Source organism: Prunus avium, chromosome 3 (assembly GCF_965620075.1).
Source record: "Prunus avium chromosome 3, drPruAviu1.hap1.1, whole genome shotgun sequence".
Taxonomy (NCBI): domain Eukaryota; kingdom Viridiplantae; phylum Streptophyta; class Magnoliopsida; order Rosales; family Rosaceae; genus Prunus; species Prunus avium.
Window position 1 is genome coordinate 14802020 of NC_142286.1, and position 72089 is coordinate 14874108.

Consider the following 72089-nt stretch of genomic DNA (forward strand, 5'->3'; position numbering starts at 1 on the left):
TGAATTGTCCAATTTCTCACCCCTATTGATTTCGGATCGAACCCAAAACTTGGGCAACATGATAATATTGTGGGAGGAGTCATTTGGTGAGTTTTGAGTGAAATCCGATCGCTAGAAGTATGGAATACACCAACCACTCCAATTAGGAACGAACTGTCGTTGAACTTGAATTGTCCAATTTCTCACCCCTATTGATATCGGATCGAGCCCAAAACTTGGGCAACATCATAATATGGTGGGAGGAGTCATTTGGCGAGTTTTGAGTGAAATCCAATCGCTAGAAGTATGGAATAAAACAACCACTCCAATTAGGAACGAACTGCGGTTCAACTTGAATTGTCCAATTTGGAACACTTATTGATTTCGGATCGAGCCCAAGACTTGGGCAACATCATAATATGGTAGGAGGAGTCACTTGGTGAGTTTTTAGTGAAATCCAATTGCTAGAAGTATGCAATACACCAACCACTCCAATTAGGAACGAACTGCCGTTGAACTTGAATTGTCCAATTTCTCACCCCCATTGATTTCAGATCGAGCCCAAAACTTGGGCAACATCATAACATGGTGGGAGGAGTCATTTGGTGAGTTTTGAGTGAAATCCAATCGCTAGAAGTGTGGAATACACCAACCACTGCAATTAGGAACGAAGTGCCGTTGAACTTGAATTGTCCAATTTGGAACACCTATTGATTTCGGATGGAGCCCAAAACTCGGGCAACATCATAATATGGTGGGAGGAGTCATTTGGTGAGTTTTGAGTGAAATCCAATCGCTAGAAGTATGGAATACACCAACCACTCCAATTAGGAACGAACTGTCGTTGAACTTGAATTGTCCAATTTCTCACCCCTATTGATATCGGATCGAGCCCAAAACTTGGGCAACATCATAATATGGTGGGAGGAGTCATTTGGCGAGTTTTGAGTGAAATCCAATCGCTAGAAGTATGGAATACACCAACCACTCCAATTAGGAACGAACTGTCGTTGAACTTGAATTGTCCAATTTCTCACCCCTATTGATATCGGATCGAGCCCAAAACTTGGGCAACATCATAATATGGTGGGAGGAGTCATTTGGCGAGTTTTGAGTGAAATCCAATCGCTAGAAGTATGGAATAAAACAACCACTCCAATTAGGAACGAACTGCGGTTCAACTTGAATTGTCCAATTTGGAACACTTATTGATTTCGGATCGAGGCCAAGACTTGGGCAACATCATAATATGGTAGGAGGAGTCATTTGGTGAGTTTTTAGTGAAATCCAATTGCTAGAAGTATGCAATACACCAACCACTCCAATTAGGAACGAACTGCCGTTGAACTTGAATTGTCCAATTTCTCACCCCCATTGATTTCAGATCGAGCCCAAAACTTGGGCAACATCATAATACGGTGGGAGGAGTCATTTGGTGAGTTCGAGTGAAATCCAATCGCTAGAAGTATGGAATACACCAACCACTCCAATTAGGAACGAACTGCCGTTGAACTTGAACTGTCCAATTTCTCACCCCTATTGATATCGGATCGAGCCCAAAACTTGGGCAACATCATAATATGGTGGGAGGAGTCATTTGGCGAGTTTTGAGTGAAATCCAATCGCTAGAAGTATGGAATACACCAACCACTCCAATTAGGAACGAACTGTCGTTGAACTTGAATTGTCCAATTTCTCACCCCTATTGATATCGGATCGAGCCCAAAACTTGGGCAACATCATAATATGGTGGGAGGAGTCATTTGGCGAGTTTTGAGTGAAATCCAATCGCTAGAAGTATGGAATAAAACAACCACTCCAATTAGGAACGAACTGCGGTTCAACTTGAATTGTCCAATTTGGAACACTTATTGATTTCGGATCGAGGCCAAGACTTGGGCAACATCATAATATGGTAGGAGGAGTCATTTGGTGAGTTTTTAGTGAAATCCAATTGCTAGAAGTATGCAATACACCAACCACTCCAATTAGGAACGAACTGCCGTTGAACTTGAATTGTCCAATTTCTCACACCCATTGATTTCAGATCGAGCCCAAAACTTGGGCAACATCATAACATAGTGGGAGGTGTCATTTGGTGAGTTTTGAGTGAAATCCAATCGCTAGAAGTGTGGAATACACCAACCACTGCAATTAGGAACGAAGTGCCGTTGAACTTGAATTGTCCAATTTGGAACACCTATTGATTTCGGATGGAGCCCAAAACTCGGGCAACATCATAATATGGTGGGAGGAGTCATTTGGTGAGTTTTGAGTGAAATCCAATCGCTAGAAGTATGGAATACACCAACCACTCCAATTAGGAACGAACTGTCGTTGAACTTGAATTGTCCAATTTCTCACCCCTATTGATATCGGATCGAGCCAAAAACTTGGGCAACATCATAATATGGTGGGAGGAGTCATTTGGCGAGTTTTGAGTCAAATCCAATCGCTAGAAGTATGGAATACACCAACCACTCCAATTAGGAACGAACTGTCGTTGAACTTGAATTGTCCAATTTCTCACCCCTATTGATATCGGATCGAGCCAAAAACTTGGGCAACATCATAATATGGTGGGAGGAGTCATTTGGCGAGTTTTGAGTGAAATCCAATCGCTAGAAGTATGGAACACACCAACCACTCCAATTAGGAACGAACTGCCGTTGAACTTGAATTGTCCAATTTCTCACACCTATTCATTTCGGATCGAACCCCAAACTTGTGTATCATCATAATATGGTGGGAGGAGTCATTTGGTGTGTTTTGAGTGAAATCCAATCGCTAGAAGTATGGAATACAACAACTACTCCTATTAGGAACGAACTGTCGTTGAAATTGAATTGACCAATTTATCACACCTATTGATTTCGGATCGTGCCCAAAACTTGGGCAACATCATAATATGGTGGGAGGAGTCATATGTTGAGTTTTGAGTGAAATCAAATCGCTAGAGGTATGGAATACACCAACCACTCCAATTAGGAATGAACTGCCGTTGAACTTGAATTGTCCAATTTCTCACACCTATTGATTTCGGATCGAGCCCAAAACTTGGGCAACATCATAATACGGTGGGTGGAGTCATTTGGTGAGTTTTGAGTGAAATCCAATCGCTAGAAGTATGGAATACACCAACCACTCCAATTAGTAATGAACTGCCGTTGAACTTGAATTGTCCAATTTCTCACCCCTATTGATTTCGGATCGAACCCAAAACTTGGGCAACATGATAATATTGTGGGAGGAGTCATTTGGTGAGTTTTGAGTGAAATCCGATCGCTAGAAGTATGGAATACACCAACCACTCCAATTAGGAACGAACTGTCGTTGAACTTGAATTGTCCAATTTCTCACCCCTATTGATATCGGATCGAGCCCAAAACTTGGGCAACATCATAATATGGTGGGAGGAGTCATTTGGCGAGTTTTGAGTGAAATCCAATCGCTAGAAGTATGGAATACACCAACCACTCCAATTAGGAACGAACTGCGGTTCAACTTGAATTGTCCAATTTGGAACACTTATTGATTTCGGATCGAGCCCAAGACTTGGGCAACATCATAATATGGTAGGAGGAGTCATTTGGTGAGTTTTTAGTGAAATCCAATTGCTAGAAGTATGCAATACACCAACCACTCCAATTAGGAACGAACTGCCGTTGAACTTGAATTGTCCAATTTCTCACACCCATTGATTTTAGATCGAGCCCAAAACTTGGGCAACATCATAACATGGTGGGAGGAGTCATTTGGTGAGTTTTGAGTGAAATCCAATCGCTAGAAGTGTGGAATACACCAACCACTGCAATTAGGAACGAAGTGCCGTTGAACTTGAATTGTCCAATTTGGAACACCTATTGATTTCGGATGGAGCCCAAAACTCGGGCAACATCATAATATGGTGGGAGGAGTCATTTGGTGAGTTTTGAGTGAAATCCAATCGCTAGAAGTATGGAATACACCAACCACTCCAATTAGGAACGAACTGTCGTTGAACTTGAATTGTCCAATTTCTCACCCCTATTGATATCGGATCGAGCCCAAAACTTGGGCAACATCATAATATGGTGGGAGGAGTCATTTGGCGAGTTTTGAGTGAAATCCAATCGCTAGAAGTATGGAATACACCAACCACTCCAATTAGGAACGAACTGTCGTTGAACTTGAATTGTCCAATTTCTCACCCCTATTGATATCGGATCGAGCCCAAAACTTGGGCAACATCATAATATGGTGGGAGGAGTCATTTGGCGAGTTTTGAGTGAAATCCAATCGCTAGAAGTATGGAATACACCAACCACTCCAATTAGGAACGAACTGCGGTTCAACTTGAATTGTCCAATTTGGAACACTTATTGATTTCGGATCGAGCCCAAGACTTGGGCAACATCATAATATGGTAGGCGGAGTCATTTGGTGAGTTTTTAGTGAAATCCAATTGCTAGAAGTATGCAATACACCAACCACTCCAATTAGGAACGAACTGCCGTTGAACTTGAATTGTCCAATTTCTCACACCCATTGATTTTAGATCGAGCCCAAAACTTGGGCAACATCATAACATGGTGGGAGGAGTCATTTGGTGAGTTTTGAGTGAAATCCAATCGCTAGAAGTGTGGAATACACCAACCACTGCAATTAGGAACGAAGTGCCGTTGAACTTGAATTGTCCAATTTGGAACACCTATTGATTTCGGATGGAGCCCAAAACTCGGGCAACATCATAATATGGTGGGAGGAGTCATTTGGTGAGTTTTGAGTGAAATCCAATCGCTAGAAGTATGGAATACACCAACCACTCCAATTAGGAACGAACTGTCGTTGAACTTGAATTGTCCAATTTCTCACCCCTATTGATATCGGATCGAGCCCAAAACTTGGGCAACATCATAATATGGTGGGAGGAGTCATTTGGCGAGTTTTGAGTGAAATCCAATCGCTAGAAGTATGGAATACACCAACCACTCCAATTAGGAACGAACTGTCGTTGAACTTGAATTGTCCAATTTCTCACCCCTATTGATATCGGATCGAGCCCAAAACTTGGGCAACATCATAATATGGTGGGAGGAGTCATTTGGCGAGTTTTGAGTGAAATCCAATCGCTAGAAGTATGGAATAAAACAACCACTCCAATTAGGAACGAACTGCGGTTCAACTTGAATTGTCCAATTTGGAACACTTATTGATTTCGGATCGAGCCCAAGACATGGGCAACATCATAATATGGTAGGAGGAGTCATTTGGTGAGTTTTTAGTGAAATCCAATCGCTAGAAGTATGCAATACACCAACCACTCCAATTAGGAACGAACTGCCGTTGAACTTGAATTGTCCAATTTCTCACACCCATTGATTTCAGATCGAGCCCAAAACTTGGGCAACATCATAACATAGTGGGAGGAGTCATTTGGTGAGTTTTGAGTGAAATCCAATCGCTAGAAGTGTGGAATACACCAACCACTGCAATTAGGAACGAAGTGCCGTTGAACTTGAATTGTCCAATTTGGAACACCTATTGATTTCGGATGGAGCCCAAAACTCGGGCAACATCATAATATGGTGGGAGGAGTCATTTGGTGAGTTTTGAGTGAAATCCAATCGCTAGAAGTATGGAATACACCAACCACTCCAATTAGGAACGAACTGTCGTTGAACTTGAATTGTCCAATTTCTCACCCCTATTGATATCGGATCGAGCCCAAAACTTGGGCAACATCATAATATGGTGGGAGGAGTCATTTGGCGAGTTTTGAGTGAAATCCAATCGCTAGAAGTATGGAATACACCAACCACTCCAATTAGGAACGAACTGCGGTTCAACTTGAATTGTCCAATTTGGAACACTTATTGATTTCGGATCGAGCCCAAGACTTGGGCAACATCATAATATGGTAGGAGGAGTCATTTGGTGAGTTTTTAGTGAAATCCAATTGCTAGAAGTATGCAATACACCAACCACTCCAATTAGGAACGAACTGCCGTTGAACTTGAATTGTCCAATTTCTCACACCCATTGATTTCAGATCGAGCCCAAAACTTCGGCAACATCATAACATGGTGGGAGGAGTCATTTGGTGAGTTTTGAGTGAAATCCAATCGCTAGAAGTGTAGAATACACCAACCACTGCAATTAGGAACGAAGTGCCGTTGAACTTGAATTGTCCAATTTGGAACACCTATTGATTTCGGATGGAGCCCAAAACTCGGGCAACATCATAATATGGTGGGAGGAGTCATTTGGTGAGTTTTGAGTGAAATCCAATCGCTAGAAGTATGGAATACACAAACCACTCCAATTAGGAACGAACTGCCGTTGAACTTGAATTGTCCAATTTCTCACACCTATTGATTTCGAATCGAGCCCAAAACTTGGGCAACATGATAATATGGTGGGAGGAGTCATTTGGTGAGTTTTGAGTGAAATCCAGTCGCTAGAAGTATGGAATACACCAACCACTCCAATAGGGAACGAACTGCCGTTGAATTTGAATTGTCCAATTTCTCACACCTATTGATTTCGGATGGATCCCAAAACTCGGGCAACATCATAATATGGTGGGAGGAGTCATTTGGTGAGTTTTGAGTGAAATCCAATCGGTAGAAGTATGGAATACACCAACCACTCCAACTAGGAACGAACTGCCGTTCAACTTGAATTGTCCAATTTCTCAAGCCTATTGATTTCCGATCGAGCCCAAAACTTGGGCAACATGATAATGTGGTGGGAGGAGTCATTTGGTGAGTTTTGAGTGAAATCCAATCGCTAGAAGTATGGAATACACCAACCACTCCAATTAGGAACGAACTACCGTTGAACTTGAATTGTATAATTTGGAACACCTATTGATTTCGGATCGAGCCCAAAACTTGGGCAACATCAGAATATGGTGGGAGGAGTCATTTGGTGAGTTTTGAGTAAAACCAATCGCTAGAAGTATGGAATACACCAAGCACTCCAATTAGGAACGAACTGTCGTTGAACTTAAATTGTCCAATTTCTGACACCTATTCATTTCGGATCGAACCCCAAACTTGTGTAACATCATAATACGGTGGGAGGAGTCATTTGGTGTGTTTTGAGTGAAATCCAATCGATAGAAGTATGGAATACACCAACCACTCGAATTCGGAACGAACTACCGTTGAACTTGAATTGTCCCATTTCTCACACCTATTGATTTCGGTTCGAGCCCCAAACTTGGGCAACATGATAATATGGTGGGAGGAGTTATTTGGTGAGTTTTGAGTGAAATCCAATCGCTAGAAGTATGGAATACACCAACCACTCCAATTAGGAATGAACTGCCGTCGAACTTGAATTGTCCAATTTCTCACACCTATTCATTTCGGATCGAACCCCAAACTTGTGTAACATCATAATATGGTGGGAGGAGTCATTTGGTGTGTTTTGAGTGAAATCCAATCGCTAGAAGTATGGAATACAACAACTACTCCTATTAGGAACGAACTGTCGTTGAAATTGAATTGACCAATTTATCACACCTATTGATTTCGGATCGTGCCCAAAACTTGGGCAACATCATAATATGGTGGGAGGAGTCATATGGTGAGTTTTGAGTGAAATCAAATCGCTAGAGGTATGGAATACACCAACCACTCCAATTAGAAATGAACTGCCGTTGAACTTGAATTGTCCAATTTCTCACACCTATTGATTTCGGATCGAGCCCAAAACTTGGGCAACATCATAATATGGTGGGAGGAGTCATTTGGTGAGTTTTGAGTGAAATCCAATCGCTAGAAGTATGGAATACACCAACCACTCCCATTAGGAACGAACTGCCGTTCAACTTGAATTGTCCAATTTCTCACACCTATTGATTTCGGATAGATCGCAAAACTTGGGCAACATCAGAATATGGTGGGAGGAGTCATTTGGTGAGTTTTGAGTGAAACCAATTGCTAGAAGTATGGAATACACCAACCACTCTTATTAGGAACGAACTGCCGTTGAACTTGAATTGTCCAATTTCTCACACCTTTTGATTTCGGATTGAACCCCAAACTTGTGCAACACCATAATATGGTGGGAGGAGTCATTTGGTGAGTTTTGAGTGAAATCCAATCGCTACAAGTATGGAATACAACAACCACTCCAATTAGGAACGAACTGCCGTTGAACTTGAATTGTCCAATTTCTCACACCTATTGATTTCGGATCGAACCCCAAACTTGTGCAACATCATAATATGGTGGGAGGAGTCATTTGGTGAGTTTTGAGAGAAATCCAATCGCTAGAAGTATGGAATACACCAACCACTCCAATCAGGAACGAACTGCCGTTGAACTTGAATTGTCCAATTTGGAACACCTATTGATTTCGGATCGAACCCCAAACTTGTGCAACATCATAATATGGTGGGAGGAGTTATTTGGGGAGTTTTGAGTGAAATCCAATCGCTAGAAGTATGGAATACACCAACCACTCCAATTAGGAACGGATTGCCGTTGAACTTGAATTGTCCAATTTCTCACCCCTATTGATTTCGGATCGAACCCAAAACTTGGGCAACATGATAATATTGTGGGAGGAGTCATTTGGTGAGTTTTGAGTGAAATCCGATCGCTAGAAGTATGGAATACATCAACCACTCCAATTAGGAACGAACTGCCGTTGAACTTGAATTGTCCAATTTCTCACCCCTATTGATATCGGATCGAGCCCCAAACTTGGGCAACATCATAATATGGTGGGAGGAGTCATTTGGCGAGTTTTGAGTGAAATCCAATCTCTAGAAGTATGGAACACACCAACCACTCCAATTAGGAACGGATTGCCGTTGAACTTGAATTGTCCAATTTCTCACACCTATTGATTTCCGATTGAGCCCAAAACTTGGGCAACAAGATAATATGGTGGGAGGAGTCATTTGGTGAGTTTTGAGTGAAATCGAATCGCTAGAAGTATGGAATACACCAACCACTCCAATTAGGAACGAACTGTCGTTGAAATTGAATTGTATAATTTGGAACACCTATTGATTTCGGATCGTGCCCAAAACTTGGGCAACATCATAATATGGTGGGAGGAATCATTTGGTGAGTTTTGAGTGAAATCAAATCGCTAGAGGTATGGAATACACCAACCACTCCAATTAGGAACGAACTGCCGTTGAACTTGAATTGTCCAATTTCTCACACCAATTGATTTCGGATCGAGCCCAAAACTTGGGCGACATCATAGTATGGTGGGAGGAGTCATTTGGTGAGTTTTGAGTGAAATCCAATCGCTAGAAGTATGGAATACACCAACCACTCCCATTAGGAACGAACTGCCGTTGAACTTGAATTGTCCAATTTGGAACACCTATTGATTTCGGATCGATCCCAAAACTTGGGCAACATCAGAATATGGTGGGAGGAGTCATTTGGTGAGTTTTGAGTGAAACCAATCGCTAGAAGTATGGAATACACCAACCACTCTAATTAGGAACGAACTGCCGTTGAACTTGAATTGTCCAATTTCTCACACCTATTGATTTCGGATCGAACCCCAAACTTGTGCAACATCATAATATGGTGGGAGGAGTCATTTGGTGAGTTTTGAGTGAAATCAAATCGCTAGAGGTATGGAATACACCAACCACTCCAATTAGGAATGAACTGCCGTTGAACTTGAATTGTCCAATTTCTCACACCTATTGATTTCGGATCGAGCCCAAAACTTGGGCAACATCATAATATGGTGGGAGGAGTCATTTGGTGAGTTTTGAGTGAAATCCAATCGCTAGAAGTATGGAATACACCAACCACTCCCATTAGGAACGAACTGCCGTTCAACTTGAATTGTCCAATTTCTCACACCTATTGATTTCGGATAGATCCCAAAACTTGGGCAACATCAGAATATGGTGGGAGGAGTCATTTGGTGAGTTTTGAGTGAAACCAATTGCTAGAAGTATGGAATACACCAACCACTCTTATTAGGAACGAACTGCCGTTGAACTTGAATTGTCCAATTTCTCACACCTTTTGATTTCGGATTGAACCCCAAACTTGTGCAACACCATAATATGGTGGGAGGAGTCATTTGGTGAGTTTTGAGTGAAATCCAATCGCTACAAGTATGGAATACAACAACCACTCCAATTAGGAACGAACTGCCGTTGAACTTGAATTGTCCAATTTCTCACACCTATTGATTTCGGATCGAACCCCAAACTTGTGCAACATCATAATATGGTGGGAGGAGTCATTTGGTGAGTTTTGAGAGAAATCCAATCGCTAGAAGTATGGAATACACCAACCACTCCAATCAGGAACGAACTGCCGTTGAACTTGAATTGTCCAATTTGGAACACCTATTGATTTCGGATCGAACCCCAAACTTGTGCAACATCATAATATGGTGGGAGGAGTTATTTGGGGAGTTTTGAGTGAAATCCAATCGCTAGAAGTATGGAATACACCAACCACTCCAATTAGGAACGGATTGCCGTTGAACTTGAATTGTCCAATTTCTCACCCCTATTGATTTCGGATCGAACCCAAAACTTGGGCAACATGATAATATTGTGGGAGGAGTCATTTGGTGAGTTTTGAGTGAAATCCGATCGCTAGAAGTATGGAATACATCAACCACTCCAATTAGGAACGAACTGCCGTTGAACTTGAATTGTCCAATTTCTCACCCCTATTGATATCGGATCGAGCCCAAAACTTGGGCAACATCATAATATGGTGGGAGGAGTCATTTGGCGAGTTTTGAGTGAAATCCAATCTCTAGAAGTATGGAACACACCAACCACTCCAATTAGGAACGGATTGCCGTTGAACTTGAATTGTCCAATTTCTCACACCTATTGATTTCCGATTGAGCCCAAAACTTGGGCAACAAGATAATATGGTGGGAGGAGTCATTTGGTGAGTTTTGAGTGAAATCGAATCGCTAGAAGTATGGAATACACCAACCACTCCAATTAGGAACGAACTGTCGTTGAAATTGAATTGTATAATTTGGAACACCTATTGATTTCGGATCGTGCCCAAAACTTGGGCAACATCATAATATGGTGGGAGGAATCATTTGGTGAGTTTTGAGTGAAATCAAATCGCTAGAGGTATGGAATACACCAACCACTCCAATTAGGAACGAACTGCCGTTGAACTTGAATTGTCCAATTTCTCACACCAATTGATTTCGGATCGAGCCCAAAACTTGGGCGACATCATAGTATGGTGGGAGGAGTCATTTGGTGAGTTTTGAGTGAAATCCAATCGCTAGAAGTATGGAATACACCAACCACTCCCATTAGGAACGAACTGCCGTTGAACTTGAATTGTCCAATTTGGAACACCTATTGATTTCGGATCGATCCCAAAACTTGGGCAACATCAGAATATGGTGGGAGGAGTCATTTGGTGAGTTTTGAGTGAAACCAATCGCTAGAAGTATGGAATACACCAACCACTCTAATTAGGAACGAACTGCCGTTGAACTTGAATTGTCCAATTTCTCACACCTATTGATTTCGGATCGAACCCCAAACTTGTGCAACATCATAATATGGTGGGAGGAGTCATTTGGTGAGTTTTGAGTGAAATCCAATCGCTACAAGTATGGAATACAACAACCACTCCAATTAGGAACGAACTGCCGTTGAACTTGAATTGTCCAATTTCTCACACCTATTGATTTCGGATCGAACCCCAAACTTGTGCAACATCATAATATGGTGGGAGGAGTCATGTGGGGAGTTTTGAGAGAAATCCAATCGCTAAAAGTGTGGAATACACCAACCACTCCAATCAGGAACGAACTGCCGTTGAACTTGAATTGTCCAATTTGGAACACCTATTGATTTTGGATCGAACCCTAAGCTTGTGCAACATCATAATATGGTGGGAGGAGTCATTTGGTCAGTTTTGAGTGAAATCCAATTGCTAGAAGTTTGGAATACACCAACCACTCCAATTGGGAACAAACTGCCGTTGAACTTGAATTGTCCAATTTGGAACACCTATTGATTTCGGATCGAGCCCAAAACTTGGGCAACATCAGAATATGGTGGGAGGAGTCATTTGGTGAGTTTTGAGTGAAATCCAATCGCTAGAAGTATGGAATAAAACAACCACTCCAATTAGGAACGAACTGCGGTTCAACTTGAATTGTCCAATTTGGAACACTTATTGATTTCGGATCGAGGCCAAGACTTGGGCAACATCATAATATGGTAGGAGGAGTCATTTGGTGAGTTTTTAGTGAAATCCAATTGCTAGAAGTATGCAATACACCAACCACTCCAATTAGGAACGAACTGCCGTTGAACTTGAATTGTCCAATTTCTCACACCCATTGATTTCAGATCGAGCCCAAAACTTGGGCAACATCATAATATGATGGGAGGTGTCATTTGGGGAGTTTTGAGTGAAATCCAATCGATAGAGGTATGGAATACACCAACCACTCGAATTCGGAACGAACTGCCGTTGAACTTGAATTGTCCCATTTCTCACACCTACTGATTTCGGTTCGAGCCCCAAACTTGGGCAACATCAGAATACGGTGGGAGGAGTCATTTGGTGAGTTTTGAGTGAAACCAATCACTAGAAGTTTGGAATACACCGACCACTCTAATTAGGAACGAACTGCCGTTGAACTTGAATTGTCCCATTTCTCAAACCTATTGATTTCGGTTCGAGCCCCAAACTTGGGCAACATGATAATATGGTGGGAGGAGTTATTTGGTGAGTTTTGAGTGAAATCCAATTGCTTGAAGTATGGAATACACCAACCACTCCAATTAGGAAGGAACTGCCGTCGAACTTGAATTGTCCAATTTCTCACACCTATTCATTTCGGATCGAACCCCAAACTTGTGTAACATCATAATATGGTGGGAGGAGTCATTTGGTGAGTTTTGAGTGAAATCCAATCGCTAGAAGTATGGAATACACCAACCACTCCAATTGGGAACGAACTGCCGTTGAACTTGAATTGTCCAATTTGGAACACCTATTGATTTCGGATCGAGCCCAAAACTTGGGCAACATCAGAATATGGTGGGAGGAGTCATTTGGTGGGTTTTGAGTGAAATCCAATCGCTAGAAGTATGGAATACACCAACCACTCCAACTAGGAACGAACTGCCGTTGAACTTGAATTGTCCAATTTCTCACACCTATTGATTTCGGATCGAGCCCAAAACTTGGGCAACATCATAATACGATGGGAGGTGTCATTTGGGGAGTTTTGAGTGAAATCCAACCGCTAGAAGTATGGAATACACCAACCACTCCAATTAGGAATGAACTGCCGTTGAACTTGAATTGTCCAATTTGGAACACCTATTGATTTCGGATCTGGCCCAAAACTTGGGCAACATCATAATATGGTGGGAGGAGTCATTTGGTGAGTTTTGAGTGAAATCCAATCGCTAGAAGTATGGAATACACCAACCATTCCAATTAGGAACGAACTGCCGTTGAATTTGAATTGTCCAATTTCTCACACCTATTGATTTCGGTTCGAGACGCAAACTTGGGCAACAAGATAGTATGGTGGGAGGAGTCATTTGATGAGTTTTGAGTGAAATCCAATCGCTAGAAGTATGGAATACACCAACCACTCCAATTAGGAACGAATTGCCGTTGAACTTGAATTGTCCAATTTCTCACACCTATTGATATCGGACTCAGCCCAAAACTTGGGCAACATGATAATATGGTGGGAGGAGTCATTTGGTGAGTTTTGAGTGAAATCCAATCGCTAGAAGTATGGAATACACCAACCACTCCCATTAGGAACGAACTGCCGTTGAACTTGAATTGTCGAATTTCTCACACCTATTGATTTCGGATCGAGCCCAAAACTTGGGTAACTTCATAATATGGTGGGAGGAGTCATTTGGTGAGTTTTGAGTGAAATCCAATTGCTAGAAGTATGGAATACACCAACCACTCCAATTAGGAACGAACTGCCGTTGAACTTGAATTGTCCAATTTTTCACACCTATTGATTTCGAATCGAGCCCCAAACTTGGGAAACATCATAATATGGTGGGAGGAGTCATTTGGTGAGTTTTGGATGAAATCCAATCGTTTGAAGTATGGAATACACCAACCACTCCAATTAGGAACGAACTGCCGTTGAACTTGAATTGTCTAATTTCTTTCACCTATTGATTTCGGATCGAGCCCAAAACTTGGGCAACATCATAATCTGCTGGGAGGAGTCATTTGGTGAATTTTGAGTGAAATCCAATCGCTAGAAGTAAGGAATACACCAACCACTCCAATTAGGAACGAACTGCCGTTGAACTTGAGTTGTCCAATTTCTCTCACCTATTTATATCGGATCGAACCCAAAACTTGGGCAACTTCATAATATGTGGGGAGGGGTAATTTGGTGAGTTTTGGGTGACATCCAATCGCTAGAAGTATGGAATACACCAACCACTCCAATTAGGAACGAACTGCCGTTGAACTTCAATTGTCCAATTTCTCACACCTATTGATTTCGGATCGAGCCCAAAACTTGGGCAACATCATAAAATGGTGGGAGGAGTCATTTGGTGAGTTTTGAGTGAAATCCAATCGCTAGAAGTATGGAATACACCAACCACTCCAATTAGGAACGAACTGCCGTTGAACTTCAATTGTCCAATTTCTCACACCTATTGATTTCGGATCGAGCCCAAAACTTGGGCAACATGATAATATAGTGGGAGGGGTCATTTGGTGAGTTTTGGGTGAAATCCAATCGCTAGAAGTATGGAATACACCAACCACTCCAATTAGGAACGAACTGCCGTTGAACTTGAATTGTCCAACTTTTCACACCTATTGATTTCGGATCGAGCCCCAAACTTGGGAAACATCATAATATGGTGGGAGGAGTCATTTGGTGAATTTTGAGTGAAATCCAATCGCCATAAGTGTGGAATACACCAACCACTCCAATTAGGAACGAACTGCCGTTGAAAGTGAATTGTCGAATTTGTTTCACCTATTGATTTCGGATCGGGCCCAAAACTTGGGCAACATCATAATATGGTGGGAGGAGTCATTTGGTGAGTTTTGAGTGAAATCCAATCGCTAGAAGTATGGAATACACCAACCACTCCAATTGGGAACGAACTGCCATTGAACTTCAATTGTCCAATTTCTCACACCTATTTATTTCGGATCGAGCCCAAAACTTGGGTAACTTCATAATATGGAGGGAGGAGTCATTTGGTGAGTTTTGAGTGAAATCCAATCGCTAGAAGTATGGAATACACCAACCACTCCAATTCGGAACGAACTGCCGTTGAACTTGAATTGTCCAATTTCTCACACCTATTGATTTCCGATCGAGCCCAAAACTTGGGCAACATGATAATATGGTGGGAGGACTCATTTGGTGAGTTTTGAGTGAAATCCAGTCGCTAGAAGTATGGAATACACCAACCACTCCAATTAGGAACGAACTGCCGTTGAACTTGAATTGTCCAATTTCTCACACCTATTGATATCGAATCGAGCCCAAAACTTGGCCAACATCATAATATGGTGGGAGGAGTCATTTGGCGAGTTTTGAGTGAAATCCAATTGCTAGAAGTATGGAATACACCAACCACTCCAATTAGGAACGGACTGCCGTTGAACTTGTATTGTCCAATTTCTCACACCTATTGATTTCCGATTGAGCCCAAAACTTGGGCAACATGATAATATGGTGGGAGGAGTCATTTGGTGAGTTTTGAGTGAAATCCATTCGCTAGAAGTATGGAATACACCACCCACTCCAATAAGGAACGAACCGCCGTTGAACTTGAATTGTCCAATTTCTCACACCTATTGATTTCGGATCGAGCCCCAAACTTGGGCAACATCATAACATGGTGGGAGGAGTCATTTGGTAGGTATTGAGTGAAATCAAATCGCTAGAAGTATGGAATACACCAACCACTCCAATTAGGAACGAACCGTCGTTGAACTTGAATTGTCCAATTTCTCACACTTATTGATTTCGGATCGAGCCCAAAACTTGGGCAACATGATAATATGGTGGGAGGAGTCATTTGGTGAGTTTTGAGTGAAATCCAATCGCTAGAAGTCTGGAATACACCAACCACTCCAGTTAGGAACGAACTGCCGTTGAACTTGAATTGTCCAATTTCTCACACCTATTGATTTCGGATCGATCCCAAAACTTGGGCAACATCATTGTTGCGTCGATTCAGCTGCACCAAAATGGATTCAGCTGCATCCTCATCTTGTGATACTCGCAATTGCACGAGCCGTTTGGTAATATAGCATATGTAAGTGCGAGGTCGATCCCACGAGGATTGGTGATTGAATGATCCAATTCATTTCCCCTACACAAAACAGAAATGAAAAAGAAAATAAATAAAACAAGAAAAAAAAGAAATAACTCAAGCAAATAAGTTCCCAAGTTCAATTTAGATTAATGGATTGATTCTAGCTAAAGTATTATTAAGCCATAATGTTTGGTCATAACCTTGTGTTCCTAATTCCCTAATTTGATCATTTGTTGTCCAACCTAAAATTAAGCATTAGGAACCCATTAAACATAGAAGAACAATTTAAACAACCAAGCATGTATATAATCCTTGTTGTCGAATGTCCATACATACTCTTCCTATTCATAGTTCAATTCGAATTAAAGCATGGTGTCTACTCTTAATTCAAACCAAGATAGCTAACATGCAAGCCTAAATTGTGATCAATCATTCAAACTAGCATATTAACTTATAAGCATAATGAATAAGAACAAAAACCATAATTGAAACCTGGAGACTAATTAAACTTGAATACTTAAGAAAGAATGTACATTACAAATAAAAGTAAAGTGGAACTAAGAAAACTTGAAGGAAAATTTAGTAAACTCATTTTGTTACAACAATTGACAACTTGAAAGGAAACTAAGAGAATTTGAGGGAGAGAAGGAAAGGGAGCTCTAGAGAAGTGTTTGAGAGCTCCCCCCCTTGGGGTGTGTTTTGAAGCTTGAAGGCTTCTCTATTTATAGGGCTAAGAGGGAGGAACATCATGATGGATTCCCACACCATCCTTCATCTTTTGCTGCTGCACCTCAAGCATCTTCAAATGGGTTCAAAGGTGATCAGTTGTGGCTGCCTTTACTGCCAACCCATGTGGTTGCCTTTTGGTTGCTGAAAAATGAGTTTTCTAAACCAGGCTTGGTGTAGGAAGGCCAGAGGTTTCAAAACGTATCCAATGGGGCTCAAATTTGGATATGTTATACTAGACACCCATTGGAACAACTTCTATGAAGAAAGTATTCCCATCGGAGCAGTAGAAGTGTGCGTTTTGGGCCTTGCAAGTTGGCTGCCGAACAGAGACTGGAATTGACTTCATTTCATTTCTTTGCTTTCTTTTTGCTTCACATGCATGCACATGCTTTCTCTTTCAAATAAAACCTGATCTCCAGCTCCAAAGTGATCTGCCAATTCAATTCCCATGTTCAAAGGCTGAAGCAAAATGCCTCTCATCATTCCTCATTCTTCTCTCTCTCCTTTCTCTTTGCTTCACATGCATGCACATGCTTTCTCTATAATAACTCCAGCATGTACCAACTTGCTCCTTTAGAATTTCATAGCTGGAATGTCTGCCCACTTCACTCATTATGTTGGATCCAAAGTCAGTTGCAGCATGGGTGAGGCACATGGCTTAAAGGAGGAGACAAGGCTCAAAGCTGGCAGCTGCAAATCCTCCTGAGCATGGTTCAGTGTTGGACGGGCTAAGGACTCCACATATGTTCAATTGGGCTGAATTTTGGATATGTTATACTACACACCCAATTGAACAACTTCTATGAAGAATGTCTTCTCATCCGAGTTGTGCAGAATGCTGAAATGAGACCTGCAAGGTGACTTACGAAATTGGACTGACAAGGAGTGTGGCCCAACTTTGGTTTTGTCTTTAAGCTCTTGCTCTTTGCCAATCAGCCCTTAACATGCATGGACTGCATCAAATGTGATCTCTTGCTATCTTAACCTACAAAACACACAAACAGAGGTAAGTGACTCAAAATAAAGAGAAACTAAACAAAATCACAAAGTAAAGAAGGCAAGCAAGTGTATGAAATTATGGACTTATCAAAACAGAAAATGGATTAAAAGCACAAGTTTAACTCAATAACATAACCAAATCATAAGCTAGAAGGGTACAAAATGATATACAATTATGAACCGATCAATCATAATATGGTGGGAGGTGTCATTTTGTGAGTTTTGAGTGAAATCCAATCGCTAGAATTATGGAATACACCAACCACTCAAATTAGGAACGAACTGCCGTTGAACTTGTATTGTCCAATTTCTCACACCTATTGATTTGGGATCGAGCCCAAAACTTGGGCAACACGGTAATATGGTTTGAGGAGTAATTTGGTGAGCTTTGAGTGAAATCCAATCGCTAGAAGTATGGAATACACCAACCAATGAAATTAGGAACGAACTGCCGTTGAACTTGAATTGTCCAATTTCTCACACCTATTGATATCGGATCGAGCCCCAAACTTTGGCAACATCATAATATGGTGGGAGGAGTCATTTGGGGACTTTTGCGTCAAATCCAATCGCTAGAAGTATGGAATACACCAACCACTCCAATTAGGAACGAACTGCCGTTGAACCTGAATTGTCCAATTTCTCACACCTATTGATTTCGGATCGAGCCCAAAACTTGGGCAACATCATAATATGGTGGGAGGAGTCATTTGGTGAGTTTTGAGTGAAATCCAATCGCTAGAAGTATGGAATACACCAACCACTCCAATTAGGAACGAACTGCCGTTGAACTTCAATTGTCCAATTTCTTTCACCTATTGATTTCGGATCGAGTCCAAAACTTGGGCAACATCATAATATGGTGGGAGGAGTCATTTGGTGAGTTTTGAGTGAAATCCAATCGCTAGAAGTATGAAATGCACCAACCACTCCAATTAGGAACGAACTGCCGTTGAACTTGAATTGTCGAATTTCTCACACGTATTGATTTCGGATCGAGCCCCAAACTTGGGTAACATCATAATATGGTGGGAGGAGTCATTTGGTGAGTTTTGAGTGAAATCCAATCGCTAGAAGTATGGAATACACCAACCACTCCAATTAGGAACGAACTGCCGTTGAACTTCAATTGTCCAATTTCTTTCACCTATTGATTTCGGATCGAGTCCAAAACTTGGGCAACATCATAATATGGTGGGAGGAGTCATTTGGTGAGTTTTGAGTGAAATCCAATCGCTAGAAGTATGGAATACACCAACCACTCCAATTAGGAACGAACTGCCGTTGAACTTGAATTGTCCAATTTCTCACACCTACTGATTTCGGATCGAGCCCCAAACACGGGCAACGTCATAATATGGTGGGAGGAGTCATTTGTTGAGTTTTGAGTGAAATGCAATCGCTAGAAGTATGGAATACACCAACCACACCAATTAGGAACGAACAGCCGTTGAACTTGAATTGTCCAATTTCTCACACCTATTGACTTCGGATCGAGCCCCAAACTTGGGCAACATCATAATATGGTGGGAGGAGTCATTTGGTGAGTTTTGAGAGAAATCCAATCGCTAGAAGTATGGAATACACCAACCACTCCAATTAGGAACGAACTGCCGTTGAACTTGAGTCATCCAATTTCTCACACTTATTGATTTCGGATCGAGCCCCAAACTTGGGCAACATCATAATATGGTGTCAGGAGTCATTTGGTTTGTTTTGAGTGAAATCCAATCGCTAGAAGTATGGAATACACCAACCACTCCAATTAGGAACGAACTGCCGTTGAACTAGAATTTTCCAATCTCTTTCACCTATTGGTTTCAGATAGAGCCCAAAACTTGGGCAACATCATAATATGGTGGGAGGAGTCATTTGGTGAGTTTTGAGTGAAATCCAATCGCTAGAAGTATGGAATACACCAACCAGTACAATTAGGAACGAACTGCCGTTGAACTTGAATTGTCCAATTTCTCACACCTATTGATATCGGATCGAGCCCCAAACTTGGGCAACATCATAATATGGTGGGAGGAGTCATTTGGTGAGTTTTGAGTGAAATCCAATCTCTAGAAGTATGGAATACACCAACCACTCCAATTAGGAACGAACTGCCGTGGAACTTGAATTGTCCAATTTCTCACACCTTGTGATTTCGGATCGGGCCCAAAACTTGGGCAACTTCAAAATATGGTGGGAGGAGTCATTTGGTGAGTTTAGATTGAAATCCAATCGCTAGAAGTATGGACTACACCAACCACTCCAATTAGGAACGAACTGCCGTTGAACTTGAATTGTCGAATTTCTTTCACCTATTGATTTCGGATCGAGTCCAAAACTTGGGCAACATCATAATATGGTGGGAGGAGTCATTTGGTGAGTTTTGAGTAAAATCCAATCGCTAGAAGTATGAAATGCACCAACCACTCCAATTAGGAACGAACTGCCGTTGAACTTGAATTGTCCAATTTCTCACACGTATTGATTTCGGATCGAGCCCCAAACTTGGGTATCATCATAATATGGTGGGAGGAGTCATTTGCTGTGTTTTGAGTGAAATCCAATCGCTAGAAGTATGGAATACACCAACCACTCCAATTAGGAACGAACTGCCGTGGAACTTGAATTGTCCAATTTCTCACACCTTGTGATTTCGGATCGGGCCCAAAACTTGGGCAACTTCAAAATATGGTGGGAGGAGTCATTTGGTGAGTTTAGATTGAAATCCAATCGCTAGAAGTATGGACTACACCAACCACTCCAATTAGGAACGAACTGCCGTTGAACTTGAATTGTCGAATTTCTTTCACCTATTGATTTCGGATCGAGTCCAAAACTTGGGCAACATCATAATATGGTGGGAGGAGTCATTTGGTGAGTTTTGAGTGAAATCCAATCGCTAGAAGTATGAAATGCACCAACCACTCCAATTAGGAACGAACTGCCGTTGAACTTGAATTGTCCAATTTCTCACACGTATTGATTTCGGATCGAGCCCCAAACTTGGGTAACATCATAATATGGTGGGAGGAGTCATTTGCTGTGTTTTGAGTGAAATCCAATCGCTAGAAGTATGGAATACACCAACCACTCCAATTAGGAACGAACTGCCGTTGAACTTGAATTGTCCAATTTCTCAGACCTACTGATTTCGGATCGAGCCCCAAACACGGGCAACGTCATAATATGGTGGGAGGAGTCATTTGGTGAGTTTTGAGTGAAATTCAATCGCTAGAAGTATGGAATACACCAACCACTCCAATTAGGAACGAACTGCCGTTGAACTTAAATTGTTCAATTTCTCACACCTATTGATTTCGGATCGAGCCCCAAACTTGGGCAACATCATAATATGGTGGGAGGAGTCATTTGGTGAGTTTTGAGTGAAATGCAATCGCTAGAAGTATGGAATACACCAACCACACCAATAAGGAACGAACAGCCGTTGAACTTGAATTGTCCAATTTCTCACACCTATTGACTTCGGATCGAGCCCCAAACTTGGGCAACATCATAATATGGTGGGAGGAGTCATTTGGTGAGTTTTGAGAGAAATCCAATCGCTAGAAGTATGGAATACACCAACCACTCCAATTAGGAACGAACTGCCGTTGAACTTGAGTTGTCCAATTTCTCACACTTATTGATTTCGGATCGAGCCCCAAACTTGGGCAACATCATAATATGGTGTCAGGAGTCATTTGGTTTGTTTTGAGTGAAATCCAATCGCTTGAAGTATGGAATACACCAACCACTCCAATTAGGAACGAACTGCCGTTGAACTAGAATTTTCCAATTTCTCACACCTATTGATTTTGGATCGGGCCCCAAACTTGGGCAACATCATAATATGGTGGGAGGAGTCATTTGGTGAGTTTTGAGTGAAATCCAATCGCTAGAAGTTTGGAATACACCAACCACTCCAATTAGGAACGAACTGCCGTTGAACTTGAATTATCCAATTTCTCACAACTATTGATTTCGAATCGAGCCCAAAACTTGGGCAACATCATAACATGGTGGGAGGAGTCATTCTGTGAGTTTTGAGTGAAATCCAATCGCTAGAAGTATGGAATACACCAACCACTCCAATTAGGAACGAACTGCCGTGGAACTTGAATTGTCCAATTTCTCACACCTTGTGATTTCGGATCGGGCCCAAAACTTGGGCAACTTCAAAATATGGTGGGAGGAGTCATTTGGTGAGTTTAGATTGAAATCCAATCGCTAGAAGTATGGACTACACCAACCACTCCAATTAGGAACGAACTGCCGTTGAACTTGAATTGTCCAATTTGGAACACCTATTGATTTCGGATAGAGCCCAAAACTTGGGCAACATCATAATATAGTGGGAGGAGTCATTTGGTGAGTTTTGAGTGAAATCCAATCGCTAGAAGTATGGAATACACCAACCACTCCAATTAGGAACGAACTGCTGTGGAACTTGAATTGTCCAATTTCTCACACCTTGTGATTTCGGATCGGGCCCAAAACTTGGGCAACTTCAAAATATGGTGGGAGGAGTCATTTGGTGAGTTTAGATTGAAATCCAATCGCTAGAAATATGGACTACACCAACCACTCCAATTAGGAACGAACTGCCGTTGAACTTGAATTGTCCAATTTTTTTCACCTATTGATTTCGGATTGAGGCCAAAACTTCAGCAACTTCATAATATGGTGGGAGGAGTCATTTGGTGAGTTTTGAGTGAAATCCAATCGCTAGAAGTATGGAATTCACCAACCACTCCAATTAGGAACGAACTGCTGTTGAACTTGAATTGTCCAATTTCTTTCACCTATTGATTTCGGATTGAGCCCAAAACTTGGGGAACATCATAATATGGTGGGAGTAGTCATTTGGTGAGTTTTGAATGAAATCTGTTTACACCCAAAATAAACAGCCAATAAGGGCAAGACACGTGGAGGAAATTGGGCTTGGTCAGAGGCGCCCTCGGCACCCTACCTACCGCTCACTCCATTAGGGCAACGCCCTCTTCTGGGACACGTGGCGCGCTCCCAAGCGACGCCCACAGTCCCACATCGAAATAATAAAAAATATGCACACGTCCCAAGACCTATAAAAGGAGGGCAACTACCCCAAAATGGAGGTAATCAGAACTTACGGCATACAAGCCTATTGATCTGTGAGTTGAACTTTCTATTCCCGAACTTACTTAAGCACCGGAGAGCCTTCGGCCGGTACCACACCGGTGCCCCAGGTCTTACCGTGCGTTTGCTCGTATTGCAGATTACGCAGACTACCGAGGCATCAAGGGTACCGAAGGCATCAAATTACTAAGTTGACCCTCTAAGTCAGAGAACCACTTTTTGGCGTCACACCCAAATTACTAAGTTGACCCTCTAAACAGCTGGGTACCTCGAGAGCCACAAACGCAAAGATGCCGGAAGCTCCCAAAAGGGGCATTCCAAGAAAAACAAGAGCAGGTACGGCAGGGAAAACTACCGAGCCCCACTAACGGCACATAACCAAGGGACAGAGGTGTTCACCCTGCTCAACACCTCCTACGAGGCAGTGCTGCTGAACGAAAACGAGATAATAACGAAGCCATCGTTCAGAAAGCCTAATCGGCAGGACGGCAGGGATACAGGGAAATTCTGCCGATACCATCAGCAGAATAGCCACAACACCGAGGACTGCATAAGCCTGCGAAAAATCGTTGAGCGGTTAATTCGGGAAGGCAAACTGGACCAATACATAGCCAGGCCTTAGAAGGCGCCAGTCCCGAACGCTAATCGGCAGATCAACATGATCAACACAATCAGCGGAGGCCTAACCCTTGCCGGAGCATCTAACCGTTCGATAAAGCAGTATGTCAGGGCGGCACAATATCCCCAAGTCCTCGGCATTGAAAGCAGCCGGCATACAAAGATGCCGAAGGTCAGGTGGGAACCCATCACCTTCTCCGAAGAAGAAGAGGAAGGGATCATCTACCCACACAACGACCCTATGATCATCCGAGCTGACATTGCCGAGTTCGATGTCGGACGAATCCTGATCGACAATGGCAGTTCGGTAAACGTCATCTTCGCCGATGCATTCAAAGAGCTCGGAATTGATGACAGCCAAGTCAATCGGCAACTCTCGCCTCTCCTTAGCTTTTCAGGAGACCTGGTCCAGCCAATCGGCAGTGTCAGCTTACCAATCGCCTTCGGCACAGCACCACGAAGGACCATGGTCTACGACCAATTCCTTGTGGTAGACTGTCCTACGGCATACAACGTTATTGTCGGCCGAACGGCGCTAACAGCAATAAAGGCCCATTTGTCCCCCCACATGCTACTCATGAAGTTCCCAACCTGCTACGGCACGGGGGCAATCAGGGGCGATCAATTGAGCGCTCGGAACTGCTACGCCACAGCGTTAAAATCGGCAGCTCCGCACAAGCAAAAGGAAACCTTCACGGTCGCAGACTTGTCGAACGGCGACGAACCAGTGGACGATCCAAGGGAGGAAACGCCCGCTCCAGTGGCACAACCTGCCGAAGATCTCGAAACGGTGGCGCTGGACGAGAGCCAACCAGACCGGTGTGTAAGAATCGGTACCATGCTGAACGCCACCCTCCGTGCCGAATTCATCCAGTTCCTTCGGCAGAACTCAGAAGTCTTTGCTTGGTCCTACAACGACATGCCAGGCATATCCCCTGACATCATCAGCCACAAACTGAGCATCTCGCCAGCATTCAAACCTATCAGGCAAAAGCGCCGATCCTATGATGCCGAACGGTATGAGGCCATGAAGAACGAAGTGGACAAACTCATGACCATTGGCTTCATACGAGAAACCATATACCCGGAATGGCTGGCAAACTCAGTCATGGTTCGGAAGGCAAAAGGCGGATGGCGAATGTGCCAGGACTATACCGACCTCAATAAGGCCTGTCCAAAGGATAGCTTCCCGTTGCCGCGCATCGATCAGCTGGTTGACGCCACTGCCGGTCACGAACTGCTCAGCTTCATGGATGCATACCTTGGATATAACCAGATCTTCATGCACCCTGCCGATAGCGAACACACGGCGTTCATTAACGACAAAGGCCTGTATTGCTATAACGTCATGCCGTACGGCTTGAAGAATGCGGGGGCAACCTATCAGAGACTGGTCAACCGAATCTTCGCTGAGCAGATCGGCAGCACCATGGAGGTGTACGTGGATGACATGCTAGTAAAGAGCCGAACGGCAGGAGAGCATCTGAAAAACCTATCACTCATGTTCGGCATCTTGAAGGATTACCGAATGCGACTCAACCCGACAAAGTGCGCCTTCGGCGTATCTTCCGGAAGATTCCTCGGTTTCATGATCAGCCAGAGGGGTATTGAGGCAAACCCCGATAAAATCAAGGCCATAATCGACATGGAGGTGCCGAAGACACAGAAGGACATCCAGAGCCTTACCGGACGAGTGGCAGCCCTCACTCGCTTCATCTCCAAAGCTACAGACAAATGTGCACCGTTCTTCAAAGCCTTGAAAGGGGGCAAACACCATATAGAGTGGACTGCCGAATGCGATAAGGCGTTTCAAGACTTGAAGGACTATATGGGCCGAACACCGCTACTGTCAAAACCCCTCCCTGGAGAAACACTCTCTCTATATCTATCGGTATCCATTACTGCCGTCAGTTCAGTACTGATACGGACCTCAGAGAAGGCAGAGCTGCCGATATTCTACGTTAGCAAGGCCCTTCAGGGGGCAGAGTCTCGGTACCCCCCACTCGAGCAGCTGGCTTTAGCTCTGGTCGTTTCTGCCCGGCGGTTAAGGCCCTATTTTCAGGCCCACACCATCATCGTTCTGACCAACCAGCCCCTTCGGCAAGTTTTTCAAAAACCAGAAACATCCGGAAGGCTAGTGAAGTGGGCAATCGAGCTGGGAGAATTCGACGTGCAGTTCAAACCTAGGCCTGCCGAAAAGGGACAAGCCGTAGCAGACTTCATCGCTGAACTGACACCTTCGGAGACTTCAGAAACTGAAAAAACCCCTCCACTGGAAGGCTTACCGAACGGCAGTCGTCTCGACCAGTCAACTCCTTTCTGGATCCTGCACGTTGACGGTTCGGCAAACCAACAAGGATGCGGAGCAGGTCTGGTACTCACCGCTCCCGATGGAGCCAAAATTGAATGTGCCATCAGGTTTGGCTTCCAAACGTCCAACAACGAAGCCGAATACGAGGCACTTTTGGCTGGGCTACGGCTCGCCAGAAGCATGGGGGCAGTTCAGATCAGCATCTACAGCGACTCGCAGCTAATAGTGAACCAGGTGACTGCCGACTTCGCAACTAAGGACGCGTCCATGACGGCATACCTTACGGCAGCACACCAACTGCTAAACAAGTTCCAGGCGTACGAGATTCGGCAGATACCAAGGAACGAGAACAGTCATGCCGACGCCCTCGCTAGACTGGCTTCGGCAATCAACGACAAAGTGGGTCGAAAGATCCCTGTCGAGATACTGGCCCTTCCGAGCACCGCCACTGCCGAGATCTGCACTGTAGAGTACAACGATACGTGGATGTCGCCTATTCATGCTTACCTAATGAACGGTACCCTACCTACAGATAAGGCCAAGGCCAGACAGCTGCGTTACCGATCGACGAGGTACATTGTCATCAACGACATTCTGCACAAACGTGGCTACTCGACCCCCTACATGAAATGTATCACCGAAGAGCAGGGCGAATATGTCCTTCGGGAGATCCACAGCGGTGTCTGCGGCGATCACTCCGGTTCTAAATCCCTGGCCCACAAGGCCTTCCGACAGGGATACTATTGGCCGTCAATGCATCGTGATGCAACAGCAATGGTGAAGAAATGTGATAAATGCCAACGATTCGGCAATATCCCGCACCTACCTGCCGAACCCCTCACGCCAATCGTGAGCCCTTGGCCGTTTGCCCAATGGGGACTTGACCTGATCGGACCAATGCCGCAGGGCAAGGGGCAGGTCAAATACGCGATCGTTGCCGTGGACTACTTCATGAAATGGGTTGAGGCCGAAGCCTTAGCCACCATAACAGCAGCAAGAGTTGAAGAGTTTGTCTGGACCAACATCTGTTGCCGCTTCGGCATTCCCTACGCCATAATCACTGATAACGGCAGACAGTTCGATTCGGCGCTCTTCAGGCAGTTCTGCACTCGCCTCAAAATCAACCTGTTCTTCGCCTCGCCAGCTCACCCTCAATCGAACGGCCAGGTTGAGGCCGTAAATAAGATCATCAAGAAACTTTTGAAACGGCAACTCAACAGTGCCAAGGGCGCTTGGCCGGAGAAGCTTCCCGAAGCTCTGTGGGCTATACGGACATCCTACCGAACCTCCACAGGGGAAACTCCCTTCAGCCTTGCATTCGGCTCAGAAGCCGTTGTCCCAGTTGAGATCGGTGAGTCTTCTTACCGAACGGAAAGCTTCGAGCCGAAGGCTAACAAGGCAGCACTCGCGTTAAGCCTGGATTTAATCGAAGAACGGCGAACGGTAGCCAACCTTCGGAATGAAGCTTACAAACAGCGTGTCTCTCGGTACTACGACTCAAGGGTCAAACCGCGTTCCTTCAGAATCGGGGACTGGGTCATGCGCAAGGTTTCGCTTGCAACCAAAAACCCAACGGAAGGAACCGTTCCGGTACTTACAGGCTCCGAGGCACAGATGGGAAGACCCTCGGTCACCCATGGATTGTGGACCATCTCAAAAGTTATTTTAAATAAAGCCCCCTAGCCAACGGCAGGGAGGAATTTGTATTTTTGCCTACGGCATATATAAATAAAACGAGATTATCCAGTTCCATGCATTCAGAACGTAACATCCTAGCGGTATTCGTTCGAAAAATTGTTTCGGTAGGGCTCACCCAAATGAGCCACAGTAACATTGCCTATGGCAATTCAAAGTACACCACTACATGCTTACTGCCGATTCCAACTTAGCTTGTCAATTTTTACTCCAAGTTAATACAGTATGTACGAGCCTACGGCAGTACAATGCCCTAGAATTACCTACGGTATTCTCATCGCGCGTGGACTACAAAGCTTTACGGTATCCTAGACGTGCCCACGGCATCTCCATAGGCGAAAGGCTATTGGGACCTTGTTCCTACCGATGCGCGTAATACTTGAGTTCCAGCAAATAGTTATGAGCCAACGGCAGTATCGCTACTTTGGTCTGTATACCGAAGGTAAGAGCACTTTGGTTAAATCCAAAGCAAACAAACTCCTAAGTGGCCAATGGCCCAATCGGTAATTATCCTACAGTTATTAGCCTACGGCAGTAACAAGCATGGATAAGAATTCAAACATAAATTAACAAAAACACAAGTTTGAAAAGACAAATTACTTTAAATTAAAAATGCCCTCGACATTAATGTGTTCGGAAATTTTGCCAACGGCAATCAAAATACGAAAACTTATTACAAAAACGCAGCTCAAGCCTCAGCAGCCCGACCTCCCTGGTCTTCGGTATCCTCAACCATGGCATCGACGTTGGCGTCAGGGGCATCCTCGGCATTGGGACCCTCGGCATCTTCAGGGGCATCTTCCCCCTCATATTCCTCGATCATCTCTTCTGTGATGCCTTCCGGAAGGGGAGGAGGATCGGCAGCGAAGTTCAGGTTCAGCTTCTGGCCCGGGTTGAACCGTTTGAAACGGTAGATGAGGTCAGCCATCTCCAAAGCCACCTCATTGTCCACCAGAGAAGTGAACTCGGCGGATGAACGGTAGTCCCTGATCGCCCCTCTAACGGCAGCCTCAACCTCCGCCGCCTTAGTCCGCTCGGAAGCCTCCAACGCCATCTGCACCACCAGCTTCGCCTCTTCAGCATCCTTGACCGCCTGATCGGTTCATAATTGTATATCATTTTGTACCCTTCTAGCTTATGATTTGGTTATGTTTTTGAGTTAAACTTGTGCTTTTAATCCTTTTTGTGTTTATCTTTCAGTTCATTGAGCTTTAGGTAATAATGATGGCTTTAGAGAGCATAATTCATGCAATTCAAGCATGTTAAGGCCTAATTTGGATGAATGGATGAAGAGCTTAAAGACAAACTCATTTTGGCTACAGCCCCCTGCCAGTCCAGTTCCGTAGGTCATATTGCAAGCTTTGTTTCAACAACCTACATAGCTCTAATGAGGCCACATTCTTCATAAAAGTTGTTCCAATTGGTGTGTACTATAACATATCCAAAATTCAACCCCATTGGATAAATCTGGAGTCCGTTACCTAGCAAACACAGAACCATGCTCAGGATGGATCTTATCAGCGCGGAAAATGAGTTAGCAATTTGTTTCGGCCTTAACTTCTTCCTCCGACCTTGGATTGGCCCAAATAACATATGGCTGGAAAGAAGACATTCTGAACTTCAATTTCGAGTGCTTAAAGTCCTAATTTGATTAAGAGAAGCCCAAGTTGTAAGCCCTTGAAGTTGCTGGTCATGCTGACCTCAGCATGTGCTGGTTGGATGCTTGGTCATGGTGAGCTAGGTATGAGCTATCATTTCTGGTTGGAAGCTTGGTCATGGTGACATGAAGATGAGCTAGGGCTGCTGGTGGGATCTATTGGTGAAGTGCATCAACTAATTCAAGATTTTCTAATACAAGTGCATCACCCAATTTAGATTTTCTAATACAAGTGCATCAACCATTTCAGATTTTATAAAACAAGTGTTGTATGCATTAGCCATATTGAATTCAGATTTTCACTTCCCCTAGGCCTATAAATAGAGAAGTTCTCTAAGCTTGTAATCACACCCCAAGGGGGGGAGCTCTCAAACACTTCTCTAGAGCTCCCTTCCCTTCTCTCCCTCAAATTCTCTTAGTTTCATTTTCTAGTTGTCAATTGTTGTAATGAAATCTTTTGTGCTGAAATTTTCCTTAAGTTTTTCTTAGTTCCACTTTACTTTTCATTATGTAAATTCTTTTCTTTAGTTTTTCAAGTTTGATTAGTTTCCAAGTTTCAATTATAGTTCATGTTCTTATTCATTATGCTTATAAGTTAATATGCTAGTTTGAATGATTGATCACCATTTAGGCTTGCATGTTAGCTATCTTGGTTTGAATTAAGAGTATACACCATGCTTTAATTCGAATTGAACTATGAATAGGAAGAGTATGTATGGACATTCGACAACAGGGATTAGATACATACTTGGTTGTTTAAAATGTTCTTCTATGCTTAATGGGTTCCTAATGCTTAATTTTAGGTTAGACAACAAATGATCAAATTAGGGAATTAGGAACACAAGGTTATGACCACACACCATGGCTTAATCATACTTTAGCTAGAATCAATCCATTAATCTAAATTGAACTTGGGAACTTATCTGCTTGAGTTAGTTATTTCTTTCTTCCTTGTTTTATTTATTTCCTTTTGTTTTCATTTATGTTTTGTGTAGGGAAATGAATTGGATCATTCAATCACCAATCCTCGTGGGATCGACCTCGCACTTACATATGCTATACTACCTAACGGCTCGTGCACTTGCGAGTATCACAAGTTGAGGATGCAACTGAATCCATTTTGGTGCAGCTGTATCTACGCAACACCGCCCGCTCTACGCCATCCAGAGCCTCGCGCATCTCGGCGAGGTTCGCCTCGTGCGCTTGGATCTGCCGTTCGGCAGCGTGCATGTCCTGCACGAGGTTGGCGTGGTCCTGGAGGGCCTTGGCTGCGTCGGCAACCTTGGAACGGCCATCCTCGTATAGCCGTTTGGCGCGCTCGGCAGCGTTGATCGCCCTCCTCATGCACAGCCACATGTCCATCGACGCCTGAAAGGTGAAGCCACAAGTTAGTACCGAACGAAACATAACGACAACGAAAACACAAGGGGAATCAGAAGGTTACCGTGGCCTGGAGACGGAAGGCACGCCCCGCCTCTTCCCGAAGAGCCCTCTTCGGCAGCTCGTCGATTTCAGACAGGTCCATCTGCGAACCCAGGATCATGTGGTTCGCAAACTGGACTGTCTTGGATGGACAGGCGAGTGTCACCGCTTCGGCAGGGCCCTCCTCGTCCTCAACCGCGAAGATGGCCCTCTGGGAATCGGCAAGTCGGACCCGCTTGGGAGTCGAAGCGGCATCCAGGTCCACCGTCACGGGCCGTTTCCCGGACGCCTTGGACGAGGCGGCATCGGCACTCTGGCTCGGAACGGGTGCCGGCTCGTTGACAGGCGCCCTTCTGCTCATGGGCTCGGCATGGCGTTGCCTGTGCCGTTCGGAAAGGGGCTGCTCCTCAGAGACTGCCTCCGAGACCCTCTCCGCCGAAGCCTCTGGATGCCGTTTCTGTTTCTTCCCTTTCGAAAGCACTTGGAGGCGCCTCTTCGAGGTCTCCGACATCTTCTTGGCCTCGGCAGTCTTCCTGGCCTCTGACACTGCAGGAACGGTGGAGTTAGCCGAAGAAGTAAAAAAAAAAAAAAAAAAAAAAAAAAAAAAACTCAAGTGAACTTACTCTCGGCAGGGTTCGCAAGCCGAGCTCTGACAAGATTCTCGGTAAAGAGGAACTGCGGGTATTCCCTGTCACCGGCAGGAACCTTCAACCTCACACGGTCGATCTGTCGAAGCTCTGTCTAGGTTGCCGTTGGCTGCTTCAGTTTGCCTACAAAAATAACAAAAGAGGTTAGTCCATTGAACGAAAAAAACTGATTGACCGAACGGCATGGTAGCAACCTACCGGCTATCTAAAAGGTATTTGGGATATGGAAGCGAACGGGAACTCCTGAGGGCGATTCCCAATCGCCAGAGAGGAGGACCCGCCGATTCCTCCAGGACTTTTGGGAGGTTGGCACTGCCGTAAGAAAGTGGCCCCTTTCGGAAGCCCTGAGACAGTTCGCCTGGACCCAGCCACCATGATCGGTACTCTTCGATTTGGTAATGCTGTACAGGTGGGAGAACTGTTTGTAGGAAGGCCCCTCCTCATCGGCAAGTCCGAATGCCGTAACTACCCCCATCAGAACAGCCCAGAAGTTCGGATTGAACTGCCCAGGGGCATATCCGATCTGGGCCAAGATTCGCTGAACTGGGGGCTGCAACGGTAGCCTAACGCCCTGCTGAAGGACGTCGGTGAAGAACGCAACCTCACCGTCCTGGGGGTTGCTCAGAGATTCGGTAGGGCTTAGGATTCTCATCCCTACCGATTGGGGAATCTTGAACTCCTCCCTGATCCTCGCCAGCTCTCGGTAGGTCAGCTTGTTGGGCGGCAGGTAGTCTACGTCAAAGAGCTGCTCTCTCGGTACACCCATCGGTACCCTTGGGTTACTGCTGTTTACTATCGTCACCCTCGGCATGGAAGGTGACTCAGAAGGCTCTCCACGGCCTGAGGTGGAAGCCTCCGGACGGTGGCTGGAAGATGCCTCCGAACGTTCTCTTCAGGTGCGGGATACGAGCCCAGCTCAGCCTGACGACCGCCGCTATACACGATCACCAATGGTAGGGGCTGACTAGTCATGAGCCCCTTACCGATCCCATGGGTAGGCGCAGGTCTGAACCTCTCGCCCACCACTTCCACCTCAAAACCACTATCGCTATCGGTATCTTGGGCTGACTCGGATGAGGAGACATTCTTCATAGAAGTTGTTCAATTGGGTGTCTAGTATAACATATCCAAAATTCAGCCCAATTGAACATATGTGGAGTCCTTAGCCCGTCCAACACTGAACCATGCTCAGGAGGATTTGCAGCTGCCAGCTTTGAGCCTTGTCTCCTCCTTTAAGCCATGTGCCTCACCCATGCTGCAACTGACTTTGGATCCAACATAATGAGTGAAGTGGGGAGGCATTCCAGCTATGAAATTCTAAAGGAGCAAGTTGGTACATGCTGGAGTTATTATAGAGAAAGCATGTGCATGCATGTGAAGCAAAGAGAAAGGAGAGAGAGAAGAATGAGGAATGATGAGAGGCATTTTGCTTCAGCCTTTGAACATGGGAATTGAATTGGCAGATCACTTTGGAGCTGGAGATCAGGTTTTAATTGAAAGAGAAAGCATGTGCATGCATGTAAAGCAAAGAAATGAAATGAAGTCAATTCCAGTCTCTGTTCGGCAGCCAACTTGCAAGGCCCAAAACGCACACTTCTACTGCTCCGATGGGAATACTTTCTTCATAGAAGGGGGAGCACATTAACTTTCACTTTACTTTTCTTTTTTCCGTGTTTTCTGGTGTTTTATGTTTTTGCCCGTTACTTTCATTTTCTAGTGCTTTGTGTTTTTGCCTTTCCCTTTCGGCTATCATCTTTGTCTTATTTTAGTTAGGGAAATGTGTTTTCTTTTCCGTTTGTCGTCTTTGTTTTATTTTAGTTGGGAAGTGTGTTTTCTTTTTCTTTTTCTTTTTCTTTCTGCAACCTTACTCTTTTATTTCCGAAACAAAATAACGAAAATACAAAAACAACAAAATAAAATAAAAACAACAATAATGCAGTAGGAAATCATTTCTTCTCGGTGCTTGGTGTCTCGACCATTGGAGCTTTGAGTTTGGCCCTCTGGCTATCCTCTTCCGGGGCTTCACGTACAGCCTCTTGGGGCTCACCACTTGAGCTCCCAAAGATCGCAATCTTAGCTTGAGCGTAATTACTCTCGCGATCTGCTTGCTTGCGTTTACCCGGTCGGTCTAGGTCCTCTAGCTGCTTTCGCATGTCGCGAGAATACAACTCTACCATCTTTGATAGGTTTTTATTTTCATCCCGCAATACTTCTAGCTGGTGTCGATTCACCTCCACTATCCTTGCCCTCTCCCTTTTCAAGCTTTTTATAGCACTCTGACACTCTTCAACCATACTTCGCTCCACCGCCAACTGACCCTTTAGCACCTCTACCTCATGGGACTTCGCAAGTAGGTGTTAAGCTCATAATTTCATACATATACATGCCCAATTTACTTACTTCTTTTGCTTAGTTCCTATAATTCTAAGTTATTTCCCTCCCTTTGTGTGTTTTGTAGGCCAATAGAGCAAGAGAGCATAATTCATGCAATTCAAGCATGTTAAGGCCTAATTTGGATGAATGGAAGAAGAGCTTAAAAGACAAACTCATTTTGGCTACAGCCCCCTGCCAGTCCAGTTCCGTAGGTCATATTACAAGCTTTGTTTCAGCAACCTACACAGCTCGGATGAGGCAGCATTCTTCATGAAAGTTGTTCCAATGGGTATGTACTATAACATATCCAAAATTCAGCCCCATTGGATAAATATGGAGTCTGTTACCTAGCAAACACAGAGCCATGCTCAGGATGGATTTTATCAGCGCGCAAAATGAGTTAGCAATTTGTTTTGGCCTTAACTTCCTCCTCCGACCTTGGATTGGCCCAAATGAAATATGGCTGGAAAGAAGACATTCTGAACTTCAATTTCGAGTGCTTAAAGTCCTAATTTGATTAAGAGAAGCCCAAGTTGTAAGCCCTTGAAGTTGCTGGTTATGCTGACCTCAGCATGTGCTGGTTGGATGCTTGGTCATGGTGAGCTAGGTATGAGCTATCATTTCTGGTTGGAAGCTTGGTCATGGTGACATGAAGATGAGCTAGGGCTGCTGGTGGGATCTATTGGTGAAGTGCATCAACCAATTCATCTTTTATAATGCAAGTGTTGTATGCATTAGCCATATTGAATTCAGATTTGTCACTCCCCTCTCCCTATAAATACCACATCCATTCCACATTCAAGACACAACAAATCCTGAGATTCACAACCCCCACAATTCACTCCAACCATCCTCAAACACTCTCAAAATCCCAAACACTCCAACAATCACCAAAACAACTCCAGCAAACCTCTCTTCCATTTCCCTACGAATTTCATCTTCCTTAGCCATCACCACTCACTCAAACTCATCCCAAATCACCTCCATATCCTTCATACATCTTTCTAGAAGTGGGGAAGCTCTTGGAGAAGCATTAGAAGTGGAGAAGCACTTGGAGAAGCCTTGGACACCACAAGAACTTCAGAAAAAGGGTTTTTCTACTCTTATTGTATTCATTATGTTTTCTCATTTCTGTTCAAGTCTCTTTTCCATTATGAGTAGCTAAATCCATAACTAGGGCTTCGATGTAACCTAACATGAATATTCTGGGTTTATAAGTTTGGAGTTTCAAGTTTGATTCATGATTCATGTTCTTATTCATTATGCTTATAAGTTAACATGCTTGTTTGAATGATTGATCACCATTAGAACTTGTTTGTTAACTATCTTGGTTTGAATTAAGAGTATACACCATGCTTTAATTCGAATTGAACTATGAATAGGAAGAGTATGTATGGACATTCGACAACAGGGATTAGATACATACTTGGTTGTTTAAAATGTTCTTTTATGCTTAATGGGTTCCTAATGCTTAATTTTAGGTTAGACAACAAATGATCAAATTAGGGAATTAGGAACACAAGGTTAGGACCAAACACCATGGCCTAATCATACTTTAGCTAGAATCAATCTTTGAATCTGAATTAGACTTGTTACTTGAATCTTTATAACCCAGAATTGAATTGTTATGGTGATTCGAATGCCCTAGTCTCAAAATCTGTTTTCCAACTCTTAAAACCACTCTTTGTTACATTTGTTTACTTGTTTTTGTTTGCAATTTCATTTTGCTTCTTTTGTTCAACAATCACAACCACTCTTGTTTTAAATTCTGTTTTAGACATAACCTCCTACTTTCTTGAATTTGGTAATCTAAGTACATAACTAGTTTTAACTTCTCAGTCTTCGTGGGTACGACCTCGTACTTGTCTTGCTATACTACTACCCATTGGAACAACTTTCATGAAGAATGCTGCCTCATCCGAGCTGTGTAGGTTGCTGAAACAAAGCTTGCAATATGACCTACGGAACTGGACTGGCAGGGGGCTGTTGTTCGGTTCATTTTTTACACATGATTTTTCATGTTATTCACCCACTATTTTGAGTTAGTTCTTGACATTTTATAGCTTTTTACTTCTTTTTTGTGTTTTCTTAGATTTTACCTTGGTTGTGATGAAAATGAGCTAAAAGTGCATTATTAGTTATAAATTCTGTTTTTGTTCATTTTCGTAGGTCAACTTCTTGGCCTGGGATCAACATGCTCTGGTGCTCGGATGAGGTCATGATCTTCACGAGACTTGTTCCAATGGATGTTAACTACAACATATCCAAATTTGAGCTCCATTGGACAAGTATTGCCCATCCAACCAATCCAGCATGTTACCACAGCTCTGAAAATCCGAACTTGGCCAGCTTTTACCTCCTTTGTGTTATTTTGATTTTCTTGTTACCATAACTCTTGGTAACAAGGAATTACCTTTGTAAATGAGATATTTTCTGAAGCTTTTGGCATCTTTGTGAGGACAAAGCTTCATCATGGCAAGGGGACAAGGGCAAAGGCTTTAAGGAAAGTATGAGTTTTATATTATATTTGTGAGCTGGAAATTGATGGGCAATGGAAAGGAAAGTGAAATCAGATTTTGGGAGAGGTTTTGAACGTGGGTAGCCAATTCATTCTAGGATTCTACACATTGAGAGCAGATTTTGGAGAGTTTGGAGCTAGGAGAAGCCAAGGTGCAGCCAAGCAAAGTGGAGAAGAAGGCTTCCACCATTGATGACCTTGAAGCTTTCATCATTTTTTCAAAATCTGTAAACTCTTTCTAATTTTATTTTGAATTTGTATTTGGAATAAGTATGAGCAACTAAACTCCATAGCTAGGGCTTAGGTTGAAGCCCTAAACATGATTACCTTATTGTTTTGATACTTGAGTGTATGAATTTCTAGATATTGTTGATGAATTCCAATTCACCAAATTAATCTATCATTGATGTGTGTTTTTCCTTGGTTGGCCATCTTTGAAAGCATGCTTCTTGAGATTGTTGGGATTATGTGTATCTTCATGTTATCCTAAGCAATAAATGGATGAAGTAAGAATCATCCATGTGAATTGGTTTCTTGAATACCTAATGTAAACACCATGCTATTAGGATTCTTGTGATGTTCATATTCTCTTTGAACTTAATGGGTTCTCCTTGTAATTGAATCGAAGTACGAACCATACCTAGGTTCGGTTATGGGGAGGGCACAAGTATTGTAGCACGAACCATGCACTTTACGTATATTAGAGAGAATCAATGCGTCTTGAGCCACGACCCATGGTCTTGATTGCGAACATCTTCATCAACACATTTAGAGTTCATCACTTGAGTATTCATGAACTTTGGTAGAATTGTTTAGGGTGGATTCCGAAACCCTAGTGTTTGTTACATTTTAATTTCACAATTTGATAATTCATCTCTGCTATTCTCATTTAAATTCAAAGTCCATTTACTTTCATGCAATAGAAATAGGTCACTTGAACCAAACCAAAACCCCTCCCCCCCAATGTGTGTGTGAGTTGTGTGTTTGATACGTTGTGTGTCTTGTTTACTGAATTCTGTTTATTTTAGTAACTGTTTTGGACTTTTGGTCCACGTTGTGTTCTTCCATTTTCTGTGCTGATTCCAACCGTATAAAGAACGTGAAATTTGGATAAACGGTTGGAAAGTTATAGGCAAAACACTGGACAGAGGTCGAAACTGGAAAAATAGAAAAACGAATCTGTCCAAATGGTGATAAAAGGGTGATAGAAAGTGCTGTTTGTGTTTTTCTCTAGTTTTCTTGTATTGTTTCATTTCTTTTACACTTCTTTACTCATTTTTAGTTTCCATTTTGCATTTGTGGTGTGTCAATTAAGTGTTCTTTACGTACTCAAATTAGAACTTATAGGAAGCCGACAAGTTCTTCGTGGGATCGACCCCGTACTTACATAATCTATACTTCGATAGATCCGTGCACTTGCGGGTATTTTTAATTGGTTGTTTGCACATTAATTTGTGTCCTCTTAGGAATGCAACAATTTTTGGCGCCGTTGCCGGGGAACTGGCACGGTTGCTTATCTGTTTTGTTTGAGTATGTTTAGAGTACTTAGTTTTATTTTTGTTTATTGATTGTTGTTTCATTTTATCTTGATTTGTTTTTGTTTCTTTTTCTTATAGGAACATCCGAGGAGTCACCTCCACCATCTCCAATGGCAGCCGCAACTGAAATTGTGGAACTTACTATGTAAGAATACTCCAATAAATTTGTGATGGAGGAAGCAAATGTTTTTGGCTCATTTCATAATGAGTTGCCTATGAATGTATATTTCCGACAAACATACAATCCGGATTGGAGAAATCATTCAAACTTCTGGTGGACCGACAATCCAAATTTTCAACAAGGGTCATATCAACCATATCAAGGCCAACATAATACTTGTCCACCTTATGGTCAACCCCAATATTACACTCCACCACAATCTTACCAACAACCTCAAGGACCAACTTTGGAAGAAATTGTTGCTTCAATGGTTAGAAACACAGATAATTTCATCATGCAGAGGAATGACACTCACATGCAGAGGAATGATACCCACATGCAGAAAATGAATAAGGCCATTGCCAATCTAGAAAATCAAGTGGGGCAAATGGCTATAGCTTTGAGTAAAAGGGAAGTTGGGATGATGCCTAACCAAACAGTGATACCAACCGGGCATGAGCATGTTCAAGCAGTTACCTTGAGAACTGGTAAGGTAATTGGTGAAATTGATGGTTCTAAAAATTTGATTCACAATGTTGATGACATGCAGGTTGAACAAGTGACTGAGCCTAAAGAAAAGGATGAAAGCAACAAAGAGAAAGATAAACAAGCAGCTTCTTCATCCGAATGGATCCCAAAGCATGAACTTGCAAGAAGGGCAAGAAAGGAGAAGGTAAGTCGTGAACCTACTGATGAAGAAATCTTACGTGCTCCTTTTCCTCACAGGCTTATGAGTTCCAAAAAAATTCAACATACCAAGGACATATTGGAAACTTGTAGGAAAGTGCAAGTCAACATTCCTCTATTGGAGGATCTTTGTACCAACAAGAGGAACTTCAAAAATGATGAAACGGTTGCACTAACGGAAGAGGTTTCTGCTGTTTTACAAAGGAAGCTTCCTCCCAAGTTGGAAGATCCAGGAAGTTTCACAATTCCATGTGTAATTGATGATAAATTGTTTGAGAAATCTTTAATTGATTTAGGTGCTTCAATTAATCTAATGCCTTATTCTGTTTTTGAAGTACTAGAGGAAGACAAGTTGAACATCCATGTTCCAAGTACCAACCATATGTTCAATGTCATTCCTTCTACTCAAATGAGAAGGCCACCCAATCCTAAATATGTGCCTCATCCATCTAATCAACATATTGAAGAGCGCTTAAAATTGCTTTTGAAATCTACTCATGCGCATAAAAAGAAAAGAATACGAAATGGGTTGATTAGATGGCAAAGAGATTTGAAGAAACTTCATGTTCGGCACAAGGAGGCGATTGAGCCAAAACCCCCTAAGTGACCATGGTATGTTGGAAGTCCGGCAAAAGACTTTAAACTTAGCGCTTCTTGGGAGGCAACCCAAGGTGAATAGAAGAAGTTTGTTGTCGTCCTAATCGCTTCAAAGTGGAGTTTCTCTAGACTCAAACTTACTTTTATTTTACTTTATTTATTTATTTTCCTTTTGAGTTAGGATTTCAATCTCCAACCAAGGTAATTTCGATTTTCTTGTTGTTTCTCTTTGTTTTTCTTACTTTTACTTTCCTTTACTTGTTTGTGTTTCTATTTTGTTGTTAAGTTTGGGAAGTAGATTGCTTCATGATTGCACACACTGAACTTTGGCTCAAATGCTTATTTCATTCCATACATGTGATTCCAAACACAAACTTGAAAAAAAAAAAAAAAAAAAAAAAAAAAAAAAAAAAAAAAACATAAATTTCTCAATCACATGTTCATTGTTGCATTTTGCACCACCTGAGGCTTCTGCTAATTGCCTCTATCTGTTCTTGCTTGTAGAATCTGCAGCAGCTCTACATGATCATCATTCCTTTTTTGCAGCATCTCTACATGCTGGTTGGCACTGTAGAGCCGCTTCTGCAGGTCCGCCACCAGAGCTTTCAGGGCCGCCACCTCCTCACTCAGTGCCCCGCACTCTCGTGTTCTCGCCAGTAGGCGCATGCCCAAATTTGTGGCCGAGACCGCGTTGAGCACGGTTAGATTGTGGGACTCGTCCACTGCCATCCTGTCAGACCTCTGCGCCACATGCAGATGATCTGCAACTGTAAGTCTGCTGACAGTCATGCCTTCCGGCAGTACTGCCCTACACGGCACCGCCTCAGAGAAGTTTGAGGCCGAGCCATGGTGGTATGAGGAGTTTGGGAAGATAGGGTTTGGAGGAGCCCGTATCTGGGCATTTGGTGGTGCAAGCGACAACTCAAGGTTAAGGTCATCAACAAGCATATCTGGGGATGCCATTGATTTTTCTGTCTGGGCTTTTTGATGGTTTTTCTTGAGTTTGCAGGTTGAAATGCAGGATGCTCCTTCTTTCAACCGAGAAATGGTTTAAATAGACATATGCTCATAAGGGAGCCGACACCACTTTGCATTTCCTGCGCAATTTGCGGTTGCGTCCAGTTAAAAGGGGAAGCATTTCTACTTTCGCTTTGCTTTCTTTTCCTCCCTGTTTTCTGGTGCATTATGTTTTGATTTCTTTTTAGTTTGTCGTTTTTGTTTTATTTCAGTTGGGGAAGTGTGATTTGTGTCTTTTTCGTTTGTCGCATTCCTTTTATTCCGGTTTGGGAAGTGCGTTTTGTTTTTCTTCTTTGTCTTTTGCAACTTTCTTTTCTTTTATTTCCGGAAACGAGAAATTTAAAAATTAAAAAACAAAACAAAACAAAAAAAAAACAAAAAAAAAAAACAAATACACGGAAAGGGCAAAGACAACCAGGCACACCACTAATACATTAGCAATTATTCTTTCACAGTGCTCGGTTTCTCGGCCATTGGACCTTTGAGTTTAGCCCTTTGGCTATCCACTTCCGGGGCTTCACGCACAGCCTCTTGGGGCTCATCACTCGAGCTCCCAAAGATTGCATTCTTAGCTTGAGCGTAACCACTCTCGCGGTCTGTTTTCTTGCGTTTTCCCGGTCGGTCTATGTCCTCCAGCTGCTTTCTCATGTCATGGGCGTAAACACTTACCATCTTTGAGAGATTTTTGTTCTCTTCCCGCAACGCCTCCAGCTGGTGTCGATTCACCTCTAGTATCCTTGCCCTTTCTGTTTTTAAACTTTTAATAATACTCTGGCACTCTTCAACCATACTTCGCTCTGCCGCCAACTGACCTCTTAGCACCTCCACCTCATGGGACTTCGCAAGTAGGCGATGACCCACACTTGCGACTGTTGCAGTGCTTTGCACGCTTAGTGCCAGAGCATCGCTCACGACCCGGTTGTCATCCCTTGATCCCAGCACCCGTATATCCTTGGGAGTCACTAGATTTCTAGCAACTCCAAGGGCAACATCGTTGTCCAGCAGTATCGAGTCATTCACTGTCACGTGCCCCCGTGCAGAGGCAAAGTAGGGCATCCACACTGGTGCCACTGCTTGGCCCCGAGTCTGAGTCGGTGGAGCTAGGTTGAGATCCAACGAGAATGGGTAGGAAGAAGCCATTTGAACTTTCTTTTCTTTTGTTCTTTCTTTTCTCTGTTGTGTGTTTCTACGTTTGTGTGTTTTTCCCCAACTCTTTCTCTTCTTCTTTTATAGAGTTAGTTTCTTTGTAACCCTAGACACTGCGCTTCTGCGTTTTGCGCGGCCCTTACGGCCTATCCCCTTAGGTCACCTCACCTGGTCCCCAACCCCTTTAATTACAGTTCCGCCTTTCAGCGCTTTTGAGAAACGAAAGTCGTCACGCCTTCCTATGAAGCCAATAATTCTGGCTTGGGACCGTGAGAGAGACCTCTGCTTGTCGACACGTCTCTCACTTTGTATCCCGTGACTCACAGGTGCCGAGACATCGGGGCCCATTTTTTCTATTTTTCTGAGTTCTCGCTCTTTGTGCTTCTGACTTGGTTTCTTTGTCTTATTACTCTCTTCGCTTTTGGGCTTTCGTTTGGGTTGGGCTTTCATTTTGGTTTGTGCGTTTCTTTGGGTTGGATTTCTGCGTGCGTAGGGCTATTGTTAGGGCTTACTGTTTGGTTTTGTTTGGTGTTATTTTGTTTTGTTTTGTTTTGCAACTGTGTTGTAATTGTTTTTCTTGTGTGTTCTTGTATTTACTTGATTTATTCCCTTTATTTCTTGTTATAACATTGTTGATGCCTAAATTCTTTAACATTGAGGACAATGTTTATTTCTAAGTTTGGGAAGGGATAGCAAGTCTTTTTCGTTTCACTTAAATTCTTACTTTATTTTATTTTGTTTTCTTTTCTGTTTTGAGTCCTTTTGTTTTCAAGTCACTTTCCGGACATATATGATGAGATTGTGATGAATGTTTACATGACTTGATTGAAAATTTTGTATTAAAAAAAAAAATAAAAAATAAAAAATAAAAAAATAAAAATAAAAATAAAAAAATAAAAAATTTGTTATTCACTAAATGGCATCGTTCTAGCATGATATGTTTGAAACCCTCTATGCACTTGCCATTTGTTTCATAATTCTCCAGTTGAGGGATTTGCATGATCCAAAGAATTGTATCAAGCATGAATTAGACTTGTATAACCATATAATGTGAGCTTTGAGCCTTTTGCTTCAATTCATGAGTGTTATACACATATTCTTATTTTCTTGTCATCCGAGTTGTTGTTTGATCTCATTATTCATTGATTTGGTTGAGCACTTAAAAGTCACTCATTCTTGTGCAATTTGATTACATGACATTTGAGAAATGATATTGAGGCCCTCTTTGGACCGTTTGTGCCTTTCAAGCTAACCGTATGCATGCTTAAGCATGATTTTCCATTGTTAACCACCTTGAGCCTATATGTATGTAAGCCTTTTCTTTCAAGTAACCAATTTTTACTTCTAGCCTTAGCCTGAAAAACAAGAATATACCTTTCTAAGGAACTCATGAGCTTTAATTTAGATGTGTTTTTCATGCTAAGTTTGGGAAGGGTTATTACATTTCAAAAAAAAAAAAAAGAAAAAAAAAAAAAGAGTACTTCACTCAAAGGGTGAAAGAAAAGAGAAAAGTTGTGGTTAAGTGGCAATGGTTTCAAATCCAATTCCATGTTTCTTGGTTGTTCGAATGGAAGGAAGGAGTGTGAATCATAATTAGTGGAGGTATAAGGCTTTGTGGTCTATTTGATCACCTAAAAAAACATGAATGAAAATCTCAAGCGTGATGTTTCAAAGTCTTTTAGTCAACGATTATATGCTCTTACATTGTGAGTTCCTTGGACTTTGTTGTATCCATATCCTTCATTTCTCACTCACCTTACACCCTTAGCCCCATTACAACCTATAATAAAGACCTAAATTGATCCTAAATGTCATGTGGTTGATTTGCACACATTTTTCAGCTTTTGAGTGTTTAGCATCCTTCTTGAGATCATATTCATGCATGTTTTTCAGCTTGCTAATTTTGAGTTAAGTCCCTTATGGTTTAACTCTATTCTCATATTTACTATTGAGTGATGCATTGTACCCCTCTTCCGAGTGATTCATTTGTGAGAGGACAACTTTTGTGAGATTTGAAGTTACATTTGTGCTTGGTATGATTTTTGAAGTTGTGTGAAAACTGAAATTGGAGAATGAGTTCCATTTGGCCATCACACTACTACACTTTGAACATGTTGTGTTCTGAACTTTGCTGCCTTGTGAATAATGTCTAAACTGAGTTTTTCTTGTGAAAACTTTTGAGTCGTTTGCATGAGTCGCTCTCTCTTTGGAAAGTGTTCGGAAAGTTTGTTTCGAGTCTTGTTTTAGTTTCTGTTTTGCTCGAGGACTAGCAAAAGATAAGTTTGGGAAGTTTGTTCGGTTCATTTTTTACACATGATTTTTCATGTTATTCACCCACTATTTTGAGTTAGTTCTTGACATTTTATAGCTTTTTACTTCTTTTTTGTGTTTTCTTAGATTTTACCTTGGTTGTGATGAAAATGAGCTAAAAGTGCATTATTAGTTATAAATTCTGTTTTTGTTCATTTTCGTAGGTCAACTTCTTGGCCTGGGATCAACATGCTCTGGTGCTCGGATGAGGTCATGATCTTCATGAGACTTGTTCCAATGGATGTTAACTACAACATATCCAAATTTGAGCTCCATTGGACAAGTATTGCCCATCCAACCAATCCAGCATGTTACCACAGCTCTGAAAATCCGAACTTGGCCAGCTTTTACCTCCTTTGTGTTATTTTGATTTTCTTGTTACCATAACTCTTGGTAACAAGGAATTACCTTTGTAAATGAGATATTTTCTGAAGCTTTTGGCATCTTTGTGAGGACAAAGCTTCATCATGGCAAGGGGACAAGGGCAAAGGCTTTAAGGAAAGTATGAGTTTTATATTATATTTGTGAGCTGGAAATTGATGGGCAATGGAAAGGAAAGTGAAATCAGATTTTGGGAGAGGTTTTGAACGTGGGTAGCCAATTCATTCTAGGATTCTACACATTGAGAGCAGATTTTGGAGAGTTTGGAGCTAGGAGAAGCCAAGGTGCAGCCAAGCAAAGTGGAGAAGAAGGCTTCCACCATTGATGACCTTGAAGCTTTCATCATTTTCTCAAAATCTGTAAACTCTTTCTAATTTTATTTTGAATTTGTATTTGGAATAAGTATGAGCAACTAAACTCCATAGCTAGGGCTTAGGTTGAAGCCCTAAACATGATTACCTTATTGTTTTGATACTTGAGTGTATGAATTTCTAGATATTGTTGATGAATTCCAATTCACCAAATTAATCTATCATTGATGTGTGTTTTTCCTTGGTTGGCCATCTTTGAAAGCATGCTTCTTGAGATTGTTGGGATTATGTGTATCTTCATGTTATCCTAAGCAATAAATGGATGAAGTAAGAATCATCCATGTGAATTGGTTTCTTGAATACCTAATGTAAACACCATGCTATTAGGATTCTTGTGATGTTCATATTCTCTTTGAACTTAATGGGTTCTCCTTGTAATTGAATCGAAGTACGAACCATACCTAGGTTCGGTTATGGGGAGGGCACAAGTATTGTAGCACGAACCATGCACTTTACGTATATTAGAGAGAATCAATGCGTCTTGAGCCACGACCCATGGTCTTGATTGCGAACATCTTCATCAACACATTTAGAGTTCATCACTTGAGTATTCATGAACTTTGGTAGAATTGTTTAGGGTGGATTCCGAAACCCTAGTGTTTGTTACATTTTAATTTCACAATTTGATAATTCATCTCTGCTATTCTCATTTAAATTCAAAGTCCATTTACTTTCATGCAATAGAAATAGGTCACTTGAACCAAACCAAAACCCCTCCCCCCCAATGTGTGTGTGAGTTGTGTGTTTGATACGTTGTGTGTCTTGTTTACTGAATTCTGTTTATTTTAGTAACTGTTTTGGACTTTTGGTCCGCGTTGTGTTCTTCCATTTTCTGTGCTGATTCCAACCGTATAAAGAACGTGAAATTTGGATAAACGGTTGGAAAGTTATAGGCAAAACACTGGACAGAGGTCGAAACTGGAAAAATAGAAAAACGAATCTGTCCAAATGGTGATAAAAGGGTGATAGAAAGTGCTGTTTGTGTTTTTCTCTAGTTTTCTTGTATTGTTTCATTTCTTTTACACTTCTTTACTCATTTTTAGTTTCCATTTTGCATTTGTGGTGTGTCAATTAAGTGTTCTTTACGTACTCAAATTAGAACTTATAGGAAGCCGACAAGTTCTTCGTGGGATCGACCCCGTACTTACATAATCTATACTTCGATAGATCCGTGCACTTGCGGGTATTTTTAATTGGTTGTTTGCACATTAATTTGTGTCCTCTTAGGAATGCAACAGCTGTAGCCAAAATGAGTTTGTCTTTTAAGCTCTTCTTCCATTCATCCAAATTAGGCCTTAACATGCTTGAATTGCATGAATTATGCTCTCTTGCTCTATTGGCCTACAAAACACACAAAGGGAGGGAAATAACTTAGAATTATAGGAACTAAGCAAAAGAAGTAAGTAAATTGGGCATGTATATGTATGAAATTATGAGCTTAACACACCCCCAAACTTAGATTTTGCTAGTCCTCGAGCAAAACAAAAGAGAAACAAAGATAAAAACAAAACAAGAAGTTAACTAGACCACTTTCGTAGGTAACTCGATTGCATTGAGCGTATGCAACAAGCCTTTAAACCTCTAGGCATCCCTAGTAGGAGGAGTTGTGTCTCCTGAGGGTTTAACAGATACGATACCCACAAACGTTTTTCTAACTCTACAAAACAAAATGGTTAGAAAAACAACTTTGAAATCAACTAATGAAAATGAAAGAAAGTTTTAGTCATACCTCCAACACCATAGAGTTGCCAAGATAGGTCATCAATCAGTGTGTACAAGTGGAAGCTATAGCTCAAAGGCACACAGTTTCAAAGCAAGCACACTCAAACCTTGAATAGAGAACATGTTTCGACTCTAATTCTCACAGATAACACTCAATCACTCAGAACCTATGTTTTAATTCTCTCAAGAAAGCATAAGTGAGTGTATGAAATAGAAGCACAAATTTGGTTAGATCTCATGAAAGGAATTAAATACTAAGAATAGAGATACACACATACTTACCAGCACCCATGAATACATCCTCAAAGATCAGCTAGGTCTTTCACAATGTTGTAATGAAAAGCTAAGGTTTAGGGGAAATGGAAGAATTGGAAGGAAAAACAAATAACTTAAGAACATACCAAGGTTGCATGCTTCATTAATCTGCAAGGCATCATTGATTTAGATTGGCATGGCAGCAAACTTCATGGTATCTCCTGGCATAGACTTTATTTTTCACACTTAGATCAAATCGAAACACTTTCATCTTCGTTGATTTGATCTGCATCTTCATTAACTTCATTGCACAGATTCACATCATCTTTATTTAGGTACATGGCTGCAACTTCCTTGCTTCAAACTTTATCTTGGCACACCTTGGTATATTTCTAAGCTATAGGGTATGGCTACAATAGGTCAAGTATCTCAGATTGAGATACAAAGGTAGGGAAATGATGAGGGTGATAGAAGAAAAGGCTTTAAGTGTTTGGCTTCAAGAGGGTTGATGGAACACACATATAGGTAGGGTGAAAAGAAAGCACATAGAATGGTTATGCACACATAGCCTAGCATCACTTCAATGAGTTCATTCATGAATGAGAGCAAGCACATGATATCTGCAAAAGAGAATCATCCTTAGTATTCAATCAAAATGGAATAATGAGATCAATTAGAGTGAATTGAAGAAAATAAGTATGGATGAGAAATAGAACACTTTAAACCCTCTCAAGAAAGCAATTAGGCTCGATATAGCTCACTAGGGTAGTCTCCACTATTTTCCTTCAAGAATTTGAGCGTGGTACTTTAGCCACCAGAATTCTAAGAGCAAAAGCTTTGTGAAGTGCAAAATTCTGATATGAAAACCTCAAATAGCAGCTCCATAGCATTGATTGTATGACATTCTTTAAAAAAAATAAAAATAAAAAAAAATAAAAAAAAAAAAAAAAAAAAATTGTGACAAGAGAACGAAAATTGAAAACACAAATGGATAAGAAAATTGAAATTGAAAAGTAGGCGATGACCCAAACTTGCGACTGTTGCCGTACTCTGCACGCTCAGTGCCAGGGCATCGCTCACGATCCGGTTGTCATCCCTTGTCCCCAGCACACGTATATCTTTAGGAGTCACTAAATTTCTAGCCACTCCAATGGCAACATCGTTGTCCAGGAGTATTGAGTCAGTTACTGTCACTGGCCCCCGTGCGGAAGCAAAGTAAGGCATCCATACTGGTGCCGCTGCTTGGCCTCGTGTCTGAGTTGGTGGAGCTAGGTTAAGATCCAACGAAAATGGGTAGTTAGAGGCCATTTGATTTCTCACTTTCTTTTCTTCTTTCTTTTCTCTTTTGTGTGTTTCTGAGTTGTGTGTTTTCCCCCTTCTTTCTCTTTCTCTTTTATAGACTTAGTTTCTGCTTAACCCTAGCCACTACGCTTCTGAGTTCCCTTACGGCTTATCTCTATTTGTCGCCGCACCCGTTTCCCAACCCCCCTTAATTGCATTTTCACCTTTCACCACCTTCAAAGTGAAAAAGTCGTCCCGCTTCACCCAAGAGGCCAATAATTCTGGCTTGGGGGATGTGAAAGCGGCCTCTGCGCGCCGACACGTCCCTCACCTCTTTTGCCCGTGACCTCACAGGAGCCGAGACATCAGGGACCACATTCTCTCTTTTCAAAAATCCCGTCTTTGCACTCCCAATTCACGTGTCATCTTAAAAATTAAAAATTAAAAAAAAAAAAAAAAAAAAACGTGTGGGCTTCGAATTTCTTTGTGGGCTTCGGGTTTTCACCGTTGTTTAGGTTTCAAAGTGGGCTAACTTTCTTTTGGATTGAGCTTTTAATCGTTTGGGTTTTGGTTTGCGTAATACTGTTTGTTTAGGGCTTTCTGTTTCGAGTGTTTTACTGTTTCGTTTCTTTTTTATTTGTTTGTTTGTTTTGTAATTTTTATTTTGTAATTATTTTATTTTTGTATTTTAATTCTTGTGTGTTTTGTGATTTTATATTTACTTACTTTAGTACCTTTCATTTCTTGTTATGACATTGCTTGTTCCTAATTTTTAAACATTGAGGACAATGTTCATTTCTAGGTTTGGGGGTATTGGAGTTTAGCAAGTAAATTTGGTTTTTCTTTAAAAAAAAAAAAACAACAAATTTAAATTAATTTCTTGCTTGTTTTATTTTGAGTCTTGTTTTGTTTTGAGTCACTTTCCGAACACTTATGATGAGATTGTGATAAATGTTTGCATGACTTAAAATTGGATTTCATTTTATTATTATTATTTAATTATGAAAAAAATAAAATTTTGGCATCGTTCTAGCATGATATGTTCGAAACCTTCTTTGCACTTGCCATTTGTTTCATAATTTTCCAATTAAAGGATTTGCATGACCCAAAGAATTGTATCAAGCATAAATTATACTTATATAACCATATAATGTGAGCTTTTGAGCCTTGTTCTTCATTTCATGAGTGTTATACACATACTCTTATTTTCTTGTCATCAAAGTTGTTGTTTGATCTCATTATTCATTGATTTGGTTGAACACTTAAAAGTCATTCATTCTTTTGCAATTTGATTTCATGACATTTAAGAAATGATATTAAGGCCCTCTTTGGATCGTTTGTGCCTTTCAAGCTAACCTTATGCATGCTTAAGCATGATTTTCCATTGTTAACCATTTTGAGCCTACATGTAAACCTTTTCTTTCATTTTACCAATTATATTTCCTCACCTTAGCCCGAAAAACAAATATTTACCTTTCTAAGGAACTCATGAGCTCTAATTTGGATGTGTTTTTCATGCTAAGTTTGGGAAGGGATATTACATAAAGAAAAAAAAAAAGAAAAAAAAAGAAGAGAAATTCACACAATTGGTGAAAGAAAAGAAGAAAAAAAAAAAAAGTTGTGATTAAGTGGTGGTTGATTGAAAATTCATTTTTGGGCCTTCAAAATAAATTGGTGTTTGTAAAGGAGTGTGAATCAATGTAAATGAAGGTATAAGGAGTTTTGATCATGTAAAAGAAAAAAATCTAATCATGATGATTCGAAGTCTTGTAAACAATTATTTTATGCTCTTACATTTTGAGTTCCTTGGACTTTGTATTATCCATACCCTTCATTTCTCACTCACCTTACACCCTTGGCCCCATTACAACCTATCTTAAAGACCTAAATTGTTCTTAAATGTCATGTGGTTGAATTGCATGCATTTTCTTACTTTTAAGTGTTTGGCATCCTTCTTGAGATCATATTAATGCAAGTTCTTCATCTTCCTATTTTTGAGTTAAGTCCCTTATGATTTAACTCTAATCTCATGTTTACAACTGAGTGTTGCATTGTAGCCCTCTTCTGAGTGATTCATTTGTGAGAGGACAACTTTGGTGAGATTTGAAGTTGCATTTATGTTTGGTATGATTTTTGAAATTGTGTAAAAACTAAGATTGGAGAATTTGTTGCATTTGGCTATCACACTACTACACTTTGAGCATGTTGTGTTTTGAACTTTGCCACCTTGTAAATATTGTCTAAAAAACTAAGCTTTTATTTTTAAGTCATGTGCATGAGTCATTTCTCTTCAGAAAATGTTCGGAAAGATTGTTTTGAGTTTTTTTGTTTTGTTTTTATTTTTGTAATTATTTTATTTTATTTTTATTTCTTTTATTTTTGTTTTTGTTTTTGTAATTATTTTTGTTTTTGTTTTTTGTTTTGTTTTTGCTTAAGGACTAACAAATCTAATAAGTTTTCTAACTACTTTGTTTTGTAGAGTTAGTAAAACGTTTGTGGGTATCGTATATGTTAAACCCTCAGGAGACACAACTCCTCCTACTAGGGATGCCTAGAGGTTTAAAGGCTTGTTGCATACGCTCAATGCAATCGAGTTACCTACGAAAGTGGTTTAGTTAACTTTTTGTTTTTATCTTTGTTTTCCTTTTGTTTTGCTCGAGGACTAGCAAAATCTAGGTTTGGGGGTATTTGATCGGTTCATAATTGTATATCATTTTGTACCCTTCTAGCTTATGATTTGGTTATGTTATTGAGTTAAACTTGTGCTTTTAATCCATTTTCTGTTTTGATAAGTCCACAATTTCATACACTTGCTTGCCTTCTTTACTTAGTGATTTTGCTTAGTTTCTCTTTATTTTGAGTCACTTACCTCTATTTGTGTGTTTTGTAGGTTAAGATAGCAAGAGATCACATTTGATGCAATCCATGCATATTAAGGGCTGATTGGCAAAGAGCAAGAGCTTAAAGACAAAACCAAAGTTGGGCCACACTTCTTGTTAGTCCAGTTTCGTAAGTCACCTTGCAGGTCTCATTTCAGCACTCTGCACAACTCGGATGAGGAGACATTCTTCATAGAAGTTGTTCAATTGGGTGTCTAGTATAACATATCCAAACTTCAGCCCAATGGAACATATGTGGAGTCCTTAGCCCGTCCAACACTGAACCATGCTCAGGAGGATTTGCAGCTGCCAGCTTTGAGCCTTGTCTCCTCCTTTAAGCCATGTGCCTCACCCATGCTGCAACTGACTTTGGATCCAACATAATGAGTGAAGTGGGGAGGCATTCCAGCTATGAAATTCTAAAGGAGCAAGTTGGTACATGCTGGAGTTATTATAGAGAAAGCATGTGCATGCATGTGAAGCAAAGAGAAAGGAGAGAGAGAAGAATGAGGAATGATGAGAGGCATTTTGCTTCAGCCTTTGAACATGGGAATTGAATTGGCAGATCACTTTGGAGCTGGAGATCAGGTTTTAATTGAAAGAGAAAGCATGTGCATGCATGTAAAGCAAAGAAATGAAATGAAGTCAATTCCAGTCTCTGTTCGGCAGCCAACTTGCAAGGCCCAAAACGCACACTTCTACTGCTCCGATGGGAATACTTTCTTCATAGAAGTTGTTCCAATGGGTGTCTAGTATAACATATCCAAATTTGAGCCCCATTGGATACGTTTTCAAACTTCTGGCCTTCCTACACCAAGCCTGGTTCAGAAAACTCGTTTTTCAGCAACCAAAAGGCAACCACATGGGTTGGCAGCAAAGGCAGCCACAACTGATCACCTTTGAACCCATGTGAAGATGCTTGAGGTACAGCAGCAAAAGATGAAGGATGGTGTGGGAATCCATCATGATGTTCCTCCCTCTTAGCCCTATAAATAGAGAAGCCTTCAAGCTTCAAATCACACCCCAAGGGGGGGAGCTCTCAAACACTTCTCTAGAGCTCCCTTCCCTTCTCTCTCTCAAATTCTCTTAATTTCCTTTCAAGTTGTCAATTGTTGTAACAAAATGAGTTTACTAATTTTTCCTTTAAGTTTTCTTAGTTCCACTTTACTTTTATTTTGTAATGTACATTCTTTCTTAAGTATTCAAGTTTAATTAGTTTCCAAGTTTCAATTATGGTTTTTGTTCTTATTCATTATGCTTATAAGTTAATATGCTAGTTTGAATGATTGATCACCATTTAAGCTTGCATGTTAGCTATCTTGGTTTGAATTAAGAGTAGACACCATGCTTTAATTCGAATTGAACTATGGATAGGAAGAGTATGTATGGACATTCGACAACAGGGATTAGATACATACTTGGTTGTTTAAAATGTTCTTCTATGCTTAATGGGTTCCTAATGCTTAATTTTAGGTTAGACAACAAATGATCAAATTAGGGAATTAGGAACACAAGGTTTTGACCAAACACCATGGCTTAATCATACTTTAGCTAGAATCAATCCGTTAATCTAATTGAACTTGGGAACTTATATACTTGAGTTATTTTCTTTTCTTTCTTTCTTGTTTTATTTATTTTCTTTCTTGTTCTTCTGTTTTGTATAGGAAAACTGAATTGGATTATTCAATCACCAATCCCTGGGGAATCGTCCTCGCACTTACATAAACTATACTACCGAACGGCTCGTGGATTGTCCAATTTGGAACACCTATCGATTTCGGATAGAGCCCCAAACTTGGGCAACATCATAATATGGTGGGAGGAGTCATTTGATGAGTTTTGAGTGAAATCCAATAGCTAGAAGTATGGAAAACACCAACCACTCCAATTAGGAATGAACTGTCGTTGAAATTGAATTGACCAATTTCTCACACCGATTGATTTCGGATCGAGCCCAAAACTTGGGCAACATCATAATATGGTGGGAGGAGTCATTTGGTGAGTTTTGAGTGAAATCCAATCGCTAGAAGTATGGAATACACCAACCACTCCAATTAGGAACGAACTGTCGTTGAAATTGAATTGACCAATTTCTCACACCTATTGATTTCGGATCGAGCCCAAAACTTGGGCAACATCATATTATGGTGGGAGGAGTCCTTTGGTGAGTTTTGAGTGAAATCCAATCGCTAGAAGTATGAAATACACCAACCACTCCAATTAGGAACGAACTGCAGTTGAACTTGAATTGTCCAATTTCTCACACCTATTGATTTCGGATCGAGCCCCCAACTTGGGCAACATCATAATATGGTGGGAGGAGTCCTTTGGAGAGTTTTGAGTGAAATCCAATAGCTAGAAGTATGGAATACACCAACCACTCCAATTAGGAACGAATTGCCGTTCAACTTGAATTGTCTAATTTCGAACACCTATTGATTTCGGATGGAGACCAAAACTTGGGCAACATCATAATATGGTGGGAGGAGTCCTTTGGTGAGTTTTGAGTGAAATCCAATCGCTAGAAGTATGGAATACACCAACCACTCCAATTAGGAACGAACTGCCGTTGAACTTGAATTGTCCAATTTCGCACACCTATTGATTTCGGATCGAGCCCCAAACTTGGGCAACACCATAATATGGTGGGAGGAGTCATTGGGTGAGTTTTGAGTGAAATCCAATCGCTAGAAGTATGGAATACACCAACCACTCCAATTAGGAACGAACTGCCGTTGAACTTGAGTTGTCCAATTTGGAACACCTATCGATTTCGGATAGAGCCCCAAACTTGGGCAACATCATAATATGGTGGGAGGAGTCATTTGATGAGTTTTTAGTGAAATCCAATAGCTAGAAGTATGGAATACAAAAACCACTCCAATTAGGAACGAACTGTCGTTGAAATTGAATTGACCAATTTCTCACACCAATTGATTTCGGATCGAGCCCAAAACTTGGGCAACATCATAATATGGTGGGAGGAGTCATTTGGTGAGTTTTGAGTGAAATCCAATCGCTAGAAGTATGGAATACACCAACCAGTCCAATTAGGAACGAACTGTCGTTGAAATTGAATTGACCAATTTCTCACACCTATTGATTTCGGATGGAGCCCAAAACTTGGGCAACATCATAATATGGTGGGAGGAGTCCTTTGGTGAGTTTTGAGTGAAATCCAATCGCTAGAAGTATGGATTACACCAACCACTCCAGTTAGGAACGAACTGCCGCTGAACTTGAATTGTCCAATTTGGAACACCTATTGATTTCGGATCGAGCCCAAAACTTGGGCAACAGCATATTATGGTGGGAGGAGTCATTTGGGGAGTTTTGAGTGAAGTCCAATAGCTAGAAGTATGGAATACACCAACCACTCCAATTAGGAACGAACTGCCGTTGAACTTGAATTGTCCAATTTGGAACACCTATTGATTTCGGATCGTGCCCAAAACTTGGGAAACAACATAATATGGTGGAAGGAGTCATTTGGTGAGTTTTGAGTGAAATCCAATCGCTAGAAGTATGGAATACACCAACCACTCCCATTAGGAACGAAGTGCCGTTGAACTTGAATTGTCCAATTTCTCACACCTATTGATTTCGGATCGAGCCCAAAACTTGGGCAACATCATAATACGGTTGGAGGAGTCATTTGGTGAGTTTTGAGTGAAATCCAATCGCTAGAAGTATGGAATACACCAACCACTCCAATTAGGAACGAACTGCCGTTGAACTTGAATTGTCCAAATTGGAACACCTATTGATTTCGGATCAAGCCCCAAACTTGGGCAAAATCATAATATGGTGGGAGGAGTGATTTGGTGAGTTTTGAGGGAAATCCAATCGCTAGAAGAATGGAATACACCAACCACTCCAATTTGGAACGAACTGCCGCCGAACTTGAATTGTCCAATTTGGAACACCCATTGATTTCGGATCAAGCCCAAAACTTGGGAAACATCATAGTATGGTGGGAGGAGTCATTTGGTGAGTTTTGAGTTAAATCCAATCGCTAGAAGTATGGAATACACCAACCACTCCAATTAGGAACGAACTGCCGTCGAACTTGAATTGTCCAATTTCTCACACCTATTGATTTCGGATCGAGCCCAAAACTTGGGAAACATCATAATATGGTGGAAGGAGTCATTTGGTGAGTTTTGACTGAAATCCAATCGCTAGAAGTATGGAATACACCAACCACTCCAATTAGGAATGAACTGCCCTTGAACTTGAATTTTCCAATTTCTCACGCCTATTGATTTCGGATCGAGGCCAAAACTTGGGCAACATCATAATATGGTGGGAGGAGTCATTTGGTGAGTTTTGAGTGAAATCCAATCGCTAGAAGTATGGAATACACCAACGACTCCAATTAGGAACGAACTGCCGTTGAACTTGAATTGTCCAATTTCCCGCACCTATTGATTTCGGATCGAACCCCAAACTTGGGGAACAGCATAATATGGTGGGAGGAGTCATTTGGTGAGTTTTGAGTGAAATCCAATGGCTAGAAGTATGGAATACACCAACCACTCCAGTTAGGAACGAACTGCCGTTGAACTTGAATTGTCCAATTTCCAACACCTATTTATTTCGGATCGAGCCCAAAACTTGGGCAACATCATAATATGGTCGGAGGAGTCATTTGGTGAGTTTTGAGTGAAATCCAATCGCTGGAAGTATGGAATACACCAACCACTCCAATTAGGAACGAACTGCCGTTGAACTTGAATTGTCCAATTTCCAGCACCTATTGATTTCGGATCGAACCCCAAACTTGGGCAACATCATAATATGGTGGGAGGAGTCATTTGGTGAGTTTTGACTGAAATCCAATCGCTAGAAGTATGGAATACACCAACCACTCCAAGTAGGAACGAACTGCCGTTGAACTTGAATTGTCCAATTTCTCACACCTATTGATTTCGGATCGAGCCCCAAACTTGGGCAACATCATAAAATGGTGGGTGGAGTCATTTGGTGAGTTTTGAGTGAAATCCAATCGCTAGAAGTATGGAATACACCAACCACTCCAATTAGGAACGAATTGCCGTTGAACTTGAATTGTCCAATTTCTCACACCTATTGATTTCGGATCGAGCCCAAAACTTGGGCAACATCATAAGATGGTGGGAGGAGTCATTTGGTGAGTTTTGAGTGAAATCCAATGGCTAGAAGTATGGAATACACCAAACACTCCAATTAGGAACGAACTGCCGTTGAACTTGAATTGTCCAATTTCTCACACCTATTGATTTAGGTTCGAGCCCAAAACTTCGGCAAGATCATAATATGGTGGGAGGAGTCATTTGGGGAGTTTTGAGTGAAATCCCATCTCTAGAAGTATAGAATACACCAACCACTCCAATTAGGAACGAACTGCCGTTGAACTTGAATTGTCAAATTTCTCACACCTATTGATTTCGGATCGAGCCCCAAACTTGGGCAACATCATAAAATGGTGGGAGGAGTTATTTGGTGAGTTTTGAGTGAAGTCCAATGGCTAGAAGTATGGAATACACCAACCACTCCAATTAGGAACGAACTTCCGTTGAACTTGAATTGTCCAATTTGGAACACCTATTGATTTCGGATCGAGCCCAAAACTTGGGCAACATCATAATATGGTGGGAGGAGTCATTTGGTGAGTTTTGAGTGAAATCCGATCGCTAGAAGCATACACCAACCACTCCAATTAGGAACGGACTGCCGTTGAACTTGATTTGTCCAATTTCCAGCACCTATTGATTTCGGATCGAACCCCAAACTTGGGCAACATCATAATATGGTGGGAGGAGTCATTTGGTGAGTTTTGACTGAAATCCAATCGCTAGAAGTATGGAATACACCAACCACTCCAAGTAGGAACGAACTGCCGTTGAACTTGAATTGTCCAATTTCTCACACCTATTGATTTCGGATCAAGCCCAAAACTTGGGCAACATCAAAATATGGTGGGAGGAGTCATTTGGTGAGTTTTGAGTGAAATCCAATCGCTAGAAGTATAGAATACACCAACCACTCCAATTAGGAACGAACTGCCGTTGAACTTGAATTGTTCAATTTGGAACACCTACAGATTTCGGATCGAGCCCAAAACTTGGGCAAAATCATAATATGGTGGGAGGAGTCATTTGATGAGTTTTGAGAGCTATCCAATCGCTAGAAGTATGGAATACACCAACCACTCCAATTAGGAACGAACTGCCTTTGAACTTGAATTGTCCAATTTCTCACACCTATTTATTTCGGATCAAGCCCAAAACTTGGGCAAGATCATAATATGGTGGGAGGAGTCATTTGGTGAGTTTTGAGTGAAATCCAATCGCTAGAAGTATGGAATACACCAACCACTCCAATTAGGAACGAACTGCCGTTGAACTTGAATTGTCCAATTTGGAACACCTATTGATTTCGGATCGAGCCCAAAACTTGGGCAACATCATAATATGGTGGGAGGAGTCATTTGGTGAGTTTTGACTGAAATCCAATCGCTAGAAGCATGGAATACACCAACCACTCCAAGTAGGAACGAACTGCCGTTGAACTTGAATTGTCAAAATTCTCACACCTATTGATTTCGGATCGAGCCCCAAACTTGGGCAACATCATAAAATGGTGGGAGGAGTCATTTGGTGAGTTTCGAGTGAAATCCAATGGCTAGAAGTATGGAATACACCAACCACTCCAGTTAGGAACGAACTGCCGTTGAACTTGAATTGTCCAATTTCCCACACCTATTGATTTCGGATCGAGCCCAAAACTTGGGCAACATCATAATATGGTCGGAGGAGTCATTTGGTGAGTTTTGAGTGAAATCCAATCGCTGGAAGTATGGAATACACCAACCACTCCAATTAGGAACGAACTGCCGTTGAACTTGAATTGTCCAATTTCCAGCACCTATTGATTTCGGATCGAACCCCAAACTTGGGCAACATCATAATATGGTGGGAGGAGTCATTTGGTGAGTTTTGACTGAAATCCAATCGCTAGAAGTATGGAATACACCAACCACTCCAAGTAGGAACGAACTGCCGTTGAACTTGAATTGTCCAATTTCTCACACCTATTGACTTTGGACCGAGCCCAAAACTTGGGCAACATCATAATATGTTGGGAGGAGTCATTTGGGGAGTTTTGAGTGAAAACCAATCGCTAGAAGTGTGGAATACACCAACCACTCCAACTAGTAACGAACTGCCGTTGAACTTGAATTGTCCAATCTGGAACACCTATTGATTTCGGATCGAGCCCAAAACTTGGGCAACATCATAATATGGTGGGAGGAGTCATTTGGTGAGTTTGAGTGAAATCCAATCGCTAGAAGTATGGAATACACCAACCAATCCAATTAGGAACGAAATGCCGTTGAACTTGTATTGTCCAATTTGGAACACCTATTGATTTCGGATCGAGCCCAAAACTTGGGCAACATCATAATATGGTGGGAGGAGTCATTTGGTGAGTTTTGAGTGAAATCCAATCGCTAGAAGTATGGAATACACCAACCACTCCAATATGGAACGAACTGCCGTTGAACTTGAATTGTCCAATTTCTCACACCTATTGATTTCGGATCGAGCCCAAAACTTGGGAAACATCATAATATGGTCGGGGGAGTCATTTGGTGAGTTTTGAGTGAAATCCAATCGCTAGAAGTATGGAATACACCAACCACTCCAATTAGGAACGAACTGCCGTTGAACTTGAATTGTCCAATTTCGAACACCTATTGATTTCGGATCGAGGCCAAAACTTGGGCAAAATCATAATATGGTGGGAGGAGTCATTTGATGAGTTTTGAGTGCTATCCAATCGCTAGAAGTATGGAATACACCAACCACTCCAATATGGAACGAACTGCCGTTGAACTTGAATTGTCCAATTTCTCACACCTATTGATTTCGGATCGAGCCCAAAACTTGGGAAACATCATAATATGGTCGGGGGAGTCATTTGGTGAGTTTTGAGTGAAATCCAATCGCTAGAAGTATGGAATACACCAACCACTCCAATTAGGAACGAACTGCCGTTGAACTTGAATTGTCCAATTTCGAACACCTATTAATTTCGGATCGAGCCCAAAACTTGGGCAACATCATAATATGGTGGGAGGAGTAATTTGGAGAGTTTTGAGAGAAATCCAATCGCTAGAAGTATGGAATACACCAACCACTCCAATTAGGAACGAACTGCCGTTGAACTTGAATTGTCCAATTTCTCACACCTATTGATTTTGGATCAAGGCAAAAGCTTGGGCAACTTCATAATATGGTGGGAGGAGTCATTTTGGTGAGTTTTGAGTGAACTCCAATCGCTAGAAGTATGGAATACACCAACCACTCCAATTAGCAACGAACTACCGTTGAACTTGAATTGTCCAATTTGGAACACCTATTGATTTCGGATCGAGCCCAAAACTTGGGCAACATCATTATATGGTGGGTGGAGTCATTTGGTGAGTTTTGAGTGAAATCCAATCGCTAGAGGTATGGAATACACAAACCACTCCAATTAGGAACGAACTGCCGTTGAACATGAATTGTCCAATTTGGAACACCTATTGATTTCGGATCGAGCCCCAAACTTCGGCAACATCATAATATGGTGGGAGGAGTCATTTGGTGAGTTTTGAGTGAAATCCAATCGCTAGAAGTATGGAATACACCAACCACTCCAATTAGGAACGAACTGCCGTTGAACTTGAATTGTCCAATTTCTGACACCTATTGATTTCGGATCGAGCCCAAAACTTGGGCAACAACATAATATGGTGGGAGGAGTCATTTGGTGAGTTTTGAGTGAAATCCAATCGCTAGAAGTATGGAATACACCAACCACTCCAATTAGGAACGAACTGCCGTTGAACTTGAATTGTCCAATATGGAACACCTATTGATTTCGGATCGAGCCCAAAACTTGGGCAACATCATAATATGGTGGGAGGAGTCATTTGGTGAGTTTTGAGTGAAATCCAATCGCTAGAAGTATGGAATACACCAACCACTCCAATATGGAACGAACTGCCGTTGAACTTGAATTGTCCAATTTCTCACACCTATTGATTTCGGATCGAGCCCAAAACTTGGGCAACAACATAATATGGTGGGAGGAGTCATTTCGTGTGTTCTGAGTGAAATTCAATCGCTAGAAGTATGGAATACACCAACCACTCCAATTAGGAACGAACTGCCGTTGAACTTGAATTGTCCAGTTTCGAACACCTATTGATTTCGGATCGAGCCCAAAACTTGGGCAACATCATAATATGGTAGGAGGAGTCATTTGGTGAGTTTTGAGTGAAATCCAATCGCTAGAAGTATGAAATACACCAACCACCCCAATTAGGAACGAACTGCCGTTGAACTTGAATTGTCCAATTTCTCACACCTATTGATTTCGGATCGAGCCCAAAACTTGGGCAACATCATAATATGGTGGGAGGAGTCATTTTTGTGAGTTTTGAGTGAAATCCAATCGCTAGAAGTATGGAATACACCAACCACTCCAATTAGGAACGAACTGCCGTCGAACTTGAATTGTCCTATTTGGAACACCTATTGATTTCGGATCGAACACCAAACTTGTGCAACATCGTAATACGGTGGGAGGAGTCATTTCGTGAGTTTTGAGTGAAATCCAATCGCTAGAAGTATGAAATACACCAACCACTCCAATTTGGAACGAAATGCCGTCGAACTTGAATTGTCCAATTCCGAACACCTATTGATTTTAGATCGAGCCCAAAACTTGGGCAACATCATAATATGGTGGGAGGAGTCATTTGGTGAGTTTTGAGTGAAATCCAATCGCTAGAAGTATGGAATACACCAACCACTCCAATTAGGAACGAACTGCCGTTGAACTTGATTGTCCAATTTCTCACACCGATTGATATCGGATCGAGCCAAAACTTTTGAAAACATCATAATATGGTGGGAGGAGTCATTTTGGTGAGTTTTGAGTGAAATCCAATCGCTAGAAGTAAGGAATACACCAACCACTCCAATTTGGAACGAACTGCCGTTGAACTTGAATTGTCCAATTTGAAACACCTATTGATTTTGGATCAAGGCAAAAGCTTGGGCAACTTCATAATATGGTGGGAGGAGTCATTTTGGTGAGTTTTGAGTGAACTCCAATCGCTAGAAGTATGGAATACACCAACCACTCCAATTAGCAACGAACTACCGTTGAACTTGAATTGTCCAATTTGGAACACCTATTTATTTCGGATCGAGCCCAAAACTTGGGCAACATCATTATATGGTGGGAGGAGTCATTTGGTGAGTTTTGAGTGAAATCCAATCGCTAGAAGTATGGAATACACCAACCACTCCAATTAGCAACGAACTACCGTTGAACTTGAATTGTCCAATTTGGAACACCTATTGATTTCGGATCGAGCCCAAAACTTGGGCAACATCATTATATGGTGGGAGGAGTCATTTGGTGAGTTTTGAGTGAAATCCAATCGCTAGAAGTATGGAATACACCAACCACTCCAATTAGGAACGAACTGCCGTTGAACTTGATTGTCCAATTTGGAACACCTATTGATTTCAGATCGAGCCCAAAACATGGGCAACATCATAATATGGTGGGAGGAGTCATTTGGTGAGTTTTGAGTGAAATCCAATCGCTAGAAGTATGGAATACACCAACCACTCCAATTAGGAACGAACTGCCGTCGAATTTGAATTGTCCAATTTGGAACACCTATTGATTTCGGATCGAACCCCAAACTTGTGCAACATCGTAATACGGTGGGAGGAGTCATTTGGTGAGTTTTGAGTGAAATGCAATCGCTAGATGTATGGAATACACCAACCACTCCAATTTGGAACGAAATGCCGTCGAACTTGAATTATCCAATTTCGAACACCTATTGATTTCAGATCGAGCCCAAAGCTTGGGCAACATCATAATATGGTGGGAGGAGTCATTTGGTGAGTTTTGAGTGAAATCCAATCGCTAGAAGTATGGAATACACCAACCACCCCAATTAGGAACGAACTGCCGTTGAACTTGAATTGTTCAATTTCTCACGCCTATTGATTTCGGATCGTGCCCCAAACTTGTACAACATCGTAATACGGTGGGAGGAGTCATTTGGTGAGTTTTGAGTGAAATCCAATCCCTAGAAGTATGGAATACACCAACCACTCCAATTAGGAACGAACCGCCGTTGAACTTGAATTGTCCAATTTCTCACACCTATTGATTTCGGATCGAGCCCCAAACTTGGGCAACATCATAATATGGTGGGAGGAGTCATTTGGTGAGTTTTGAGTGAAATCCAATCGCTAGAAGTATGGAATACACAAACCACTCCAATTAGGAACGAACTGCCGTTGAACATGAATTGTCCAATTTGGAACACCTATTGATTTCGGATCGAGCCCCAAACTTCGGCAACATCATAATATGGTGGGAGGAGTCATTTGGTGAGTTTTGAGTGAAATCCAATCGCTAGAAGTATGGAATACACCAACCACTCCAATTAGCAACGAACTACCGTTGAACTTGAATTGTCCAATTTGGAACACCTATTGATTTCGGATCGAGCCCAAAACTTGGGCAACATCATTATATGGTGGGAGGAGTCATTTGGTGAGTTTTGAGTGAAATCCAATCGCTAGAAGTATGGAATACACAAACCACTCCAATTAGGAACGAACTGCCGTCGAACTTGAATTGTCCAATTTGGAACACCTATTGATTTCGGATCGAGCCCCAAACTTGTGCAACATCGTAATACGGTGGGAGGAGTCATTTGGTGAGTTTTGAGTGAAATCCAATCGCTAGAAGTATGAAATACACCAACCACTCCAATTTGGTACGAAATGCCGTCGAACTTGAATTGTCCAATTTCGAACACCTATTGATTTCAGATCGAGCCCAAAACTTGGGCAACATCATAAAATGGTGGGAGGAGTCATTTGGTGAGTTTTGAGTGAAATCCAATCGCTAGAAGTATGGAATACACCAACCACTCCAATTAGGAACGAACTGCCGTTGAACTTGATTGTCCAATTTGGAACACCTATTGATTTCGGATCTAGCCCAAAACATGGGCAACATCATAATATGGTGGGAGGAGTCATTTGGTGAGTTTTCATTGAAATCCAATCGCTAGAAGTATGGAATACACCAACCACTCCAATTAGGAACGAACTGCCGTTGAACTTGAATTGTCCAATTTGGAACACCTATTGATTTCGGATCGAGCCCAAAACTTGGGCAACATCATAATATGGTGGGAGGAGTCATTTGGTGAGTTTTGAGTGAAATCCAATCGCTAGAAGTATGGAATACACCAACCACCCCAATTAGGAACGAACTGCCGTTGAACTTGAATTGTCCAATTTCTCACGCCTGTTGATTTCGGATCGAGCCCCAAACTTGTACGACATCGTAATACGGTGGGAGGAGTCATTTGGTGAGTTTTGAGTGAAATCCAATCCCTAGAAGTATGGAATACACCAACCACTCCAATTAGGAACGAACCGCCGTTGAACTTGAATTGTCCAATTTCTCACCCCTATTGATTTCGGATCGAGCCCCAAACTTGGGCAACATCATAATATGGTGGGAGGAGTCATTTGGTGAGTTTTGAGTGAAATCAAATCGCTAGAAGTATGGAATACACCAACCACTCCAATTAGGAACGAACTGCCGTCGAATTTGAATTGTCCAATTTGGAACACCTATTGATTTCGGATCGAACCCCAAACTTGTGCAACATCGTAATACGGTGGGAGGAGTCATTTGGTGAGTTTTGAGTGAAATGCAATCGCTAGAAGTATGGAATACACCAACCACTCCAATTAGGAACGAACTGCCGTTGAACTTGAATTGTCCAATTTGGAACACCTATTGATTTCGTATCGAGCCCAAAACTTGGGCAACATCATAATATGGTGGGAGGAGTCATTTGGTGAGTTTTGAGTGAAATCCAATCGCTAGAAGTATGGAGTACACCAACCACTCCAATTAGGAACGAACTGCCGTTGAACTTGACTTGTCCAATTTCTCACACCTATTGATTTCGGATCGAGCCCAAAACTTGGGCAACATCATAATATCGTGGGAGGAGTCATTTGGTGAGTTTTGAGTGAAATCCAATCGCTAGAAGTATGGAATACGACAACTACTCCGATTAGGAACGAACTGTCGTTGAAATTGAATTGACCAATTTCTCACACCTATTGATTTCAGATCGAGCCCAAAACATGGGCAACATCATAATATGGTGTGAGGAGTCATTTGGTGAGTTTTGAGCATGGTCTTAAATATCGGAGGTATCGGAAGTATCGGAAGTCAAAAAACACGGAAATATCGCAGGAAATATCGTGATATTATCGGTATCGGAAAAAATTGAATAAAAACCACGGAAATTGTAAGAAAAACTTGGAAATTTTTATTGAAACTTTGTAGGATGTTTATTTAGTCAATTATCTATTAGTTTATCACAAAAAATTGGAAGGAAATGCATTGCATGATTGATTTAATTGATTTAAGTTGATTATATAGCGAGCTGGCAAACACCGTAAGTGTAGAAATATGTAGTAATTAATGAAAGAAGATTAAACACACCATAATCATTTATATATAATGAATTACTACAATATTTTACACTTTATACATTGCATGGTAAGATACATGAGTGACTTAGTACCACATAGAGTTTCTATGAGGTTCAAAATTTTCACTATCTTCATCATCTCTATGTGTAGAGTAAGTATATTTTGAAGAGTAGTCATCAAATGATAAATCCCCAAAATAGTTTTCCATGTAATTGTTAACATGCCACCCATATGGATCCGAGATTGGTTGACGTTGTCCATAAGCAAAATCATTTGAAGATTGAGTCTCGGATTCTTTCCATGTGTCACTTGATTCCATCCCAACAGGAATGGGATATGAAGGGAAGGGAAATGGTTGGTTATGAGTATAACCATAGTTACTTCTTCCTACTCCAACAGAGTCCGAAGTTATAGGTAACGAGTCATCTTCTTGACTTGACAATGTCCCCTTGCCTCTTTCTCTACGAGTATAGTTCTTCCCTATGGCACCAATTCCTGGTCCTGCCCGCCTACTGCCATGGTAGGGTAAGTAAAAGCAGGTGAGTGGTTGAATGGTAGGTTAAGTAATGTAAGTTGAAAAAACGTTGGTGAGTTTTATATTTTATCCATTTTGTAAACCAAGCCAGGAATCCAAAGCTAAGTTTTATATTTTATCCATTTTGTAAAAGCATGTGAGCATTCTGTCGGCTAGACATACTTTGTTTATTAGCTCAATGAGCTAGTTTTGTATTACTCTAGGAGACATGCTTTCCGTAGAGTGCCCAAATCAGTTCAATGAGCTACTTCAGTTCTCTACATTTTTTGAGTTTCATATCGGGATATTATCGGGATATTATCGATAATATCTCGATATATTGACCAAATCATTCATAAAACTGTTGAAAATATCTTTCCGATATTATCGGGATAATATCAGGATAATATCGGGATAATATCGATATATTGACGATAACTATATGGTTAGTTGTTAAAATATCGGACCCCCAAAAATCAGATATTATCGGGATAATATCCGGGGATATTATCGATATTTACGACCATGGTTTTGAGTGAAATCCAATCGCTAGAAGTTTGGAATACACCAACCACTCCAATTAGGAACGAACTGCCGTTGAACTTGAATTGTCCAATTTGGAACACCTATTGATTTCGGATCGAGCCCAAAACTGGGGCAACATCATAATATGGTGGGAGGAGTCATTCGGTGAGTTCTGAGTGAAATCCAAACGCTAGAAGTATGGAATCGACAACAACTCCGATTAGGAACAAACTATCGTTGGAATTGAATTGACCAATTTCTCACACCTATTGATTTCGGATCGAGCCCAAAACTTGGGCAACATCCTAATATGGTGGGAGGAGTCATTTGGTGAGTTTTGAGTGAAATCCAATCGCTAGAAGTGTGGAATACACCAACCACTCCAATTAGGAACGAACTGCCGTTGAACTTGAATTGTCCAATTTGGAACACCTATTGATTTCGGATCGAGCCCAAAACTTGGGCAACATCATAATATGGTGGGAGGAGTCATTTGGTGAGTTTTGAGTGAAATCCAATCGCTAGAAGTATGGAATACACCAACCACTCCAATTAGGAACGAACTGCCGTCGAACTTGAATTGTCCAATTTCTCACACCTATTGATTTCGGATCGAGCCCCAAACTTGGGCAACATCATAATATGGTGGGAGGAGTCATTTGGGGAGTTTTGAGTGAAATCCAATCGCTAGAAGTATGGAATACACCAACCACTCCAATTAGGAACGAACTGCCGTTGAACTTGAATTGACCAATTTCTCACACCTATTGATTTCGGATCGAGCCCAAAACTTGGGCAACATCATAATATGGTGGGAGGAGTCATTTGGTGAGTTTTGAGTGAAATCCAATCGCTAGAAGTATGGAATACACCAACCACTCCAATTAGGAACGAACTGCCGCTGAACTTGAATTGTCCAATTTCTCACACCTATTGATTTCGGATCGAGCCCAAAACTTGGGCAACATCATAATATGGTGGGAGGAGTCATATGGTGATTTTTGAGTAAAATCCAAACGTTATTAGTATGGAATACAACAACTACTCCGATTAGGAACAAACTGTCGTTGGAATTGAATTGACCAATTTCTCACACCTATTGATTTCGGATCGTGCCCAAAACTTGGGCAACATCATAATATGGTGGGAGGAGTCACTTGGTGAGTTTTGAGTGAAATCCAATCGCTAGAAGTATGGAATACACCAACCCCTCCATTTAGGAATGAACTGCCGTTGAACTTGAATTGTCCAATTTCTCACACCTATTGATTTCGGATCGAGCCCAAAACTTGGGCAACATCATGATATGGTGGGAGGAGTCATTTGGTGAGTTTTGAGTCAAATCCAATCGCTAGAAGTATGGAATACACCAACCACTCCAATTATGATCGAACTGCCGTTGAACTTGAATTGTCCAATTTCTCACACCTATTGATTTCAGATCGAGCTCCGAACTTGGGCAACATCATAATATGGTGGGAGGAGTCGTTTGGTGAGTTTTGAGTGAAATCCAATCGCTAGAAGTATGGAATACACCAACCACTCCAATTAGGAAAGAACTGCCGTTGAACTTGAATTGTCCAATTTGGAACACCTATTGATTTCGGATCGAGCCCAAAACTTGGGAAACATCATAATATGGTGGGAGGAGTCATTTGGTGAGTTTTGAGTCAAATCCAAACGCTAGAAGTTTGGAATACAACAACAACTCCGATTAGGAACGAATTGCCTTCGAACTTGAATTGTCCAATTTCTCACACCTATTGATTTCGGATCGAGCCGAAAACTTGGGCAACATCATAATATGGTGGGAGGAGTCATTTGGTGAGTTTTGAGTGAAATCCAATCGCTAGAAGTGTGGAATACACCAACCACTCCAATGAGGAACGAACTGCCGTTGAACTTGAATTGTCCAATTTGGAACACCAATTGATTTCGGATCGAGCCCAAAACTTGGGCAACATCATAATATGGTGGGAGGAGTCATTTGGTGAGTTTTGAGTGAAATCCAATCGCTAGAAGTATGGAATACACCAACCACTCCAATTAGGAACGAATTGCCTTCGAACTTGAATTGTCCAATTTCTCACACCTATTGATTTCGGATCGAGCCGAAAACTTGGGCAACATCATAATAAGGTGGGAGGAGTTATTTGGTGAGTTTTGAGTGAACTCCAATCGCTAGAAGTATGGAATACAACAAAATCTCCTATTAGGAACGAACTGTCGTTGAAATTGAATTGACCAATTTCTCACACCTATTGATTTCGGATCGCGCCCAAAACTTGGGCAACATCTTAATATCGTGGGAGGAGTCATTTGGTGAGTTTTGAGTGAAATCCAATCGCTAGAATTATGGAATACAACAGCTACTCCGATTAGGAAGAAACGGTCGTTGAAATTGAATTGACCAATTTCTCACACCTATTGATTTCGGATCGCGCCCAAAACTTGGGCAACATCATAATATGGTGTGAGGAGTCATTTGGTGAGTTTTGATTTTAATCCAATCGCTAGAAGTTTGGAAAACACCAACCACTCCAATTAGGAACAAACTGCCGTTGAACTTGAATTGTCCAATTTGGAACACCTATTGATTTCGGATAGAGCCCAAAACTTGGGCAACATCATAATATGGTGGGAGGAGTCATTTGGTGAGTTTTGAGTGAAATCCAATCGCTAGAAGTATGAAATACACCAACCACTCCAATTAGGAACGAACTGCCGTTGAACTTGAATTGTCCAATTTGGAACACCTATTGATTTCGGATCGAGCCCAAAACTTGGGAAACATCATAATATGGTGGGAGGAGTCATTTGGTGAGTTTTGAGTCAAATCCAAACGCTAGAAGTTTGGAATACAACAACAACTCCGATTAGGAACAAACTGTCGTTGGAATTGAATTGACCAATTTCTCACACCTATTGATTTCGCATCGAGCCCAAAACTTGGGCAACATCATAATATGGTGGGAGGAGTCATTTGGTGAGTTTTGAGTGAAATCCAATACCTAGAAGTATGGAATACACCAACCACTCCAAATAGGAACGAACTGCCGTTGAACTTGACTTGTCCAATTTCTCACACCTATTGATTTCGGATCGAGCCCAAAACTTGGGCAACATCTTAATATCGTGGGAGGAGTCATTTGGTGAGTTTTGAGTGAAATCCAATCGCTAGAATTATGGAATACAACAACTACTCCGATTAGGAAGAAACGGTCGTTGAAATTGAATTGACCAATTTCTCACACCTATTGATTTCGGATCGCGCCCAAAACTTGGGCAACATCATAATATGGTGTGAGGAGTCATTTGGTGAGTTTTGATTTTAATCCAATCGCTAGAAGTTTGGAAAACACCAACCACTCCAATTAGGAACGAACTGCCGTTGAACTTGAATTGTCCAATTTGGAACACCTATTGATTTCGGATAGAGCCCAAAACTTGGGCAACATCATAATATGGTGGGAGGAGTCATTTGGTGAGTTTTGAGTGAAATCCAATCGCTAGAGGTTTGGAATACACCAACCACTCCAAATAGGAACGAACTGCCGTTGAACTTGACTTGTCCAATTTCTCACACCTATTGATTTCGGATCGAGCCCAAAACTTGGGCAACATCTTAATATCGTGGGAGGAGTCATTTGGTGAGTTTTGAGTGAAATCCAATCGCTAGAATTATGGAATACAACAACTACTCCGATTAGGAAGAAACGGTCGTTGAAATTGAATTGACCAATTTCTCACACCTATTGATTTCGGATCGAGCCCCAAACTTGGGAAACATCATAATATGGTGGGAGGAGTCATTTGGTGAGTTTTGAGTAAAATCCAATCGCTAGAAGTATGGAATACACCAACCACTCCAATTAGGAACGAACTGCCCTTGAACTTGAATTGTCCAATTTGGAACACCTATTGATTTCGGATCGAGCCCAAAACTTGGGCAACATCATAATATGGTCGGAGGAGTCATTTTGGTGAGTTTTGAGTGAAATCCAATCGCTAGAAGTATGGAATACACCAACCACTCCAATTAGGAACGAACTGCCGTTGAACTTGAATTGTCCAATTTCTCACACCTATTGATTTCAGATCGAGCCCCGAACTTGGGCAACATCATAATATGGTGGGAGGAGTCGTTTGGTGAGTTTTGAGTGAAATCCAATCGCTAGAAGTATGGAATACACCAACCACTCCAATTAGGAAAGAACCGCCGTTGAACTTGAATTGTCCAATTTGGAACACCTATTGATTTCGGATCGAGCCCAAAACTTGGGAAACATCATAATATGGTGGGAGGAGTCATTTGGTGAGTTTTGAGTCAAATCCAAACGCTAGAAGTTTGGAATACAACAACAACTCCGATTAGGAACAAACTGTCGTTGGAATTGAATTGACCAATTTCTCACACCTATTGATTTCGGATCGAGCCCAAAACTTGGGCAACATCATAATATGGTGGGAGGAGTCATTTGGTGAGTTTTGAGTGAAATCCAATCGCTAGAATTATGGAATACAACAACTACTCCGATTAGGAAGAAACGGTCGTTGAAATTGAATTGACCAATTTCTCACACCTATTGATTTCGGATCGAGCCCCAAACTTGGGAAACATCATAATATGGTGGGAGGAGTCATTTGGTGAGTTTTGAGTAAAATCCAATCGCTAGAAGTATGGAATACACCAACCACTCCAATTAGGAACGAACTGCCCTTGAACTTGAATTGTCCAATTTGGAACACCTATTGATTTCGGATCGAGCCCAAAACTTGGGCAACATCATAATACGGTGGGAGGAGTCATTTTGGTAAGTTTTGAGTGAAATCCAATAACTAGAAGTATGGAATACACCAACCACTCCAATTAGGAACGAACTGCCGTTGAACTTGAATTGTCCAATTTCTCACACCTATTGATTTCAGATCGAGCCCCGAACTTGGGCAACATCATAATATGGTGGGAGGAGTCGTTTGGTGAGTTTTGAGTGAAATCCAATCGCTAGAAGTATGGAATACACCAACCACTCCAATTAGGAAAGAACCGCCGTTGAACTTGAATTGTCCAATTTGGAACACCTATTGATTTCGGATCGAGCCCAAAACTTGGGAAACATCATAATATGGTGGGAGGAGTCATTTGGTGAGTTTTGAGTCAAATCCAAACGCTAGAAGTTTGGAATACAACAACAACTCCGATTAGGAACAAACTGTCGTTGGAATTGAATTGACCAATTTCTCACACCTATTGATTTCGGATCGCTCCCAAAACTTGGGCAACATCATAATATGGTGTGAGGAGTCATTTGGTGAGTTTTGATTTTAATCCAATCTCTAGAAGTTTGGAAAACACCAACCACTCCAATTAGGAACGAACTGGCGTTGAACTTGAATTGTCCAATTTGGAACACCTATTGATTTCGGATCGAGCCCAAAACTTGGGCAACATCATAATATGGTGGGAGGAGTCATTTGGTGAGTTTTGAGTGAAATCCAATCGCTAGAAGTATGAAATACACCAACCACTCCAATTAGGAACGAACTGCCGTTGAACTTGAATTGTCCAATTTGGAACACCAATTGATTTCGGATCGAGCCCAAAACTTGGGCAACATCATAATATGGTGGGAGCAGTCATTTTGTGAGTTTTGAGTGAAATCCAATCGCTAGAAGTATGGAATACACCAACCACTCCAATTAGGAATGAACTGCCGTTGAACTTGAATTGTCCAATTTGGAAGACCAATTGATTTCGGATCGAGCCTAAAACTTGGGCAACATCATAATATGGTGGGAGGAGTCATTTGGTGAATTTTGAGGGAAATCCAATCGCTAGAAGTATGGAATACACCAACCACTCCAATTAGGAATGAACTGCCGTTGAACTTGAATTGTCCAATTTGGAACACCTATTGATTTCGGATCGAGCCCCAAACTTGGGAAACATCATAATATGGTGGGAGGAGTCATTTGGTGAGTTTTGAGTGAAATCCAATCGCTAGAAGTATGGAATACCCCAACCACTCCAATTAGGAACGAACTACCGTTCAACTTGAATTGTCCAATTTGGAACACCTATTGGTTTCGGATCGAGCCCAAAACTTGGGCAACATCATAATATGGTGGGAGGAGTCATTTGGTGAGTTTTGAGTGAAATCCAATCGCTAGAAGTATGGAATACACCAACCACTCCAATTAGGAATGAACTGCCGTTGAACTTGAATTGTCCAATTTGGAACACCTATTGATTTCGGATCGAGCCCAAAACTTGGGCAACATCATAATATGGTGGGAGGAGTCATTTGGTGAGTTTTGAGTGAAATCCAATCGCTATTAGTATGGAATACAACAACTACTCCGATTAGGATCGAACTGTCGTTGAAATTGAATTGACAAATTTCTCACACCTATTGATTTCGGATCGAGCCCAAGACTTGGGCAACATCATAATATGGTGGGAGGAGTCATTTGGTGAGGTTTGAGTGAAATCCAATCGCTAGAAGTATGGAATACACCAACCACTCCAATTAGGAACGAACTGCCGTTGAACTTGACTTGTCCAATTTCTCACACTTATTGATTTCGGATCGAGCCCAAAACTTGGGCAACATCATAATATCGTGGGAGGCGTCATTTGGTGAGTTTTGAGTGAAATCCAATCGCTAGAAGTGTGGAATACAACAACTACTCCGATTAGGAACGAAATCTCGTTGAAATTGAGTTGACCAATTTCTCACACCTATTGATTTCGGATCGAGCCCAAAACTTGGGC

General features: G+C 41.6%; 1 protein-coding gene across 1 annotated transcript; it reads left to right on the forward strand.

The window, feature by feature from the left end:
* The first annotated feature begins 23750 nt into the window (after positions 1 to 23750).
* LOC148295694 (uncharacterized) lies at positions 23751 to 27704 on the forward strand. The gene is made up of 2 exons (XM_088250573.1): positions 23751 to 24727; positions 25622 to 27704. The coding sequence occupies exons 1-2, from the start codon at positions 23751 to 23753 to the stop codon at positions 27702 to 27704; spliced, it is 3060 nt and encodes a 1019-aa protein (XP_088106699.1).
* Positions 27705 to 72089: the final 44385 nt, after the last annotated feature.

Bases quoted from the DNA above. Each gene is read 5' to 3' on its own strand.
- LOC148295694 (XM_088250573.1), top strand. From the start codon at position 23,751: ATGATCAACACAATCAGCGGAGGCCTAACCCTTGCCGGAGCATCTAAC. The intron at 24,728-25,621 runs GTATGAGGCCAT...TACTGCCGTCAG, and splicing joins CGATCCTATGATGCCGAACG to TTCAGTACTGATACGGACCT.